Genomic DNA, 53,435 nt, shown 5'->3' on the forward strand with positions numbered 1-53,435 from the left:
AGATCGAGACCACCCTGGCTAACACGGTGAAATGCCGTCTCTACTAAAAATACAAAAAATTAGCCGGGCGTAGTGACAGGTGCCTGCAGTCCCAGCTACTCAGAGGCTGAGGCAGGAGAATGGCGTGAACCCGGGAGGCGGAGCCTGCAGTGAGCCAAGATGGCACCACTGCACTCCAGCCTGGGCGACAGAGCGAGACTCTACCTCAAAAAAAAAGAAAGAAGGAAAGAAAGAAAGAAAGAAAGAAAGAGAGAAAGAAAAAGAAAGAAAGAAAGAAATTAGTAATCTAAAGTGGAGGAGAAAAATTTGGAAAAGTGACAAATAAAAAATCTTACAAATCTACAGGATCTGGGTCTGTACGCATGTCTGTGTGTCTATGTATTTATATGTGTTATAGGTATATAATATTTCCCCACCAAAATATATAGAAGGGCTCTAATTAATTGGTTTGCCGAAAAAAGCACTTAAATCCAATATTTTATCAGAAAAATAGAAACTTTAATTTGAATAGCATTCACTTCATGTGACTTTAATAATCTTTGCTAGAGACAGTTTAAAAATTATTGGTAAAATAGAAATGTCTTCAAAACTTAATTTAGATATCTGGGCTGAATTAGTCAAGCAGGTCAGATACTATTGTCTGCTAGATGTATTAGGATATAAAAGTTTGCTTCTGTAATACTTTTAAAGCTTGCTTGTCTCATCTGTAAACCTATGTGTCTTGAGAATCAAGCCTTTGGACTAATCCCAGGCATTGCCCTTCATCCTGGGATATGCATGTGGTGCATAATTAAAATCGTTTACCTCCTAGATTCTTCAATAAAAATAAGAGTTACCAAGAGTTCACATTACAATTAATGTATGTAATTAAAACATTACATCTACTGCTGCCTAGACCACCTTCTGGCTATACACAAAGTGTATTGTGGTGGTTAATATGAGGTGTGAACATCACTAGACTGAGGAATGCCTAGATGGCTGGTAAAGGATTGTTTCTGGGCGTGTCTGTGAGGGTGCTGCCAAAGGAGATTGACATTTGGGTCCGTGAACTAAGAGAAGAAGACACACCCTGAATGTGGGCAGTACCATCCCATCAGCTGCCAGTGAGGCCAGAACAAAGCAAGCAGAAGAGAAAAGGGTGAGCAGCTTGCTCATCACTCTCTCTGTCTTCCCGTGCTGGATGCTTCCTTCCTCTCCTCCTGCCCTTGGACATCAGACTTCCTGGTCTTTGGCCTTTGGACTCTGGGACTTGCACCAGCGGCCTCCTGGAGGATTACAGGGCTTCATCCTAAGACTGAGACCTACGCAGTCGGCTTCCCTGGTTTTGAGGCTTTTAGACTTGGACTGAGTCACACTACCGGCTTCTGTCTTTCCCCAGCTTGCGGAGAGCCTGTTGTGGGATTTCTGCTCGTAATCATGTGAGCCAGTTCTCCCTAATAAACTCACTTCTATGTGTATTTCTGTGTGTACATATATTCTATTGACCACGTCACTCTGGAGAACTCTGACTAATGAATGTATTAAAGAGATAGGATGTGTTTTGATAAAAGGGTTGAAAGAGGGCATGGGACTGTGGTTCTTTTTAAGAAAACATCATTTTGTTTAGTTTAGAGGTTTTAAGGATCATTTCAAGTTAAAAGAAAGATATGGCAAAAAAGAAATTTTAAGCAAATTGTAGTAGGTTTGTGGAAGATTGATCTCATGAAAGAAACTATGTGTGATGAAGTTTGGCTAAAATTTAAAAGAAATTATTTAGTTTTTCTATAAATTGAACATGAACATAAATAGCACGTGGATGCTGGGCCAGCCTCTGAACCTCTGTGTCAGAGTAATAGGGAATACTCGGTATATTGATCTGCTCTTTAACAGAAAATCTTAAAAGTTATAAAAGATTTATGGAAATTTTACCTCATGATCAAACTAATTAAAATTTGATAGATTTGTTTATAGGATTGTATAAAATGAGCTTCAGCATTACTAATCCATTAATACAAAGGTAACATTTAGTTTTTCTCTTTTGAACAAGATTTTTGTGTAATATCAAAACATGATAGAAGAGTTTTGTTTGCCTGTTGAGCAAACTATAAAAGAGAAAGAAATGAGAGAGAGAAACAGATTCAGTTGGCCTCATGTTGTCTATATGATGTCTTATTCTTTGGGAAACTGAGTCTTCTGTCCATCACAGAGAAAAGGTTTCTGCTTTTTTGAAATCTTTAATTCTGTGTCCTTTCTCTCTGGATCATTCCAATACATACCTCTACTCTTCAGTTAGCCAGAGGATGTTTAAGTCTAATTTGTTTTTGTTCTTGCATTTGCTTTTGTCTTGGTTTCGCTTTGCTGTGTGCTGCTTGCATCCAAAGGATCTTGACTGATTTAAAAAAAAATGATACCAATGAGTTGGTTGTAGATAACAGACCCTCAGGATGGTTGGTATTTGTGGAATTAGCGTTCAGGCTGAGAGGGAGGCAGAGCAACAGTGAAACTCCCCACGCCGACCAGCATAGCACCTGCTGCCACGTGGTGGAACGTGGCTGAGACAAGGAACGCCGGGACCTGAAGCAGGACCTGCACTTCAAACAAACATCTGGCTTTGAAATGTTTCCTGAAGGCATCAAATAAATTGTGTCTGTCGATGTTGTTGGCTGACTCTCCTCCTATGAGAATAAAATTCAGAGACTGATTCTGTAGGTTTCTTGTTGCATGATAAATTTCATCCTCACCAGATCTTCTAAGTGCAGCTGAGGGCCCTGATGGGGAGAGTGGTGTGTTAGTTCCTCCCCTGCTGTAACAAAGCACCACTGACCTGGTGCCCATGCTCTCTTTTCTTCTGGCCATAACCTGCCTCTCCCAGAGTTGGCCTCTTAGAATTTTTCCTAAAGAGACCAGGGTCCCAGCCCCTCCCCAATTTCAGAGAGTTCCTGGTTATCCATTTATTCTTTGTGTTCACTTAAACCAACACAAAGTTGTTCTCTTCCAGTTCTGGAGGTCAGAAGTCCTAAAATCAAGGTGTGGGCATGGCTGTGTTTCTTCTAGAGGCTCCTGGAGAAGCCATTCCATTGCCTTTTCCAGCTTTTAGAGACACCTGCTGGCCTTGGCTCCTGGCTCCTCCCTTCATCTTCAAAGCCAGCCTTGTAGCGTCCTCTGATCTCTCTCAGTCTCTCTCCCCTTCTATCATCACATCTCCTTTTCTCCCTGTCACCCTACTGCCTCTGCCTTATAAGGACCCTTGTGGATACCTTGGGCCCACCCCAGATAATCCCAGATAACCTCCCATCTCCAGATCCTTGGCTGGATCACACTTGCAAGGTGCCTTTTATGATGGAAGGTGACATAATCACGAGTTCCAGCATTTGGATGCGCACATCCATGGGGGGCTGTTATTCAGCCTAATACAAGATATATCCAGAAAATTGCAATAGGGATGTCTGAGGGGGATTGAAGAATCCCAACTCCAAGCCACACCTAAGGACGCTTCCAAGGTGCAGCCCCTGATGGAGGAAGCTGCTCCACCTCTGTTGCCCCTGCCCCTCGTGAGTTTCTAGACAGCCAATGTTCAAGTCAGTGTGGCATGAGAGTGAACTGCAGAATGGAAAGGAGTGAGATGCTGCAGCAGGAGAAGGAGCTCACCATCAAACTCCAAAGAGCTGGAGACCATTTGTGAGGTGGAGTCCGAGAAAGGTCGGCAAGGAAGGGGAAACATCATTTGGGTTCCTTGCCATAGTTGTCCTCAGCTGGCACGGTTTGCTCCAGCAGCAGGCTGGGATGCCAGCTGTGCCCAGGGCTGGATGAGCCACCCTCAAGTAAATGCTGGCCACTTCGTTGTGACACCAAAAATTCAGAAATGACTTGGTATGACGAAGAAGAAGGAGGACTCAACGTGCATAGGAGATTGGAAGGTTAGATTGGATTTCTCCGGTCCTTCGTGCCCACACTGCATCCTGTGAGGGCCCAGGAGATTTCTCTTTCCTTTGGTGAGAAGAATCAATGGATAACCAGGAACTCTCTGGAATGGGGGAGGGGCTGGGACCTTGGTATCTTTAGGGTGGGAGAAATTCCAAGAGGCCAACTCTGGGGGAGGCAGGTCACGGCCAGAAGAAAAGAGAGTGTGGGCACCAGGTCAGGCAGCAGGGAGTGCACATGATCACGGCTCAGGGAAATTCCACAGGCACAGGGTCCCAAAATAGAGCTGGCGGAGAGTCCACTGACTTTGCACAACCACCAACTTGGTGGGCAGACACCTGTCACAGGTCATCATGCTGGATGGCCCCTGCTTGTCACCCAATTCTCAGGCCTGACTCATAGGACAGACCCAGAGCCCTTGAAGGAAAGGGAGGTCAGGAGTCTGCGAAAGGCCCTGTCATTCCCCTTAAGTGCAGCCTGTAAGCGTTCCTCCTACCTGTTCTCCCTGGACCTGGAGCGTCCTCTCAGATCACAGGGGATGGCTTAAAGGAAACTCATCCCCAGGACTGCTGGATGCTGGCTACACTGACACCAACTCCTGCGACCCATAATGACCAGAGTGCCACTGTGGCCTTCCGGTCAGAGGAGGAGATTACAGGGGGACAAGTAATGAGTGAATACCTGATTTCAGTTTAGCTTTCAGTGAGTCCATTAGGAACCTCCTCTCACCTGGTCATCATGTTTTCAGTTCCTGGGTGGATCACTGGAGTGCGTATTCTTGGAAGCTGCAGATTGTTCACCCAGACCTCCTGAACTAGGAAGAGGAGAATGGATGCTGTTCTCTCCCATGAAACAACTTTGTTCCATCCCTGAGCCCTAAATGCTGACATCTTTGATTGTAGAAAGCAGACATCTACCTCTAGTTTGCAAAAACTACATAGAGATGAATGACTAACAGCAGTGAAAAGACCATGAGGGCTGAATTCAGGTGCTTACAGTGAGTCATCACTGTAAGAACAGGCCTCTCTCAAATTCTGCTGCGCTTTCCGCCCAATCCACCTGCTCCAGCCAGACCTGGACTGCTGTGGAGCGACTCTCAAGGATGATTCCTGAAGAGCAATGGAGCACACCTCACAGTCCAGGCTGCCTGGAAGAGGCGGCATCCTTGGGCCAGGATCTGCATTGTTTCTTAGGTAACAGCTGAAGATTTGGCTGGAAGTTCAGCCTGAGGCAAGCCCATGGGGATAAAGGCCATGGATAAAGGCCTCCCTCTCTCCTCCCTGGAGACAAAGATTCTGAGGACGCTTCTTGAAGGCACCTCGGAAGGTCTCATTGCCCATATGGATGACCCATTCAAAAATTTCTCCTTGTATCAACTTTTCCTCCTTCCCTCCTGGATCCTCAGTTCTGCTCCTAGAATCACTTCCCACACAAACCCTCTACACCAGAACGTTGCCCCTGGCTCTTCCTTCACAGGACCCCAGGCCACAACAGGCTACTTTAGGCAGCATCATGGCCTACATCTTTGTGCTAAGAGTAATGGGAAGCCATTGGAGGGTTGGAAGCAGGTGCTCAATCAAATCTATGTTCTTAGGTGGGCATGGTGGCTCATGCCTGCAATTGCAGTCCATTGGAAGGCCAAGGTGAACAGATCACCTGAGCTCAGGAGTATGAGACCAGCCTGGGCAAGATAGGGAAACTCTGTCTCTACAAAAAAAAAATACAAAAATTAACGAGGCATTGGGGTACACACGGATGGTCCCAATTGCTCAGGGAGTCAAGGTGGAAGGATAGTTTGAGGCCGGGAGGTCCAAGATGTGGTGAGCCATGATCGTGCCATGGTTTGCCAGCCTTGCAACAGAGTGAGAGTATCTGAAAAAAAAGAAACTATATTGTTAAAGCCCAACCTGGCCCAGTGTGGAGCATGGTCCAGGACATGGGAGGGACAGGGGCAGGGGCACAGAGAAGACCATTCTGGAAGTTCTTGCAGGAGTCTAGGCAAAACGTGAGGACAGACTGGATGGGAGTGTTTACTGTCTGGATGTCTCTCTTTGTCCCTCTATTTTTCGCTGATCCTCTCCCAATCTGCACACAGGCCCCTCTGACACTAGTTAGCCTCGACTGTCCCGTGTCAATCCCGGGCTCTGACTCACAGATAGAAACCACACCTGTGCTCAGCCAGAGCCAGACATGTACCAGCTTTCCCCAAGTACCCCAGTGGGCTTGGGGTTTTGAGGTCTCAGGGAAATGACCAGCTGGGAAAGTGAGAGTCCAGTGAGTGAGCAGAAGGGGCCTTGAAACTTCGCTCCCTGAGGATCATGAGGAAGGTAAGTCAGGCACCCAGAGCCCAGGGGAGCCTCCATCGGCACCACAAAGTCACAGCCATCAGTCAGTGCTGATTGACTCAAGTCTCCAGAACACAAGATGGGGAGAGCAAGGTGGACCTGAGATATCACCTTTTCCAGCCCCCTTCTACAGCTGATGAGGAAACTGAGGCTCAGAGAGGTGAAGTCTCATGACCACAAGCAGGGTTGAACTCCTGGACACACCTCAAGCTTCCTTGACCTGTTCCTGGCAACTCCTCTCATTTTTCGTTTCTTCTAAAATTAACCTCTTTCCAACACAGCACTTCAAGTTCCCCTGGAACTTCATCGGTCCATCGGTGTCCCCTGGTCTGGAAGAGCACCGGCCACTTGCCAAGGCCCCCACCACTCTGCTGCCATCACAACCACCATCACCACCATTACGAGAAAAACTTGAGACTGATAGCCCCCAAAGCTTGGAAGGAGCTATGAGACCAAAGAATGACTCGAACAAGTCCAGCTTGGTGAGTAGGTGAGTTTATTGGGACTTACACACAGGTCAATCCTGGGTGGCGGCAGTACAGCTCTAGAGATCTGCGCTTCCTCCCAGTGCTAAACTGCTTTCATGCTAATTTTCTGAGTGAGGGTTTACTTACCGGGTAAGAGCGATGGGACTGTTTTCATTGGTTGGTTCTCAGATACTCTCTGGGAAGTTTGGGTTCTCAGGGACACCTGCTCCTCAGCTGGGGACCATGGCCATGGCCCACCACCTGCCCTTCAGTGTTCAAGCAGGGGACATGCACCCTTTAGTAACCTGGAGGGGACCCGTCACATGACAACCACCCCAACCACCATCATCAAGAAGCCACTGGCTGACTGTGATACACCCCTAGAAGGACAAGGGAGAGTGGATGCTGGAAAGACAGAGTGAGAGACCATCAACAGGGAAAGACTTCATTCTTGGAAGGACATCAAACCTGGGGGCGGGTCGGTAGTGGAGCTGCTGTTTCTTCTCCTGTATCCAACAGCTCTAACTCTGGTTTTCTCCATTTTCAGCTCTTTCTTTTCCTGGCCTTCTCATTGCTGGTTCCTGCAAGCTCCCCCTCTATTCTTCCCCCAATATATTCTTTAGTCCAAAGTAAACTACTTCTTCCCATTCCTCACACTCTCCAGTCCCCTCTTCTCCCTTATTGCAGGCTCCAGTGTTCCTGCCTTCTCCTTGGTGCACTTGCCATCTGCATTAACCCCTCCCTTGCTGTGCTCAGCTACACAAATGCCAAAGTCACTAACACTCAGTTCCATAAACTTTACCTCGCCCTCCTTATCCCCCTAATAAAATGTCTGCATTTTGGCCAGGCGCAGTGGCTCACGCCTGTAATCCCAGCACTTTGGGAGGCCGAGGTGGGCAGATCACGAGGTCAGGAGATGGAGACCATCGTGGCTAACACAGTGAAACCCCGTCTCCAATGAAAATACAAAAAATTAACCGGGCGTGGTGGCAGGTGCCTGTAGTCCCAGCTACTCGGGAGACTGAGGCAGGAGAATGGTGTGAACCCAGGAGGCGGAGCTTGCAGTCAGCCGAGATTGAGCCACTGCACTCCATCCTGGGTGATAGAGCGAGACTCCATCTCAAAAAAAAAAAAAAAAAGTCTGCATTTTGTCCTGGCCTGTGCCCGGCATTTCTGCCCTGGTGGCTGCATTGCTCTGGGGTCATTGGTCTTGGCCTGGCTGCAGCATCTCATGGATCTTGGTGAGAAAGTTGAGCTTCCCCTCCAGCTCCTCAGCCCGCTTCTTCAGCTCCTCAGCTGGCTCTGACTTTGCCCCCTCAAGCAAGTGCTTTGACTCATATGCAAGGCTGACCACATCCAGCAGAAGCAAGATGCCTCCAGTGGCTGCACCCACGATCTTCGTTCCTCTGCTCATTGCCCGGGTGGGGCTTTCAACAACCCTCTCAACCTGTTCACCGCCTTCAGCTGAGATTCGCCCAATGACCTGCGGGGGTGGGGCATACGCTCCTAACTGAGGGTTGGCTCTGGCTCGTCTGATGGCACGGATGTCCCTCCCAATCCCTTGTGTGACTTGGTACCAATTGTCAACTAAGGTAAGAACATTGGGTGTGTTCCCACCCACAAACTCCTTCATCACCTTTGCTACATTGGTGCCGCTTTGGTCCAAGTTGCGGGCTTGGGCTCGTGCCCGCAATTTGTTTACTAGTTCTACCACACTGCTGGTAATCCCAGCCACAGCAGCTGCTGCTCCCAGACCCATGCCAGTGTCCAAGAGCACAAAACTGATTCCTTCTGTGAAGGGTGCCAGACCCAGGCCGAGGAGGGTCAGGATGCCAGAGGTAGTGCCAACAGAGTTGGACACCACATTGGCGATGGTGGTGCCTCTGTGGACCTGCTCAACCTCCTCTGCAAGGGCACGGAGCTTCCTTATGTGATCCTCAAGCTCCCTTTTCAACCGAGGAAACTCTTTCAAAAACCACTGCCTGTGCTGCTGGTCTTTATCGTGGCAGTTTTTGTCCTTCATGACCATGTGACTTGCAAGCTTGTTCAGAGCTTTACGGAGCTCATCTGCCTCATCCCTGCACAAGGAAAGGTTAAAGGATTAAGAAATGCAGTTTCCCTATCTGTGAAATGAGCTCCATGCGATCTCTATCCTGTGTAAATTGCAGAGCTTTCACTATCAATCATATAGAAACAAATTTTACAAATGGAAAGAATTTTCTTTCAAACTCAAACACATTTTGTTTATCATAGATATTCCTCAGTACTTATTCCATATGGAAATAAATATCTTAAAGGCATCTCAGATGCTCTTTCATGGTAGGTGTTTGGTAAACATGCCTCCTCACTCAAGGACAGGTCAACACCGTGAGTGCCAAAGTGTTTGGAGAGGGAAAACTCTGCAGATGAACAAAGAGCAGTGAGAGTGAGACAAAGAGACCTTATTCCCAGGATGGCAGGAAAGTGAAGCGTGAACTTTACCCAAAGAGAGGCCTTCCCTTTGTCCTCAGCTCCTGGGAAGTGATCTCCAGGCCCCTGGAATGTCCTGCCTGGTAGGAACATCTTTCTTTGCCTGGTGATTTGGCCACGGGACAGTATAGCAATGTGATGGATGATAGGGTTTGGGGCTATTTGGTGTCTTTCCTGACTTCCAGAGGACTTGGGGACTAAAGGTGTGAGATCTCAGGGATGGGCTGGAGACTCTAGCCATGAGAGCAGCTTGTGATCCAGCCCCAGCAGATATTCTGGACACTAAGGCATGGGTTGAGAAAGACTTTCTCCTTGACCAACTCCAGCTGGGCTCTTCAGAGCTTCTTCTCCACTAGGCGCCGACCTTGGCCTTCCACACTCACCCACTGCTTTCTGGACTTGCACCACCTCGGCTCAGCAAGAATCTCCCCAAATCAGTTTAGGGAGGGTCCTCCCCACTTGCTGTCTGAGCACCCTTTGCTATCTGATCATGCTCCTCACCCCCACCACTGGTGGCTGAGGGTCTGACCTGCCTTTAGCCAGAATCCTGTTAGGCCAGTTTAGCAGGAACCCCCCACTCTGGCGTCTCCTGTCAGTCCTGTTCCATCTCCCGCCCCCACCCTGGGGTTGGCTGTGACTCCCCCTCTGTCTTTACTGTATTCAGAACTGGGCTCAGTCTCCCTCCCCTGTAACAACAATCCTGAAATAAAGACTTCCTTCCTGACGTAATTTGATTCACAGGAATTTTTTCTTAACTGGGTGAGCTTCCCTGGTTGGCAACATACGGTGTGTTTTGTCCCACATTCACACAAGAGAACACAGCGTCCTGAGGACAATGCAGATTCACACCTCAAATCCTCCCAGACTCTGCCCTGTGTGTCTCTTCCTTAGGCTGAATTTAATCTGTGTTCTTTCCCTGTGATAAACCACAATCGTGCAATAGCAGTTTTCAGTGAGTTACGTGAGTCCTTCTAGTGAATTATAAAATCTAAGGATGATTTTAGGAATCCCCATAGATTTGCAGGTGGTGTCAAAGGTAAGGGTTCCCTCAGACATTGCAGTCTGGCTATCTCTGAGTACTTTGAATTCAAACAAAAACAAAACCTCAGAAAGACAGGAGATCACTTTGCCTGGCATCTGCTCCCTTCCAATGCCTCATGCCCTTTCACCTGGCTGAAGGCTACTGGGTGCGGCCACTGCCCCAGCTGACTGGAGTGGGAGATCTGGCTATTCATTCTGGCTCCACATGGACGCTCCAGCCACCTTACTGCCTCCTGACCTACCACCTGCACCCCCAACCTTCCAGGTCTCACTCGCAGGTGTCACCAGCCTAACTGATGCCTTAGCAGTGACAGCTTCACCTGTGTGCACACCAAGGCCATGTGCAATTTTATGGAACCACTAGAAGACTCAAGACACTTTCAGAACCACCTATATAAATTGCTAATGCTGGAAAAACCTGAATTTGGACGAGATGGTAGAGGAAGTGTTTTCCTCCTCGGTTGGGACGTTGTGAGTCTGCTCAGTACCCCTGAAATTGCACAAATTGGCAGCAACTCATTCTACTATGAAAATGGTCACTAAGACATACTGCTTGTCAATGTCAGGGGCTTCTCTGTGTGGAAGAGAAGAAGGTCTCAAAGGGTAGCCCAGAACTCGCCAGTTCCAAGGCGTGGGGTGAGAGACACAGGCAACCATGACCCTATATGCCCATGAGTGTTGGGATCATCCAGACAGGGAAGAAATATCCCTCTCCCACTCACATGTCCTCTGCAAGTTCATGACCTCTTTAAGTTTCAAGCCCTTGGTGCCTCTCTTTCCATAACCTAGTCCCAGCCCTGGTGCCCCAGCCTTCCTGCTTGACCTACAACCAAGGCTGACTCTTGCTCCATCCTGACTCCAGGCTCTGACACTGGTCCTGGTCTCTCTGGGCCTTTGGGCAGGATCTTAGTCCTTGGTTCCCCACCTTTGACCTGGAGTTGACTCTAAGGCCTTCACCACACTCCTATGACATTGAGTTGCTATTCCTATTGGACTGATGACAGTTCCCAGTCTCCATGACATAAGCCCAGAGCCCAGGAACTAGGCACAGACAGAACCAGGAAGAGACCCAGTGCTGTCCGATCCCACTCCAGCCTCTCAGCATCCTGGACCAGCAGAAGGGTCCTGCCGTGTTTGTGGAATTCCTCAGATGAGAAAAAAGGCCCCAGCCAGCATCCCCAGGAACACATATTGGTTAGGTCAGGATTTTTCTGACTTGTCCCAAAGGAAGTCCTGCTGGGCTCCCATCTTCAAGAAGAAGATCCTTAACCCTGGTCTCTTTCCACCAAGCTTGTAAGATGTTAATGTTAACTGTGCACCTACTATGTGTCAGTCATTATGCTAAGCACTTTACATGCACGATCTCGTTTTTCTCACAATAAAACTCCATTGATGAAGAAAGGCTGAAAGTGAGAAAGTAACTGGCAAAGTTCCCATCACCAGCAGATGGCAGAAATGACCCTGTCCTTGTGGGCTTCCTATCCCCTCAGCCTGAGGCTACTCACTGCCAGCGAAGGACATGGAGGAAATATTCCTCCTGGAATGCCGAGAAGGTCATCCTCAAGCCCAGCAGAGGGGGCTGCCTGGAGGAGGTGTGCCTGTCCGGGAAAACCAGCCCAGGGGAGATCGGAGTGGCATTGCTGGGGCGCCCCATGGAGTTAACCCCATGGAGCTTACCTGGGCAGTTCAGCAGCAGCCACGAATCCATTCCAGGCTTCATCGTCAGTCAGCAGTTGTAGCAGATTCTCTCTGCTCACTTGGTCCTGGAAATACTTAAGGTAATCCTCAATAAAGATACTGCTCTCTAGTTGGAAAGATGAAAGGATAAGGTTGGAGGATAGTGTAGGGGAGCATAACAGCCATTGCATATTAGGTGGTTACATGTTAATTTTTCCTGGACAACTGTGATGTGGGACATGTTTGATGGAGTCATCAGTGCTATACAGGGATTGTGGGCCCCCAAAATTCATATGCTGAAGCCCTAAACTCGAGTGACCATATTTGAAGATTGCGCCTTTAAGAAAGCAATTAAGACTGAATGAGATCACAAGGGTAGGGCTCTAATCCTATTAGAGGGCTAGTGTCCTATTGTAAGAAGAGAAAGAGAAACAATAAGGCCAGGTAAGCACACAGCGCAAAGGCAGCCGCCGCAAGCCAGCAAGAGAGTCCTCCCAAGACTCCAACCCCTTAATTTAATAAACCATCAAAGACAGAAACCCCAAACCCCACTGGGCCCAACTGGCTCTTCTGAGTCCACCTGCACTTCCATCCCTGAGCCTGTGCTTCTGCCTTGCAGCTGATTTGCTTTTTCTTTGACTCAAATTTTTTCTCTTAATGGAGTCAAAAACCTGGACAAGGCTAAGGTCTGGTCTCTCCTGGATTCGGAGATCTTCCTAAACCCACCAGCACCAATGTGACCAGGAATTTTCCAAAAAGGTAAATCAAAACAGGCAGTTTTGTAACTGCAACCAATCAAATAATGTCCTTATTGCAGTTTCATATTTACTCGATAAATACTTGTCTCTGACACTTTTTCATCATAACATGAAGCCTCTTCCAGTTTGGTTTTCTCAATTCATGAATTCCTTCTTATTCAAATAAATGTTACTGTGCCTCAGATTTGTCTTTGACAAGGGGTATCTGAGATCATGGGAATGAGGCCCTGCCTGAGGCAGTCATCCCTGGTCAGCAGGTGCTTGTGATGGGCAGTGCAGGGCGGGTGCCCTAACACAGATGAGGGGACTGGGTGGCTTCCACCTGGAATCAACAGGGGATAGATAGAGAAGATAGACGGGATGCAAATTAATTCTTAGGGAGGCCCTACTGTGTGGCAGGCTTTGGCCAGGCCAGGTACCCTTATAATATTTGATCTTCATGACAACATGGGGAAATATTATTCTCATGGTACACGAGAGGGGAGGTAAGGATCTCCAGGTCACACAGAAGGGACGTGGAAAAGGCCAGACCGGGGTCCATTTAAGTTGGAAGCTGGGTCAAGCATGATACATTCCCATAGGGCCACTCAGAACAGAGGGGCTGGTGCAGGGCAAAAGCTGGAGGGAGGGGACCGGCCTGTGCTGGAAAAAACCCAGGGTCAGCAGGGAGAAGAGCGGTAGATAAGAGATCAGGGCTGCAGGTCAACCTCGTCTCCCACCCCTCCCCTCCTCCTGGACCCTGCTCTTCCCACACTCCCCTCCCCTGCTCGTTCCACTTCCTCATGGCTGTCCTGCCCCACTTGAGTCATCTGCTGGGTGCCAGGGTAGGGAGGAAGTGGGCACCTGGGCCGTGTCACCCTGAGGAGAGGTCAGGATGCAGATGACCCCACAGACCCCTGAGTCAGGGGACTCCACGTGACTTCTCTTGAGCTCTGGGCAGATTCATCGGCCTCCTTCTCCATCTGGGTTCCTCTGGGGCTCACTCAGCTGTGGAGGTGCCACCCTCCGTTCTAGGTGCGAGTAGGAACTAGCCAGGAAAGAGGAAGCGAGCCTACCTGGGTTCATGGTGCCAGCGGCTGGGTTACCGAGGGGCTTTCCTTGGAGCTCTCCAGTCACTGTCCAGACTGGAAGGTTTTCCTTAACCCTTGAGAAGGAGAAAACAAATTGTGGGATCGAATGTGAGCCTCCTGTGTACAGAGGGAGGCTGGAGGGGCTGGGTCTTTGCAGATCCCTCTGTGGTAGCAGCAAATTTCCGGAGTGTTTCTCTATCTCCTGGGGCCCTGCCAGCTAGTATTTACAGAAACTCACCACGTTCCAGCTTCCTCTTCCCTCACTCTCACACCAAGGCAGGGTCCTCTTGTCCTGTAGGGGTATGAGGAGAAGATAATCAGAGGAGGGGCAGCCATCTGATCATTACAGAAACTACAGAGTCTATACACAGGAATAGAGATGGGAGGGAACATTCTGACAATGACCTGGGCCTGGGAACATGTGTGATAACTAGTTGATGATAGCCAGTGTGTATTGTGTGTCTGTGATGTGCACGGCCTCTGACATGTGTCTCATTCGATGATCACACACAGGACAGGAGATGGGTACCACTTTTCCATTTGAACACAGAGGAATCCACAAAAGTTAGGGAACTTACGGGTGTTTTCACAACAGTGCTAGAGCCAGGACTTCTGCTTCAATCCCATGTCTTCAATGACTGTGCTCTACTCCCTTAAATATACGATATTGAGTCATGTATACACGCTCATGGTAAATGAATCCTTATTGCAAATCCATGTCTCACACTCTGTGCTCAACTCTTCATCTTGGTGAACTCACTGGTGCTGCAGTGGACAGCCTGTGTCCCCATTGCTTCTCTAAGATGCTTTGTCCCACAAAGACCTGGATCCTGCTAGATGCCGGCCCAGCCCCTGCTGTGGCTGCCGAGCCCTCCTGGTGCTTCCCCGTCCCCTCTGCTGTCCTCCCCTAGCTGATGGACCTTAGGGTGTTTCTAATTCTTCATATAAATTATGCTACAAAGAATATCCTCCCTCACATAAAACTGCTCACATTTGAGATTATTTCCTTAAGATATTTGTAAGAGTAGAATGACTAGGTCAAAAGCTATTAACATCTCAAAAGTTTTTATACCTAGAGCCACTCTGTATGAAAACTGTACCAATTCACACTCAAACTAACAGGATATGAAGATGTCCATTCTTTCAGTCTTACTGGCTCTCAGTAGTCTTTTCTTCAGGAAAACAAAACAAAACAAAACAAAACATTATTCCTTGAGACAAGGTCTCACTCCTAGTATGCAGCCCAGGCTGGTGGCAAAATCCTGGCTTTAGGGGATCCTCCCGCCCTGCCCTCTAAAGTTCTGGATTACAAACATGAGCCACCACACCCGGCCTGAATAAATGCTGATCTTTATATAGAGGAAAGTTCTTCACATTCTGCTCCTGATTATCTTACCTTGGGAGGTGAGGGAGAATAGCAAATGTTAATCATATTAATCATCTTTAGGCACTGTTTTAAGAAGACAGAAGAGCATTTATCAACCTCCCCTCCTGAGATCAAACTACAGCCATAGTCAAGGCACTTACAGGTATAATGGCACTTAATGTTCATGTGGGCAAACATTGGTGGATTTTGCACCACTAACTGCTCTAAGATGTTATAAATAGTAACTCACAGAACTCTTCCAAGAACCTAGGAAGTGTGTACCATTGGTATTTCCATTTTCAGGTAAGAAAACTGAAACAGATGTTCAGTGACTTGCCCAAGCTCAGAATCTACTACGTGGTAAAGACTGGGTTCCCACCCAGACAGATGGACTCAAGAACTCACGCACTGCCTCTGCACCCTCTGCTGCCAATGAAAATTTAAATGAGGGCAACAGGAGATCAGAGACGCCAAGAGATGTTGGAAAACAGAACGGGCTGAAGAAATGATAACTGAATAAAGAGGGGTGAAGGGAGCTGTGAACCACAGCAACGCCGAGAGGGCATCCAGCCAGGCAGAGTGGTCTACTAGGCAGAGCCTCAGAGAGGGGAGGAGTTCACCAGGCCCACGTGCCATATGGGATTCATGCCAGCCTTGAGTCTACACCAGTGAAAAAAATCAGAGAGTTCATGACTGAAGCAATATGCCCCAGAAATAATATCTTTGTATTCTGACACTTCAGTGGGTTCCCATTCAATCACCCTACAGGGAAGACTGCCAGTAGACCTGCCCCCTACCCTGTTCAATATGAATAGATCTAGGATCAGAAATTGGAGAAAGGTGAAAGTGGGGAAATAGACCAAGATGACCAAATACAAAAGGAGTCCAGAACAAACAAGTAATTTTTTAAATCTCAAACCCATGTCCTCAGGGAGATTAAAAAATATTTTATTCATAAACTTAAAACAAGATATACAGAAAAGAAGAAAAATCAATGAAACAAACAAAAAAAAAGATTTTCTGGAAACTAAAAGGTGATGATCAAATAAACAAGTCTAGAGAGACCATGTGAAAGAAAGTCACGGAAATCCTCCAGAAAATAAACCAAAAAGATGACAGAAGAAAAGGAGCTATATGGGGAATAGAAAAGTTACCAGGCACAGGGTCACAGGGTGTTCTAAGAAAGCTACTTGAGAATAAGCCACCGGGAGGAAGAAAGGGTGTGTGTGTGTGTGTGTGTGTGTGTGTGTGTGTGTGTGTGTGTTGTGCATCCATGGAGGGCAGGTGGGGATAACCAAGAAAGAAAAAGACATGGGATCCAGAAAACAGGAAAATCAACCCAGAGAGAAGGGAATCTGAGGATCACAGTGGGACATGCAGTAGGTCTACAAAACGACCAGTCCAGGATGGAATAAAAAGGGAATGGTTCTGTGAGAAAAGGGGACTCAATAGAATACCTCAAAGGATTCACAGTTTGAGAGAAACTGAGGAAATGATGAAGGCAAGCAGTACAAGGGAGAAAAAGAAACAAAGGCAATTAGAAACATCAGGAAAAACTAAAGCTGTGCCACAAAACAGGTGCAAACATGGTGCACAACTCAGCTCCACAGTAAATAGTATTTAAAACACCACAAAATGTAAACACTCTTGTTTGATTTTTAACTTTGAGAACAGAACAGAGCATATAAATATGAGAACTAAATATACTTGTTACCGATTAGTACAAAATTTAAAGCACAAAGGTAGCAGTTGGGATGTGAAGCACTGAACGAAGGAGAAGGAGGATTAATATTGTCATCTTTTAAAGAGGGGAGTCAAGAAATACTAGGTAAAACTGAGAGTATAAGAAAGAAAGTTGTAAGTAAATTGTTTACAGCTACAAAGTTGCTAATGGAGGACATAAAACTGGTGATACAATATTAGGAAAAAGGTGGAGAGGAGAGATAGAGGGAGTGTACAAACAAGACGAAAATGACTAATAATGACACTATAAGTAATAATGATAATACCGATTCAGGCCCATCCCAGTTAGGGGCGGCTCCAAGCATTGCCATTGTTCTTTTCTCACCATGTGTCCCTGCGCACTCCCCCGCACACCCGCTTCCAGCAGCTGGTCTTTGTTTGCAGACTTTATTTTAACAGCTCAGTGGTTCCCGGGCCCCCTGATGGGGTTCCATCCTCCAGCTCTTATACAAAAGCCCCGTCCTCAAAAGCCACTCGCCTCCCTCTTTCCACTTCCCACCTCTGTTTCAGGGTCGAGGCATCCAGATATCTGTCTTCTGGGGCCCCTACGCAGCAAGAGTAAAAGGGGGACCCAGTCCTGGGCAGCAGTTCACCAGAGGAGTATGCAGAGGGGCTTCTGGACACTTCTTGCTGTAAGGGACGGGGTGACGGGAGGGGGGCTTCTCTTCCCCTTCTTCCTGCTTTGTTCACTCTGTGACACCCTAGGCCAGGGGAGCTGTCTCAACACTATCTCATGAGCCATGAGAACCAGGAGGACCAGGAGGGAGAAGAGGAGCAGGAGGGCAGAGAGAGCTGGGGCCTCGGACATGCCCAATACTTGTGAGGAGCTGCATCCAGGATCCCATCCTCCTGGGTCATTGTTGGCCTGGCTCCCACCTTTGTCTGGAGCCTCTGCTGGGGGTTGAGGCTGGATACTGCCCCTCAGGCTTGACTAGGACACAGTGTGTACTCCATGGGTGAGCCTGCATGTTGGTCAATTCCGGTGTCCAACTGAGCGACCTGGAAGAGGAGCCCTCCCTCCCACCTCAGCTCTGAGCCAAGCTCTCCAGATGCAGAGGACAGGGACTCTCAGCAAAGCATCTCCCTCCAAGTGGTTGTGGGGCATCCTCCTTGGGCAGGGAAAGAGGAGTCGAAATGATTTCCTGAGAAATCGTCATTTTCATTTTATTTTTGAGAAACTGTCTTGCTCTGTCACCCAGTCTGGAGTGCTTTGGGGCTATCATAGCTTGCTATAGCCTAGAGCCCCTGGGCTCAAGTGATCCTCCTGCCTCAGCCTTCCAAGTAGCTGGGACTACAGGCACACACCACCATGCAGGACTAATTTGTTGATTTTTCATTTCAGAGAGACAGCATCTCCTGTGTTGCCCAAGCTGTCTTGAGCTCCTAGCATCATGTAATCCTCCCGCCTCTGCCTCCCACAGCACTGAATTACAGGCCTCAGCCGTGGCACTGCACCCTTCTGAGGAATCTTCAGTGAAAAGCCACGGTCAAGTTCAAACCCCATAGCAGGGCACACAGGCCCTCTGATGCTCTGGCCCCCACCTTCCTCACCGCTCCCTGCCACCACAGTCATCTTAGGTCCAGGCACCCACTGACGCCCTGCTTCGGTGCCTCCTGGAGCCCATCTACTCCTCCCACTCCCATCCCCAGCCTCAGGCCTTCACTCAGCTGCTCCCTCACCCTGGAATGTCCCCCCCACTGTCCCCACCATGTGCAAGTCACCTGTCCTCAGAGACCCACCCAAAGCTGCCTGGTCCATGCGGCGGCCCCCAACCCTCCCCAGGCTCCCTGAGCACTCTGCTTTCCAGAGGGAGCTCTACCTGTATGTGGCTCTTTGGGCCTCTGTCTCCCCTTTAGACTCTGAACATTCAATGGGGACCCTGTTGTGTTCCCAGCTGCATCCCCTACGACTGACCCGGATGCCCTCCACCCTCCCTGGCACAGCCTGGCTGAAATCCCAGGTGCAGGAGGCATTACTTGAACTAAAAGCAACCAGCCTCTGGATGACACGGCCCAGCTTCAGTTTCACTTTCAGTTGAGGAATTGAATTTAATTTTTCTTTCTATCTTGATGAGCATCTCTTTTTGGTGAAGAACAAATAAGACCATGACTCAGATTTCACAGAAATTACCCCCCTGATTTCATGGACTTTCGTCAGCTCTATCAGGTTTTTTAGAGGGGAAAAATCTTAGGCTGGGAGGGGAGGTGACTTGCCCAGAGTCACACAGCTCTTGGAGGGCAGAGGGGAGGCCAACATCTGCCCTTGTGACTCTGCTATTGAAGAAAAACAGGTGATTTTAATAATCCAACAGTGTCCAGGTTTGATTCTGCTTCTACAAACACAGAGACCTAAGCTCTCACTCCTGTAGTTATACTCACAATTCCACAGTGTGGCTTTTGAATCTCATGATTGCAAAGCTGGCATCATGCCACATTCTGCAATGCGACCTTCTCACTCCCCTGTCTCAGCCATGTTTCCCATTAGGGACACAGCACAGCCTGTTTCTTCTCCATCACCCCAGAGGTCTGAACAGAGGGACAGAGGTGAGGGCCAGAGATGTGAAGTCCTATGATCTGCCTGCTCAGCCTCCTGACACGGGACCCTGGCAAGTCATTCCCCTCCCAGGGCCTCAGTTTCCCCACAGGGCCTGGCACAAGTAGGTGCTCAGACTCAGGGTGAGTGAGACAATCTCTGAGTTCTTTGTGTCTCAAAAGAAATCTGTTGTTCCCATTGGGCTTCAGCAGCAGCATCCTCTGGCCAGCCTGGGTGTGGCCCGGCCACAAGGACATGCCAGGCTCCAGGTCACCTCCCCTCCTCCACCTTCTTTGATTCCTTCAAATTTCCCAAAGAGATGGGCACCCCCAACACCGACCTTTCTTCTGGGGTCAGCTGGCCGTGTCTGAGGGTGTCAGAACCAGAGCTGAGCCCGGGGAGCTTTGTGAACCCATCTGAGCTGTTTCCCCACCTCTCTCTACAGTTTACCGGCCCAGCAGGAGGGAGGGAGCAATCAGACTCAAGCCTGGGTGCAAATCCCGGCTCTGCCACTGCTTTCCTGTCTGATCTGAACCAGCTACCTAACCTCTCCGAGCTTATCTACAAAAGCTGAATGATCCTTCCCTCATAGAGCTATTGTGAGAATAAGGACATGGGGGGAGATCACACCATCCCCAACTTACCAAGGGATCTTCCTCTGACAGAGACTGAGCAAGATCCAACTGTTCTGAGCTGTGTGGATCCCACGTCCAGCTGTGCATCTGTGTAATAACCAGACACGTCCTCCTGCCTCCCAGATATACCCTGGAATTCGAAAGGGAAAGTGAAAGTCACAACTTCCCAGCAGCTCATGACCAAGCACAGCAAACACGCTGCTCCCCAGCACCACCTGCAGTCCAGGCCCAGCCTCCTTGCTGCTGCACTTAGAGGAGCAGCCGCAGACCAGACATCCAGGTCCCTCTCATCCAACCCAGCTGCCTCACATCCTCAGGATTCAAGGTCTGCTGTGTCAGCTGCCCATGTCTCAGGCAGTCAGAACCAGAGTTGAGCCTGGGGAGTTTTTTGAACCCATCTGAGCCGCTTGCCCCCTCCCCCCCGATCTCTGCAGTTTAAGGGCACAGCAGGTGGGGGAGAGAAGTCAGACTCAAGCCTGGGTGCAAATCCAGGCTCTGCCCCTGTTTTACCGTCTGATCTGAACTAGTTACCTAACCTTTCTGAGCTCAAGAAAGACCTGCCACTGACTGACCGTGGGGCTCTCCAGATTACTCCCCGTCCTTCCGTTCCCCCACATTCCTCAGATGCCTGCCTTATTCCCACACATGCCATCAGCATCAGCACAGTCCCCCACACATGCTGGGTGGATGCTTATTGCATATTTATTGTAATGCTTCTGAGGTTATGTTTTCTGTTATGTTTTTGATACAGAGTCCTGCTCTGTAGCCCAGGCTGGAGAGCAGTGGCACAATCATAGCTACTTCAAGTGACACAATCAAGCCATCCTCCCACCTCAGCCTCCGAGTAGCTGGGATTACAGGTGCCCGCCACTACACCCAGCTAATTTTTTGTATTTTTAGTAGAGATGGGGTTTCACCATTTTGGCCAGGCTGGTCTTGAACTCCTGACCTCAAGTGATCCACCTGCCTTGGCCTCCCAAAGTGCTGGGATTACAGGTGTGAGCCACCGCGCCCAGCCCATTGTATCCTTCTTATGACTTTGTGTCTTCATAGCTTAGCTCCTACTAATAAATGAGAACATACAATATTTGGTTTTCCATTCCTGAGTTACTTCACTCAGAATAATGGTGTCCAACTTCACCCAGGTTGCTACAGATGCCATTATTTCCTTCCTTTTTATGGCTGAGTAATATTCCACAGCATATACATATATAGGGGTGTGTGTGTGTATATATATATATATATATACACACACACACATTTTCTTCATCCACTTGTTGGCTGATGAGCATTTAGGTTGGTTCCATATTTTTTCAGTTGCAAATTAGGCAGTTATAAACTTGCATGTGCGAGTATCTTTTTTATATAATAACTTTTCTCCTCTGGGTAGATACCCGGTAGTGGGATTACTGGATCAAATGGTATTCTACTTTTAGTTTTTTAAGGAGTTGCCATACTGTTTTCCGTAGTGGTTGCACTAGTTTACATTCCCACCACCAGTGTAAAAGTTTTCCCTTTTCACCATATTCACACCGTTTTGGCTAGGCTGGTCTTGAACTCCTGACCTCAAGTGATCCACCTGCTTTGGCCTCCCAAAGTGCTGGGATTACAGGTGTGAGCCACTGCGCCCTTCTATTCTTCTTTGGTTTTTAAATTATGGCCATTCTTGCAGGAGTAAGGTGGCAACTTATTGCAGTTTTAATTTGCATTTCTCTGATAATTAGTGATCTTGAGCACTTTTTCATATGTTTTTTGGCCATTTCATTTTGTATATCTTCTTTTGAGAATTGTCTATTCATGTCCTTTGCCCACTTTTTGATGGGATTATTTTTTTTTTCTTGCTGATTGGTTTGAGTTCCTTGTAGAAACTGGATATTAGTCCTTTGTCAAATGCATAGTTTGCAAATATTTTCTCCCACTTTGAGGGTTGTCTGTTTTCTCTGCTGATTATTTATTTTGCTGTGCAGAAGCTTTTTACTTTAATTAGGTCCCATCTCTTTATTTTTGTTTTCGTTGCATTTATTTTGGGGTTCTTGGTCCTGAATTCTTTGCCTAAGCCAATGTCTGAAAGAGTTTTTCCGATGTTATCTTCTAGAATTTTTATGGTTTCAGGTTTTAGATTTAAGTCTTTGATCCATCTTGAGTTGATTTTTGTATGAGGATACTGTTTCATTCTTCTACATGTGGCTTGCCAATTATCCTAGCACCATTTGTTGAATAGGGTGTCCTTTCTGCACTATATGTTTTTCTTTGCTTTGTCAAAGACTAGTTAGCTGAAAGTATTTGGCTTTATTTCTGTGTTCTCTATTCTGTTCCCTTGATCTATGTGCCTATTTTTATACCAGTACCATTCTGCCATTATGTACCTTTTTTTTTTTTTTTTTTTGAGATGGAGTCTCTCTCTGTCACCCAAGCTGGAGTGCAGTGGTGCGATCTTGGCTTGCTGCAAGCTCCACCTCCTGGGTTCATGCTATTCTCCTGCCTCAGCCTCCCGAGTAGCTGGGACTACAGGCACCCGCCACCACACCCAGCTAAATTTTTTTTTTTTTTTTTTGGTATTTTAGTAGAGATGGGGTTTCACTGTGTTAGCCAGGATGGTCTCGATCTCCTGACCTCGTGATCTGCCTGCCTTAGCCTCCCAAGGTGCTGGGATTACAGATGTGAGCCACTGCACCCAGCCCTTGTACCTTTTAAGTGAACCATTTAGCCCATTTTCATTCAATGTTAGTATTGAGATATAAAGTGCTGTTCTATTCATCAGGCAAGTTGTTGCCTAAATACCTTATTTTTTTCATTGTGTTATTGTTTTATAGGCCCTAAGGCTTATAAAACAATATGCTGTAAGGAGGTTCTGTTTTGGTGTATTTCGAGGTTTTGTTTCAAGACTTAGAACTCCTTTTAGCATTTCTTGTAGTACTGGCTTGGTAGTGGCGAATTCTTTCAGCATTTGTTTGTCTGAAAAAGACTTTATCTCTCCTTCATTTATGAAGCTTAGTTTTGCTGGATACAAAATTCTTGACTAACAATTATTTTGTTTAAGGAGGCTAACAACAGGACTCCAGTCCCTTCTGGCTTATATGGTTTCTGCTGATAAATTAGCTGTTAATCTCATAGAGTTTCCTTTACAGGTTACCTTATGCTTTTGTCTCACAGCTCTTAAGATTATTTCCTTCTTCTTGACTTTAGATACCCTGATGACATGTGGCTAGGTGAGGATCATTTTGTGATAAATTTCCCAGATGCTCTTTGAACTTCTAGTATCTGGATATCTAGATCTCTAGCAAGGCCAAGGAAGTTTTCCTCAATTATTCCCTCAAATAAGTTTTCCAAACTTTTAGATTTCTCTTCATCCTCAGCAACACCAATTATTCTTAAATTTGGCCATTTAACATAATCTCAAATTTCTTGGAGGCTTTGCTCATTTTTTAAAATTCTTTTTTCTTTGTCTTTGTCTGATTGGGTTAATTTGAAAGCCGCGTCTTCAAGCTCCGAAGTTCTTTCTTCTACTTGTTCTAGTCTATTGTTGAAACTTTCCAGTGCCTTTTGTATTTCTTTCAGTGTGTCTTTCATTTCCAGAAGTTGTGATTGTTTTTTTCTTTGTGATATCTATTTCTCTGGAGAATTTTCATCCATATTCTGTATTTTTAAAAATTTCTTTAAGTTGGTTTTCACCTTCCTCTGCTATCTCCTTGAATAGCTTAATAATCAACCTTCTAAATTCTTTATATGGCAATTCAGAGATTTTTTGTTGGCTTGTATGTATTGCTAGGGAGCTAGCAATAGCTTTGGGGGGTGTTATAGAAATATGTTTTGTCATATTACCAGAATTACTTTTCTGGTTCCTTCTCATTTGGGTAGACTATTTCAGTGGAAAGATCTGAAACTCAACTCCTTCTGTTCAGGTTCTTTTGTCCTACGGGTTATTCCTTGATGTGGTGCTCTCCTTCTCCTAGGAATAGGGCTTCCTGAGAGCCAGACTGCAGTGATTATTATTGCTCTTCTGGGTATAGCCACCCACCGGGGCTATACCAGGCTTCGGGTTGGTGCTGGGGAATGTCTGCAAAGAGTCCTGTGATGTGATCATCTTCTGGTCTCCTAGCCATGGATACCAGCACCTACTCTGGTGTAGGTGACAGGCGAGTGAAGCAGACTCCGTGAGAGTCATTGGTTGTAGTTTTCTCTAGTGTGCTGTTTCCTCGAATGCTGGTTATGCTAGCAGTGAAGCTGTCATGTGGAGAGACTGAGGACCTCTGGTTAGTCAGGATGTTGCGGGCAGTGGTATTAGCTCTTGTCTTCTCCTTCCTGGGAATAGGGTTATTCTGTCATGAGTTGCTGTAATGGCCTGAGTTGGTTGGTCTCCAACCAGGAAGTGGCACTTTCAAGAGAGCACCAGCTGCGGTAGTAGAAGGGAGATACAAGCTTGCCCTAGGTTGACCAGGGTAAGTATTCTAGTTTCTCAGGTGATTGGCAGGGCCATAACGCTCCCACGAGTTTATGTCTTTTGCGTTCAGGTACCAGGATAAGTAGAGAAATACCATCAGGTGGCAGGCAGGGTTAGCTGGGTCTGAGCTCAGACTTTCCTTAAGCAGGGCTTGCTGCGGCCACTGTGAGGGATACAGATTGTCCTAAGGCCAATGGGGTTTGTTACAGAGGGGATTATGGCTGCCTCTGCTGTGCCATATAGTTCGCCAGGGAAGTGGGGGATAGCTGGCAGCGAGAGGCCTCACCCAGATCACATGTAGTTGGCAAGGCTGGCCTTGCTCCCGCAGTGCCCCACTAACAATGCCAAGTTTAGATTCAGGCAGCCTGTGCACAGAACTCAGACCTTGTCCCAGGCCATAAGCTTCTCCACTGAGAAAGCAAGCATGGCTTTCAGGCCTTGCCTCTCCCCATCTGCCCACAGTGTCAGTGGTGGCTCCTGGGCTCGTATTTGCAGAAGTTTCTGTTCTCCCCCTGGATTCTGCTCAAGAAAATTCAAGCCCAGTAGAAATTATTAGAAAATCCAGCTGGAAGCTTCTTTCACCCTGTGACCCCTCCCAAATTCTACTGGCTGCTTTCCCCAAAGGCGTCTGTGAGATACCGCCAGGGATGGTGCCCTGGGCTTGAGCTGGACACTGGGAATGCCTACAGGACTCTTCCCACTTCTGCTTCTACTTTTACATTTTGCATGGTTCTCTGAATCCATTTCAGCTATGGGTAAGGTTAAATCCCTCTCCTATAATCTGGATTTTCAGATTCCCCAGGGGCGATGTGTGTTTGGAGGCAGATTTTCCCTCCCTCACACTTTGGGAACTCACAGTTTTTTGCCTGTCTCATAGAATTGGCAAGGAGCATGCCACTTCTTTCAAAGGATCTGTGAATTCTTTCAGTTTTCCTGGTACATTCCTGTGGTGGTTCTTGGCACACATTATTACCTGATGTGGGTCTCCACGTGCTGTCCTGTCCATCCAAGTGGGAGCTGCATGTTAGCCCTGTCTCCTATCTGCCATCTTCCTCAGACTTCTAACATTAACTTTTTAAAAGCTTGGTGGGAAGAGACCAGGGCCAAAGTTCTCCTTCTTGGAGATGAAAGCCAAGAAGCACTTCCTTTGGGACAAGTCAGAAAAATCCTGACCAAATCAATGTGTGTTCCTGGCGATTCTGGCCCAGGCCTATTTCTTCCCCATCTGAGGAATTGCACAAACACAGCAGAACCTTTCTGCTGGCCCAGGACATGGAGAGGCTGGAGTGAAGTTGATCAGAGCTGGGATGGATCCTGGCTTCTGTCCCTGCACAGCTGTGGGCCTCTAGGATTATGCCTTGGAGACTGGCATCTGGCATCTGGCATCTGTCCAATGGGAATAGTAATTCAATCATATAGGAGGATGGTGAAGGCCTTAGAGTGAACTCCAGGTCAAAGGTGGGGGACCAAGTACCATGATCCTGCCCAAAAGTCCAGATAGACCTGGACCAGGGGCAGAACGAGGGGTCAGGATGGGCATAAGTGGGCCTAATTGGAGGGTAAGTAGGAAGGCTGGGACACCAGGGACTAGGGTGAGAGGAGGGAGGCACCAAGGACACCAAACGTAAGGAGGTCATTGACTTGCAGAGGACACATGAGTGGGAGAGGGATATTTCTTCCCTCCCTGATTTGATCCCATCAGTGATTGGCATAGTGGGCCGTGAGTGACGGTTTCCCCCACACCAAGCCTGAGAACTGTGAGAACTGCGGAGTTTTTGCCTGCCCTTTGGGACTCTCTTGTGTTCTACATAGAGTAGCCCCTGGCCCTGGGAAAGCAGTGTGGCTTAGTGACCACTTCCAGAGTCAGAATGGGTGGCTGACAATTTCAGGGGTTCTGAGGAAACTCATAAGTTGCCAACCAAAGAGGAAAACACTTTGTCTACCATCTTGTCCAAATTCAGGTCTTTTCAGCATTAGCAATTTATATAGATGGTTCTGAAAGTATCTTGAGTCTTCTAGAGGCTCCATAAAATTGCACGTGGCCTTGGCAAGCACAGAGGTGAAGCCATCACTCCTAAGGCATCGGTTAGGCTGGTGACATCTGAGAGTGAGACCTGGAAGGTTGGAGGTGCAGGTGGTAGGTCAGGAGGCAGTAAGGTGGCTGGAGAATCCATGTGGACTCTCCAAAACTAACAGCCAGGTCTCCTCCTCCAGTCAACTGGTGCGGTGCTTGGAACCAGTGACCATCAGTCAGAAGGTCAAAGGGCATGAGGCATTGGAAGAGAGGAGATGCCAGGCAAAGTGATCTTGTGTAGGTCTGTTTTTGGTTTTGTTTGAATTCTGAGTACTCAGAGTTACCAAAACTGCAATGTCTGAGGGCACCCTTACCTTTGACACTAACTGCAAATTTAAGGGGATTCCTAAATCCATCCTTAGATTCTATAATTCACTAGAGGAATTCACGTAACTCACTGAAAACTGTTATTGCATGACTGGTTTATCACAGGGAAAAAACACAGGTTAAAATCAGCCTAAGGAAGAGACACACAGGGCAGAGTCTAGGAGGGTTTCAGGTGTGAAGCTTCGTTGTCCTCAAGAGGCTGCATTCTCCTGTGTCAATGTGGGACAAAACACATGGGGTGTTGCCAACCAGGGAAGCTCACCCAGTTAAGGAAACATTCCTGTGAATCACATTAAATCAGGAAGGAAGCCTTTATTCGGGATTGTCATTACAGGGGAGGGAGACTGAGCCCAGCTCCCAATATAGTAAAGACAGAGGGGGAGTCACAGCCAACACCAGAGTGAGGGGTGGCAGATGGAACAGGACTGACAGGAGGCACCAGAGTCGGGGGTTCATGCTAAACTGGCCTAACAGGATTTTCCCTAAAGGCAGGTCAGACACTCACCCATCAAGGGGCAGGTGAGGAGAGTGATCGGATAGCAAGTGTGCTCAGACAGTAAGAGGGGAGGACCCTCCCTAAACTGACACAGGGGGATTCTTGCTGAGCCAGGGTGGTGCAGGCCCAGCAAGCACGGGATGGGCATGGAAGGCCAAGGTTGGTGCCTAGAGGAGAAGAGGCTCAGAAGAGCCCAACTGGAGTTTGGTCAAACAGAAAGTCTTTCTCAACCCATGCCTTAGTGTCCAGAGTGTTTGCTGGGGCTTGACCACAGGCTGCACTCATGGCTGACCTGGAGTTTCCAGCCCCTCCCTGAGGTCTCACACCATTAGTCCCCAGATCCTCTGGTGGTGAGAAGAGATACCCAATAGCCCCAAACCCCCATCATCCATCACATTTGCTATACTGTCCTGTAGCCAAACCACCAGGGAAAAAAAGACGTTCCTACCAGGCAGGGCATTCCAGGGGCCTGGAGATCACTTCGCAGGGGTAGGGGACAAAGGGAAAACCTCTCCTGGGGTAAAGTTAATTCTTCACTGCACAATTGTAGTGCAGTGAAGATTCTATTCCCAGAGGCTGGGGAAGGTTTGCAATTGCTTTGGTGCAGTGGGGCATGGGTAAACTTGCACCTTAGCTATAACAGCAGACAGAACAACCATAGTACAAATACAGGTAGTCAGTTGTGCAACTGTGTATTGGTAGACACAATGACAGCACATCACCGGCTAACCCCACAATATGGGGTGACTACCTGTACAACAATGTCACCAAGCCCTTGGGTTAAGCAATGATACATGGCTGGATTGGTAGAATAAGTCTCTGCATATGGGTGCCTACCAATCCCCATGGAGATGGAGATGGCTGTGGGCCTGTGTCACCCACCCTTGGCCTTATTTGCCATTCAATTGGATTGGCAGATGCATCTCAGGGCATCCTTAATTGCCACAGTATATAGTTCCCCATTTAGACACGACCCCCAGTAACTGGAAAACGGTAAAAGCTAGAGATTACCAGATATGTGCATACTGGTGGTTCTACCCCTTGGCCATCTTTGCCTCCAAAGTGGCAACTGTAATTGCAGAGCTGCAATTCATGTGCTGGCTAAACACATAGCTGCAGCCTTCAGTGATACTCACCATCATTTTACTCTTCCCAATCAAGAAACCACCCAGATCAGGCATGTTCCTCTGCAAAATCGTATGACCCAAAATCATATAACTGCTGCCCATGGTGGAACTTGTGCATTAATTAAAACAAAATGTTGTGTATATAGCCCTCATTACTCTCATAACATAACACAGGCTCTGCTGACATTAGATACCCAGAGTCCAGCCACAGAGTCTTTGTCTTATGATCTTATCACCTCATGGTTTAATCAACTCCCAGACACGTGGAGAAACTTTGTATCTAGTGTAATTGCAATTGCGTTCATAATCCTTTGTTGTGGTTAGTGTTGCTGCTGGGGTGTCTGGCTGCAATGCTGTTCCACAAAACTGGCCCCAGGGAAATCACAGAAAAACAGTGTGATGAGATTGTGAGGGCCATTCAAGGCTATGCAGGGGTGTGGAGAGCATGGTGGGCATGTCCCGTCAGACAGCAATAACTGAAGCATCCCCTAAGAATAACCCTACATTCCTTGGTGAGTTTTTGTTCAATGTTCCAAGGTATGGATCCCCGGAATGGCCAATCCAGATGTTTACATCATACTTATGAATAACTCTGTTCCTTGGATCAGAGGTTGTGCAAGGAACCAAGACCTTTTGTTTTGGGCTAGGTGGAGGTTTCCTGGCAGAGGTGCTAAGTGAAGGTTGCTCTGGGAAGAATATCATATAACCTGCATGCATTTGACAAATAGGAGGGGATTTCTTGTCTTGCCTGCCGCTCCTGGGCTCCCTGTACATAAGCTCCCTGAATAAAGCTTATGTCTCACCTGCTGTCTCCAGGTCTTTTCTTCTGTCTCTCCAAGGCTGTGTCCTGTCAGCTCATTAGCATAGGGGTCCAGCATGACAAATATAAAACAGTGTTTAACATTCTTTGGGTTATGTTTATATAAATGTGTTATTAATATCTGTTCCAAAATTGTACGAGATTCTATAGGTCTAATATGTCTTGGCATATGTTATCAGAAATAATTATGATTATTATGTTAAGTAGTTGTTTGCCACAGAAATAATTTCCTTGTCAAATGTGTCTTTACCAATGCTGTTCTCATACTTTTGTTATCTGCAATAAGTGTTTTACTTTACTTCTCAAAAAACAGTTTATGATCAGCTACAGATTGTGCCATTGGACTAAGAAAAAAAATAAATCTTCCAGGACTGTAATTCAAAAGTTGATGTGGTCATGAGGATTGCTAACCCAATATCAAGTGGAAGAAGGTAATTACATGGGAGTGAATTAATGGAGAACAAAAATAAATTTTTAATGACTTTTTGTTTAATATATGACTGATTCTTTTGTTTTGTTTTTCTTAGTCAAGAAAGCTTCTTTTTCCCTTTGGGCTCCATGTAGCTTTTAATAATTGAATAAAGTATACTCTTGTGAGCAAAATTTGAAGCATATTTCTTTCTCACTATCTGATTTCTCCAGAATTTGGAAACTATTTGTGAGTATTCTTAGTTCATGGCAATAGAGTTATTTGCATAAGTTCAGTTGGAATCTGTTTTCTTTCATAACAGGACACAACTAGAGACACTGGTTATTTTACCAAGGCTTTGACTGGCATGGCATATTTCCACATATAAGCAGGCTGCTTTGAGGAATGGTGGCTGGCTTATAGAGCCAATGAAAGTCTCTTTGAAAAATTTTCCTCAAATTTTGCCTATACAGTTCCTTTACAGGGTTCCTGTCCTGTGGTAAGTAAAGAATGTCACTTTCTGACAGGCCCAGGAAGCCCAAGTTATCTTGGGACCTTGAGGAGAAAGGAACTCACCTAATATATATAGGCATCTGCAGGCAAATATAAATCCTTGGCTGAGCTTGAGGTTTTAAAAGGCCTACTCTGAGATATCTTATGAAAAAGAAAATGTTGTAGCAAAGTCAATTTCCAAAAGGAGCCCATATGCCAAATAAGTATTCTTGCTGCACTTTATACAAATGATCAGGCCAAGAACCATCAGACTAAAACTTCTGTTGCAAATAAATTAGCCCTACTATGATTTGTCTTTGGTAGAAATACAGGACTAGAGAGAGAAAAGGTATGTTTCGAAAGAAACTAGAGAATGCTTGTTATTGGATTCTAGCTTTCTCCATTGTTTTCTAGCCGTATTGTTTGTCCACAGTTTATCTGGACTACATAATGAATTCTTTCCTGGCTACAAGTCTCCAAACTAATATTTTGCTTTTCTTTTTCTCTCATTTTTCTGACTTGGAATCACCAGAAATCAAAACTGTGCTTTTCTTGAAGTCCTGCAAACTGAAGCTTGAAAACTGTGTTATAGTGAAGGAAGAGAAAGACCCTCTCATATTATTTTTATATTGTTTTGTACTCAGTACCTGTTTTAAGAAAAAACAACAAGGAACTAAAACCAAAGACAGGCAGCCTGGCACCAGGCCCGAAACCAGGCCTGGGCCCGCCTGGCCTAAACCCATTAGTTAAAAATCAACTTATGATTTAGAAACCAATGTTATTCATAGATTCCTTACATTATGTAGAAGAACATTGTGAAACTCCCTGCCCTGTTCTGTTCCCCCCCGACCACCTGTATATGCAGCCCCTGTCACGTACCGCCTGCTTGCTCAAATCAATCATGACCCTTTCATGTGAAATCTTTAGTGTTGTGAGCCCTTAAAAGGGACAGAAATTGTGCACTCAGGGAGCTCGGATTTTAAGGCAGCAGCTTGCCGATGCTCCCAGCTGAATAAAGCCCTTCCTTCTACTACTCGGTGTCTGAGAGGTTTTGTGTGCAGCTCGTCCTGCTGCAATAGAATTCAGACCAAACTCGTGACCAGAGACTCATTTGCTTCTACAGTGTTTTGTCCAAAAGATGTTGAAGAACGGCCAGGCGCAGTGGCTCACGCCTGTAATCCCAGCGCTTTCGGAGACCGAGGCAGGCAGATCACAACGCCAAGAGATCGAGACCATGCTGGCCAACATGGTGAAACGCTGTCTGTACTAAAAATACAAAAATTAGCTGGGCTTGGTGGTGCGTGCCTGTAGTCCCAGCTACTTGGGAGGCTGAGGCAGGAGAATCACTTGAACCCGGGAGGTGGAGGTTGCAGTGAGCCAAGATCACAACACTGCACTCCAGCCTGGCAACAGAGCAAGAATCTGTCAAAAAAAAAAAAAGTTGTTGAAGAACAAGGAGAAAACGTGAAAGGAAAATCAAATCTTGGGACCCCAAAACTCACTGGAAACAGTTAAGCTTAGAAACGGAGTCACTCCAAAACCTGCCTTTGTTTTTGCTTCTAAGCAGATATTTGCGAAGACAAAAGGCAACATGTTCCCCAGGTAGACTCTTTCACAAATTGCTCACAAGGAAACTCCTTGTGGGTCCCAGAAGTTTTTACCCTGAGGCAGACTTTGTGTAATTTCATTGTGACAATGCAAATTAGCAACTTATCTTCACTGGTACATGACAAATAACAAGACTTCTGCCCACCCTCAGAAAAATGCACATATGCCTGCTTCCTCTACTCTGTGTTCATTTTTATCTTATATAAAATGTAGATGAACTGTGCATGAGACGAATGAATAATTGACTGTTCCTCTACCCCCTCCTTTCATAGAGAACCTGTGGATTCAAGGAGGGCTAATCAAAGCTTCACAAGAATGTGACCGCTCACCTCACTACCTATCCTGTCTTTTTTCCTTTCCTCCTTCCACTCCTGCCTGATTTTACACATTTAAATACTGGAGGCCTCAAAACCCTCTGTGAAAAACGAGTGGAACCCAGAACCTCCTGTGACTTGTGTGTCTTTTTCCTGGGTGCATCCTCAACCTTGGCAGAGTAAACATCTAAACTGACTGAGACGTGTCCCAGACCCTCTTTGGTTTACAAGTCTTGCCTCCTCCCTGAGTTGCTGGATGAAAGCAACGTCCTCTCTTCTTGTCTCAGTTTCCTCATCTGCAAACTCAGATCATAATGCTGGCCCATTGAGGGGATGATTATAAAACTCAATCAAATGGAGAAGCATTTGCAAATGGAATGTATTGCAAAGTGTATTGTGCAGTCCCTGTGTAATCACCATTCTGTTCCTGCCTCATAAGCTGGTGTGTGTGTGTGTGTGTGTGTGTATGGGTGGGGTGAGGTGGACACGATGCCCCCAGAGATGTTTGCTCAGGATGAAATAGGCCCCCATGGAAGGGTCAGGTTGGCTTCTGTGGTTTAGCTGCCTTTGAGGCCCTTCTGCCTGGGGCAAAGCAGAAAAGTCCAATAGCAATCTGGTTGCATGACTTCCTAGTCATGGAAGTGTGGCTGAGCAGTGGTCTCTAGTCCCTCCACCCTGTGTGCCTCGGGAGTGGAACACGGGGCAGTGGCCTCTGCTGGGGAGGATGCTGGGGGATCTCTGAAAGGAGGCAATGCCTGATTTTGTCACTGAAGGATGAGCATGATTTTTCCAGGTGGTGGAAGCAGGGGCTCCCGGCAGAAGACCCCACATAAGCAAATGTCTAGAAGCCACAAGGCATGGCCTTCAACAAGAGCAGGCCTGGTGCAGTGGCTCATGCCAAGGTGGGAGGATCACTTGAGGCCTGGAGTTCAAGAGTAGCCCAGTCAATATAGTGAGGCCCCATCTGTAATGTATATATTGTTTTAATTAGCTGGGTTGTTGGCTGACGCCTGTAGAACCAGCTACTCAGGAGGCTGAGGTGGGGGGATGGCTTGAGCCCAGGGGTTTGAAGCTGCTGTGCGCGATGACTGTGGCACTGCAATTCAGTCTTGGTGACAGACTGAGACCCTGTCTCAAAAACATAACAAAAATAACCCCAACGGCATTACAATAAATATACAATAAGCATCCACAAGGCATGTGTGGGAGACTGTGCTTACGCCGACGGCACGGGCAGGAGTAAGGCAGGCATCAGGGGAATGTGGGTGCACGGGAGGATGGGGAGTAATCTGCAGGGTCCCATAGTATGTCAGTGGCAGGTCTTTCTCCCTGAGACCACAGCAGACCCCCAGCCCTGAGGATGAGGATGAGGATGAGAGGGATCTGGATGTCTGGTCTCAGGCTGCTCCTCTAAGCGCAGCAGCAAGGAGGGTGGGGCTGGACTGAAGGTGCTGCTGGAGGGGAGCGTGTTTGCTGTGCTTGGTCATGAGCTGCTGGGAAGCTGTGACTTTCACTTTCCCTTTCGAATTCCTCGGTATATCACGGGGGCTGGAGGACCTGTCTGGTTATTAAACAGACGCATAACTGGAGGTGGGATACACAGAGCTCAGAACAGCTGGATCTTGCTCAGTCTCTGTCAGGGGAAGATTCCTTGGTAAGTTGGGGACAGTTGACCTGCCTCCATCTTATTCTCACAGCTTTTGTAGATAAGCTGGGAGAGGTTAGGTGACTGGTTCAGATAGACAGGAAAGTAGTGGCAAAGCCTGGATTTGCACCCAGGCTTGAGTCTGATTGCTTCCCCTCTCCTGCTGGGCTCTTAAACTATAGAGGGTTGGGGAAACAGCTCAGATGGGTTCACAAAGCTCCCTGGGCTCGGCCCTGGTTTTGACTGCTGAGACAGGACTGGGTGAACCCAGAAGGAAGGTTTGTGTTGGGGGTGCCCATCTCTTTGGGAAATTTGAAGGAACCAAACAAGGTGGAGGAGAGGAGGTGACCCGGATCCCAGCCTGTTCTTATGGCCAGGCCACACGCAGGCTGGCCCCAGGGTGCTGCTGCTGAGGCCCAGTGGGGGCAACAGAATTTTTTTTCAGGTACAAGGAGTTCAGAGGTCATCTCACCCACCCTGAGTCAGAGCACCAACTTGTGCCAGGCCCTGTGGAGAAACTGAGGCCCTGGGAGCGGAATGACTTGCCCAGGGTCCCGTGTCAGGAGGCTGAGCAGGTAGATCATAGGACTCCACGTCTCTGGCCCTCACCTCTGTCCCTCTGTTCAGACCTCTGGGGTGATGGAGAAGAAACAGGCTGTGCTGTGTCCCTAATGGGAAACATGGCTGAGACAGGGGAGTGAGAAGGGTGTGTTGCAGAATGGTGCCTGTGGCATGATGCCAGCTTTGCAATCATGAGATTCAAAAGCCACACTGTGGAATTGTGAGTGTAACTACAGGAGTGAGAGCTTAGGTCTCTGTGTTCATAGAAGGAGAATCAAACCTGGAAACTTTTGGATTATTAAAATCAAACATTTTTGCTTCAATATTAGAGTCACAAGGGCAGATGTTGGCCTCCCCTCTGCCCTCCAAGAGCTGTGTGACTCTGGGCAAGTCACCTCCCCTCCCAGCCTGAGTATTTTCCCCTCTAAAAAACCTGATAGAGCTGCCAAAAGTTCATGAAATCAGGGGGGTAATTTCTGTGAAATCTGAGTCATGGTCTTATTTGTTCTTCACCAAAAAGAGATGATGAAGCCTGTAACCCCAGTGCTGTGGGAGGCAGAGGCGGGAGGATCACTGGAGTCCAGGAGTTCAAGACAGCCTGGGAAACACAGGAGATGCTGTCTGTATGAAATCAAAAATTAACAAATTAGCCCAGCATGGTGGCGTGCATCTGTATACCCAGCTACTCAGAAGGTTGAAGGAGGCGGATCACTTGAGCCCAACAGATCTAGGCTGCAATGAGCTAGGATGGTGTCAAAGCCCTGCAGCCTGGGTGACAGAGCAAAACCGTTTATTAAAAACTAAACGAAAGGCCGGGCGCGGTGGCTCACGCCTGTAATCCCAGCTCTTTGGAGGCCAAGACAGGTGGTCATGAGGTCAGGATATCGAGACCATCCTGGCTAACACGGTGAAACCCTGTCTCTACTAAAAATACAAAAAAATTAGCCGGGTGTCGTGGTGGGCACCTGTAGTCCCAGCTACTCGGGAGACTGAGGCAGGAGAACGGCGTGAACCTGGGAGGCAGAGCTTGTAGTGAGCCTAGATCGCCCCACTGCACTCCAGCCTGGGTGATAGAGCGAGACTCGATTTCAAAAAAAAGAAATGAAAATGGTGATTTCTCAGGAGGAGCACACTGTCTCAACCCCTCTTTTCCTGCTCAAGGAGGAGGCCCCGCAGCGACATGGAGGGAGCTGCTTTGCTGAGAGTCTGTGTCCTCTGCATCTGGTGAGCTTGGCTCAGAGCCCTGAGGCAGGAGGGAGGGTTCCCTGTCTGGGCTGCACAATTGGACAGGGCTTGGGCTGGGCCAGGGCCATCTGGGCTTCTTCTAGGAACCAAAGTCACTTTCCCAGAATTGACCAACCAGCAGACTCGCCCAGGGAGGACCCGCTGTATCCTAGTTGAGGCTCACGGGCAATATCCAGGCTCAATATTCAGCAGAGGCTCCAGGTCAGGGTCTGAGCCAGGCCAACAATGACCAAGGAGGATGGGATCCTGGGTGCAGCTCATCACAAGTGTCGGGGGAATCCAAGGCCCCAGCTCTCTCTGCCCTCCTGCTCCTCTGCTCTCTCCTGGTCCTCCTGTGTCCTCATGGCTCATGAGATGGTGTTGAGATGGCTCCCCTGGCCTAGGGGATCACACAGTGAACAAAGCAGGAAGAAGGCGAAGGGATGCCCCTCTCCTGTCACCCCTGTCCCTTACAGCAAGAAGTGCCCAGACGCCCCATCTGCATACTCCCCTGGTGAACTGCTGCCCAGGACTGGGTCCCCCTTTTACCCTTGTTGCATGGGGGCCCCAGAAGACAGACATCTGTGTGTCTGAACCCTGAGACAAAGGCAGGAAAGGGAAAGAGGGAGGCAAGTGGCTTTTGAGGAGGGGGCTTTAGTATGAGAGCTGGAGGATGGAACCCCATCAGGGGGCCCGGGAACCACTGAGCTGTTAAAATAAAGTCTGCAAACAAAGACCAGCTGCTGGAAGTGGGTGTGCCGGGGAGTGCGCAGAGACACACGGTGAGAAAAGAACAATGGTAATGCTTGGAGCCGCCCCTAACTGTGATGGGCCTGAAGCGGTATTGTTATTATTTATGGTATCATTATTAGTCATTTTCATCTTATTTGTACCCTCCCTCTATCTCTCCTCTCCACCTTTTCCTAACATTCTATCACCAGTTTTATGTCTTCCATTAGCAACTTTGTAGCTGTAAACAATTTACTTACAACTTTCATATACCCTCAGTTGTACCCAGTATTTCTTAACTTCCCTCTTTAAAAAAATGACAATATTAATCCTCCTTCTCCTTCGTTCAGTGCTTCACTTCCCAACTGCTACCTTTGTGCTTTAAGTTTTGTACTAATTGGTATTGATAACAAGTATATTTAGTTCTCATATTTATATGTTGTGTATACGTTTTGGGTTTTTTTTGTCTTAAACAAGAGACTACTGAGAGCCAGTAAGACTGAAAGAAAGGGCATCTTCATATACTGCTAGTTTGAGTGTGAATTGGTACAATTTGCCTGCAGTGTGGTTCTAGGTACAAAGCCTTTTGAGTTGTTGATAGCCTCTGACCTGCTCATTCTACTCCTACAAATATCTTAAGGAAATAATCTCAAATGTGGGCAAAGTTTTATGCGAAGAAGGATGTTCTTTGTAGCATAATTTATATGAGGAATTAGAAACACCCTGAGGTCCATCAGCTAGGGAAAGACAGCAGAGGGAACAGGGCAGCACCAGGAGGGCTTGGCAGCCACAGCAGGGGCTGAGCTGGCATCTGGCAAGATCCAGGTCTTTGTGGGACAAAGAATCTTAGAGAAGCAACGGAGACACAGGCTATCCAGTGCAGCACCAGTGAATTCACCAAGATGAAGAGTTGAGCACAGAGTGTGAGACAAGGATTTGCAATGAGGAGTCATTTACCATGAGCGTGTACACATGACTCAATATTGTATATTTAAGGGAGTAGAGCACAGTCATTGAAAACATGGGGTTGAAGCAGAAGTCCTGGCTCTAGCACTATTGTAAAAACACTGGCAAGTTCCCTAACTTTTGTGGATTCCTCTGTGTTTGAATGGGAAAGTGGTACCCATCTCCTGGCCTGTGTGTGATCATCGAATGAGACACATGTAAGAGGCTCTGCACATCGCAGACATGCAATACACACTGGCTATCATCAACTAGTTATCACACATGCTCCCAGGCCCTGGTCATTGTCAGAACCTTCCTCCCCATCTCTATTTCTGTGTATAGACTCTGTAGTTTCTGTAATGATCAGATGGCTGCCCGTACTCTGATTATCTTCTCCTCATACCCCAACAGGATGAATGCACTTTTCCTTGGTGTGGGAGTGAGGGCAGAGGAAGCTGGAGTGAGGTGAGTGTCTGCAAATAGCAGATGATGGGGGCTCAGTGATAGACAAACAATCTGGGTTAGGTTGGTCTTGGTGTTTGCTTCCACCCCAGAGAGATCTGCAGAGCCCCGGCTGCTCAAGCAAGCCTCCCTCTGTCCACTGGTGGCTCACATTTGATCCCACAATTTGTTTTCTCCTCCTCAAGGGTGCAACAAAATGTTCCAAGTGGGACAGATACTGGAGATCCTCAAAGTAAGCCCCTCGGTGACTGGGCTGCTGGCACCATGGACCCAGGTAGGCTCACATCCTCTTCCCTGCTGGTTCCTACTCGCACTTAGAATGGAGGGTGGCACCTCCACAGCTGAGTGAGCCCCAGAAGAACCCGGATGGACTAGGAGGCCAATGAGTCTGCCCCAAGCAGCAGAAGAGGTCACGTGGAGTCCCCCGACCCAGGGGTCTTGGGGTCATCTGCATCCTGACCTCTCCTTAGGGTGACATGGCCCAGGTGCCCACTTCCTCCCTACCCTGACACCTAGCAAATGACTCAAGTGGGGCAGGACAGCCTTGGGGAAGTGGAATCAGCAGGGGAGGGGAGTGTGGGGAGAGCAGGGTCCAGGAGGAGAGGAGGGCTGGAAGAGGAGGTTGACCAGCAGCCCCGACCTGTCACCTCCCTCTCTGCTCCAAGCTGACCCTGGGGTGTTTCCACCTGAGGCTGGTCCCCTCCCTCCAGCTCTTGCCCTGCCCTAGCCCCTCTGCTCTGAGTGGCCCTGTGGGAATATATCGGGCCTGATTCAGCTTCCAACTTAACTGGACCCCGGTCTGTCCTTTGCCACGTCCCCTCTGTGTGACCTGGCGCTCCTTACCTCACCTCTCCTGTACCATGAGAATAATATTTCCCCATGTTGTCTTGAGGATCAAATATAACACGGCTACCTGGCCTGGCCAGTGCCTGCCACACAATAGGGCCTCCCTAACAGCTGGTTCCCATCCCCTCTACAGGTCCCCTGTTGATTCCAGGTGGAAGCCACCCCGTCCCCCCCCCCCCCCCAGCTGTGTTAGGGCACCCGCCCTGCCCTGCCCATCACAAGCACCTGCTTACCAGGGATGACTGCCTGAGGCAGGGGCTGAGTTCAGTCATCTAAAATACCCCCGGTCAAAGAAAAATCTGAGGCCCAATAGAATTTTAAAGAGTTAATTGAGTAAGAAAGAATTGCTGAATTGGGAAACAGCAAACTGGAGGAGGCTTCGTGCTATGGTGAAAAAGTGTCAGAGACAAGGTTTATCGGGTGAATATGAAACTGCAGTAAGGACATTATTTGATTGGTTGCACTTACAAAACTGCCTGTTTTGGTTTACCTTGTTGGAAAATCCCTGGTCACGTTGGTGCCAGTGTGAGTTTAGGGAGGTCTCCGAATACAGGTGAGACCGGAACTTAGCCTTGCCCAGGTTTTTGATGCTGAAGAGAGAAAAAAGTCAAAGCAAAAGCAAATCAGCGTTTAGTGCAAAACAGAAGTGCGGGCTCAGGTGTGTGAGTGCAGGCGGACTCAGAAGAGCCAGTCGGGCCCAGTGGAGTTTGGGGTTCTTGTCTTTGCTGGTTTATTAAATTAAGGTATGGAGTAAGCATAAGGATTTCTGGGAAGAGGTGGGAATTTCTTGGAATTGGGAGGGCAATGCAGTTTTGTACCAAACATGGGCATACATGGAACGGCTGTGGTGCGGGTGGGTGTGGGGTTTAGTGAGACAAGGAGGGTATGATTGAGTGTGAGGCGAAACGTGGGTCAGATCCAGCGCCGAGTTAGATCTCACTGGTCTTAGCTGAATTGGCCACTTCCTGTTTGTCAGGATCCTGTGGGCCCGTCCCCTCTCCCTGTCCCTACAGCTGGTTTCAGCAACTCCTTCTGTGTCTGTCATGTGAACCTGCTGCCTGGAGTTCTTGTTTCTTCTGTGACCTCCCAGTATCCACATCTCAGCATGGTCCTCTGTCAGCTGGCATTAAGTTTTGTTTGTATCTAACAGAAGTACCCATCTGATATGACCCCAGTTGAGTTTCCCATAGCTTGCAGTTTCAGGGGGTTACAGCTGTTCTGAAGGCCTCATAGGTATTGTTTGCCCAGGAATGTTTCAGGGCTGGTTTTTAATTTTGCTTTTATATCCGCCAGCCCCACCACATCAAGAAACACACAGATTTAGTGCCAGAGGTTCCTTCCATCCAAACCTGAGTTTCCTTCCTCCTTTTGGTGAAGAAGGAAAAAGAAAAAACAAGACAATCCCTCGCCCAGCCAAGTCAGCACTGCGTTCATTTCCCTAAGCCCCATTTCCTCAGGACGGCTTCCTCCCCTTACAGAGTTGCCGTGGCAACCAAGTCAGCTCTGCTCAGGAGCCGCCCTGGACAGCAAACTGGGCTGTGCTGCGTCCTGTCCAAGACGAGGGGAGGGCAGGGAAGATTAGAAACTGAGAGCTCTCAGCCGACCCCGTAATCCTTACGAAGGGCTGGGCTGGGGGACTGAGGAAAAACTCTCCCCCCAAAACAAGATGATCTGTGGTTTAATAACAGGACCAGCTGGGTTCAGAGGTGACAGTGGAGAGCCGTATACCCTGAGACCAGCCTGCAGAGGACAGAGGCAACATGGAGTGCCTCAAGGATCAGTGCTGAGGGTCCCGCCCCCATGCCCCATCGAAGAACCCCCTCCACTGCCCATCTGAGAGTGCCCAAGACCAGCAGGAGGAATCTCCTTTGCATGGTATTTGTACTCAATGCTGTGGAGTTTGAGACATTATTTTTAAACTTTAAATAGCCCCACAGGTAAGCTATAAGGGAGAATGCAGAGACCACAGGCATTTTCAAAACATAAGGAGTTTTAATGTTAAGGAGTTTAAGGAGCAATGTCAAAGAAACATTGGCCTTGGAGTCAAATCCTGAGCTTCCTGCTTGATGGTTTTGGGCGGTGACTCTCGCTGTCTGGATTTTACTTTCTTCTTCTGTGAATTAAGAATGAGGTGGCCGGGCGCGGTGGCTCACGCCTGTAATCCCAACACTTGGGAGGCCGAGGCGGGCAGATCACGAGGTCAGGAGATCGAGACTATCCTGTCTAACACGATGAAACCCTGTCTCTACTAAAAATACAAAAAAAGTAAAGGTGGTGGGCGCCTGTAGTCCCAGCTACTCGGGAGCCTGAGGCAGGAGAATGGCGTGAACCCGGGAGGCAGAGCTTGCAGTGAGCCAAGATCGCACCACTGCACTCCAGCCTGGGTGAGAGAGCAAGACTCTGTCTCAAAAAAAAAAGAATGTGGTCTCTTGTGTGTCCACAGCAAGAACAATTTTACATCATGCCTCAGTGCACACACAAATACATACTGGTCCCCAGTTCCTTATCTGCAATTCCATAATTCCCAGATCCCTGCAAACCACACGTTTTGGTGGCAGCTGACTTCAGGAGTAATCCTGCTCTGTACTGACTTGAGTTCTTTGTAGACCTACCATTATTTTTTACATTTAATGTGAATATTTGCTTGTTTCACTGTTGAAACATGTGTGGGTTTGCTTACAGGGAGCAGTCCAGCCTCCGCTGGGAATGGTCAGGAATATACCATATGCACCCCGTGTCCTTTCTAAAATAGTGGAAATTCTGAATGCCTAAACACATCTGGATTCCAGAAATTTACATTAAGGGATATATATTTGAAATAACCCACAAAAACAATACTCACCCCTGCTATGCTTGGTACACTCTGATATTTTCAAATTGATTTTCTTTTTAAAATGCTGCTTTTGAACCAATAATTTCATAACCCAATGATGTGTTGAAATTCACATTTTGAAGACACTGGTATAAAGTGTTTGACCCAACAGGCACGTGGCAGATGGAAGTGATCACTGGGATGTTTCCACTTCCTTGGCCTGGAAGGCTCACTTCATGTTGGTGCTGAGCTGAAAAGGATTCATTCCTCTCCAAAGCACCATGGCACCCCCCTGGTGTTTCAATGTTCTCAGGCTGCCATAGTAAAATATCACAGGCTGGGTGACTTCAACATCCGGCTTTTATTTTCTTACAGATCCAGAAGCAAGAAGTCCAAGGAGAAGGTGCCAGCAGGGTTGGAGTCTGGGGAGGACTCTCCTGCTGGCTTGTGGAGGCTGCCTTTGCACTGTGTGCTCACACGGCCTTCTTGTGTCTCTTTCTGTTCTTACAATAGGACACTAGCCCTCTAATAGAATTAGAGCCCTACCCTTGTGATCTCATTCAGTCTTAATTGCTTCCTTAAAGGCCAGATCTCCAAATGTAGTCACCTGAGTTTAAAGCTTCGGCATATGAATTTTGGGGGCACACAATTCCCTCTATAGCACTAATGACTCCATCAAACATGTCCCACATCACAGCTGTCCAGGAAAATTAACATGTAGTCATCTCTTATGCCATGGCTGTTATGCACTCCCACACTTTCCTCCAACCTTATCCTTTCTTCTTTCCAACTAGAGAGCAGTATCTTTATTGAGGATGCCATTAAGTATTTCAAGGAAAAAGTGAGCACAGAGAATCTGCTACTCCTGCTGACTGATAATGAGGCCTGGAACGGATTCGTGGCTGCTGCTGAACTGCCCAGGTAAGCTCCATGGGGTTACCTCCATTGGGCACTCCGGCGATGCCACCCAGCTCTTCCCTGGGCTAGTTTTCCCTGACAGGCACACCTCCTCCAGGCAGCCCCCTCTGCTGGGCTTGAGGATGACCTTCTTGGCACTCCAGAAAGAATATTTCCTCCATGTCCTTCGCTGGCAGTGAGTAGCCTCAGGCTGAGGGGATAGGAAGCCCACAAGGACAGGGTCATTTCTGCCATCTGCTGGTGATGGGAACTTTGCCAGTTACTTTCTCACTTTCAGCCTTTCTTCATCAATGGAATTTTATTGTGAGAAAAACGAGATCGTGCATGTAAAGTGCTTAGCATAATGACTGACACATAGTAGGTGCACAGTTAACATTAACATCTTACAAGCTTGGTGGAAACAGAACCAGGGTTAAGGATCTTCTTCTTGAAGATGGGAGCCCAGCAGGACTTGACCTTTGGGACAAGTCAGAAAAATCCTGACCTAACCAATGTGTGTTCCTGGGGATGCTGGCTGGGGCCCTTTTTCTCATCTGAGGAATTCCATTAACACGGCAGGACCCTTCTGCTGGTCCAGGATGCCGAGAGGCTGGAGTGGAGTTGCACAGCGCTGGGTCTCTTTCTGGCTCTGTCTGTGTCCAGTCCCTGGGCTCTGGGCTTATGTCAGAGATTGGAAACTGTCATCAGTCCAATAGGAATAGCAACTCAATCTGATAGGAGTGTGGTGAAGGCCTTAGAGTCAACTCCAGGTTAAAGGTGGGGAACCAACACCAAGATCCTGCCCAAAGGCCCAGAGAGACCGGGATCAGCGTCAGAGCCTGGAGTCAGGATGGAGCAAGAGTCAGCCCTGGTTGTAGGACAAGCAGGAAGGCTGGGGCACCAGGGGTGGGACTAGGTTATGGAAAGAGAGGCACCAAGGGCTTGAAACTTAAAGAGGTCATGAACTTGCAGAGGACATGTGAGTGGGAGAGGGATATTTCTTCCCTGTCTGGATGATCCCAGCACTCATGGGCATATAGGGTCATGGTTGCCTGTGTCTCTCACCCCACGCCTTGGAACCGGCGAGTTCTGGGCTACCCTTTGAGACCTTCTTCTCTTCCACACAGAGAAACCTCTGACATTGACAAGCAGTATGTCTTAGTGACCATTTTCGTAGTAGAATTAGTTGCTGCCAATTTGTGCAATTTCAGGGGTACTGAGCAGACTCACAACTTCCCAACCGAGGAGGAAAACACTTCCTCTACCATCTCGTCCAAATTCAGGTCCTTTCAGCATTAGCAATTTATATAGGTGGTTCTGAAAGTGTTTTGAGTCTTCTAGAGGTTCCATACAATTGCAAATGGCCTTGCTGTGCACACAGGTGAAGCTGTCACTGCTAAGGCATCAGTTAGGCTGGTGACACCTGCGAGTGAGACCTGGAAGGTTGGGGGTGCAGGTGGTAGGTCAGGAGGCAGTAAGGTGGCTGGAGCATCCATGTGGAGCCAGAATGAATAGCCAGATCTCCCACTCCAGTCAGCTGGGGCAGTGGCCGCACCCAGTAGCCTTCAGCCAGGTGAAAGGGCATGAGGCATTGGAAGGGAGCAGATGCCAGGCAAAGTGATCTCCTGTCTCTCCGGGGTTTTGTTTTTGTTTGAATTCAAAGTACTCAGAGATAGCCAGACTGCAATATCTGAGGGCACCCTTACCTTTGACACCACCTGCAAATTTAAGGGGATTTCTAAATCCATCCTTAGATTTTGTAATTCACTGGAAGGACTCACATAACTCACTGAAAACTGCTATTGCACAATTGTGGTTTATCACAGGGAAAGAACACAGATTAAAATCAGCCTAAGAAAGAGACACACAGGGCAGAGTCTGGGAGGGTTTTAAGTGTGAAGCTTCATTGTCCTCAGGACGCTGTGTTCTCCTGTGTGAATGTGGGACAAAACACATGGGGTGTTGCCAACCAGGGAAGCTCACCCAGTTAAGGAAAAATTCCTGTGAATCAAATTACATCAGGAAGGAAGTCTTTATTCAGGATTGTTGTTACAGGGGAGGGAGACTGAGCCCAGCTCCAAATATAGTAAACACAGAGGGGGAGTCACAGCCAACACCAGGGTGGGGGCGGGAGATGGAACAGGACTGGTAGGAGACACCAGAGTGGGGGGTTCCTGCTAAATTGGCCTAACAGGATTCTCGCTAAAGGCAGGTCAGACACTCACCAATCAATGGTGGGGGTGAAAAGCATGATCAGATAGCAAAGAGTAATCAGACAGTAAGGGGGGAAGACCCTCCCTAAACTGACTTGGGGAGATTCTTGCTGAGCTGGGTGGTGCAGGTCCAGCAAGCAGTGGGTGGCTGTGGAAGGCCAAGGTCAGCGCCTAGTGGAGAAGAGGCTCAGAAGAGCCCAGCTGGAGTTAGTCAAGGACAAAGTCCTTCTTTCTCAACCCATGCCTTAGTGTCCAGAGTATTTGCTGAGGCTGGATCACAAGCTGCCCTCGTGGCTGACCTGGAGTCTCCAGCCCCTCCCTGAGGTCTAACCCCTTTAGTCTCCAAGTCCTCTGGAAGTCAGGAAAGACACCAAATAGCCCCAAACCCCATCATCTATCACATTGCTATACGGTCCCGTAGCCAAATCACCAGGCAAAGACAGATGTTCCTACCAGGCAGGACATTCCAGGGGCCTGGAGATCACTTCCCAGGAGCTGAGGACAAAGGGAAGGCCTCTCTTTGGGTAAAGTTCACGCTTCACTTTTGCTGCCATCCTGGGAATAAGGTCTCTTTGTCTCACTCTCACTGCTCATCTGCAGAGCTTCCCTTCTCCAAACACTTTGGCAATCACGGTGTTGACCTGCCCTTGAGTGAGTGAGGAGGCATCTTTATCAAACACCTACCACGAAAGAGCATCTGAGATGCCTTTAAGATATTTATTTCCATATGGAATAAGTATTGAGGAGTATCTATGATGAACAAAATGTGTTTGAGTTTGAAAGATAATTAATTCCATTTGTAAAATTTGTTTCTATTTGATCGATAGTGAAAGCTCTGCAATTTACACAGGATAGAGATCACATGGAGCTCATTTCACAGACAGGGAAACTGCATTTCTTATTTTTTTTTTTTTTTTTGAGTTGGAGTCTTGCTCTGTCACCCAAGCTGGAGTGCAGTGGCACGATCTCGGCTCACTGCAAGCTCTGCCTCCGGGTTCAAGAAATTCTCCTGCCTCAGCCTCCTGAGTAGCTGGGACTACAGGCGCCCACCACCATGCCCGGCTAATTTTTTGAATTTTTGGTAGAGACAGGGTTTCACCGTGTTAGTCAGGATGGTCTCAATCTCCTGACCTTGTGATCCACCCGCCTTGGCCTCCCAAAGTGCTGGGATTACAGGTGTGAGCCACCGCACCGAGCCAAAACTGCATTTCTTAATCCTTTAACCTTTCCTTGTGCAGCAATGAGGCAGATGAGCTCCGTAAAGCTCTGGACAACCTTGCAAGACAAATGATCATGAAAGACAAAAACTGGCACGATAAAGGCCAGCAGTACAGAAGCTGGTTTCTGAAAGTGTTTCCTCGGTTGAAAAGTGAGCTTGAGGATAACATAAGAAGGCTCCGTGCCCTTGCAGATGGGGTTCAGAAGGTCCACAAAGGCACCACCATCGCCAATGTGGTGTCTGGCTCTCTCAGCATTTCCTCTGGCATCCTGACCCTCGTCGGCATGGGTCTGGCACCCTTCACAGAGGGAGGCAGCCTTGTACTCTTGGAACCTGGGATGGAGTTGGGAATCACAGCCGCTTTGACCGGGATTACCAGCAGTGCCATGGACTACGGAAAGAAGTGGTGGACACAAGCCCAAGCCCACTACCTGGTCATCAAAAGCCTTGACAAATTGAAGGAGGTGAAGGAGTTTTTGGGTGAGAACATATCCAACTTTCTTTCCTTAGCTGGCAATACTTACCAACTCACACGAGGCATTGGGAAGGACATCCGTGCCCTCAGACGAGCCAGAGCCAATCTTCAGTCAGTACCGCATGCCTCAGCCTCACGCCCCCGGGTCACTGAGCCAATCTCAGCTGAAAGCGGTGAACAGGTGGAGAGAGTTAATGAACCCCGCATCCTGGAAATAAGCAGAGGAGTCAAGCTCACGGATGTGGCCCCTGTAAGCTTCTTTCTTGTGCTGGATGTAGTCTACCTCGTGTACGAATCAAAGCACTTACATGAGGGGGCAAAGTCAGAGACAGCTGAGGAGCTGAAGAAGGTGGCTCAGGAGCTGGAGGAGAAGCTAAACATTCTCAACAATAATTATAAGATTCTGCAGGCGGGCCAAGAACTGTGACCACAGGGCAGGGCAGCCACCAGGAGAGATATGCCTGGCACGGGCCAGGACAAAATGCAAACTTTTTTTTTTTTCTGAGACAGAGTCTTGCTCTGTCGCCAAGTTGGAGTGCAATGGTGCGATCTCAGCTCACTGCAAGCTCTGCCTCCCGTGTTCAAGCGATTCTCCTGCCTTGGCCTCCCAAGTAGCTGGGACTACAGGCACCTACCACCATGCCCAGCTAATTTTTGTATTTTTAATAGAGATGGGTTTTCACCATGTTGGCCAGGATGGTCTCGATCTCCTGACCTCTTGATCTGCCCACCTTGGCCTCCCAAAGTGCTGGGATTACAGGCGTGAGCCATCGCTTTTGACCCAAATGCAAACATTTTATTAGGGGGATAAAGAGGGTGAGGTAAAGTTTATGGAACTGTTAGGGACTTTGGCATTTCTGTAGCTGAGCACAGCAGGGGAGGGGTTAATGCAGATGGCAGTGCAGCAAGGAGAAGGCAGGAACATTGGAGCCTGCAATAAGGGAAAAATGGGAACTGGAGAGTGTGGGGAATGGGAAGAAGCAGTTTACTTTAGACTAAAGAATATATTGGGGGGCCGGGTGCGGTGGCTCACGCCTGTAATCCCAGCACTTTGGGAGGCCAAGGCAGGCGGATCATGAGGTCAGGAGATCAAGACCATCCTGGCTAACACGGTGAAACCCCGTCTCTACTAAAAATACAAAAAATTAGCCGGGCATGGTGGCGGGCGCCTGTAGTTCCAGCTAACTGGGCGGCTGAGGCAGGAGAATGGCGTGAACCAGGGAGGCGGAGCTTGCAGTGAGCCGAGATATCGCCACTGCACTCCAGCCTGGGTGACAGAGCGAGACTCCATCTCAAAAAAAAAAAAAAAGAATATATTGACGGAAGAATAGAGAGGAGGCTTGCAGGAACCAGCAATGAGAAGGCCAGGAAAAGAAAGAGCTGAAAATGGAGAAAGCCAAAGAGTTAGAACAGTTGGATACAGGAGAAGAAACAGCGGCTCCACTACAGACCCAGCCCCAGGTTCAATGTCCTCCGAAGAATGAAGTCTTTCCCTGGTGATGGTCCCCTGCCCTGTCTTTCCAGCATCCACTCTCCCTTGTCCTCCTGGGGGCATATCTCAGTCAGGCAGCGGCTTCCTGATGATGGTGGTTGGGGTGGTTGTCATGTGATGGGTCCCCTCCAGGTTACTAAAGGGTGCATGTCCCCTGCTTGAACACTGAAGGGCAGGTGGTGGGCCATGGCCATGGTCCCCAGCTGAGGAGCAGGTGTCCCTGAGAACCCAAACTTCCCAGAGAGTATCTGAGAACCAACCAATGAAAACAGTCCCATCGCTCTTACCCGGTAAGTAAACACTCACTCAGAAAATTAGCATGAAAGCAGTTTAGCATTGGGAGGAAGCACAGATCTCTAGAGCTGTCCTGCCACTGCCCAGGATTGACCTGTGTGTAAGTCCCAATAAACTCACCTACTCATCAAGCTGGACTTGTTCGAGTCATTCTTTGATCTCTCAGCTCCTTCCAAGCTTTGGGGGCCATCAGTCTCAAGTTTTTCTTGTAATGGTGGTGATGGTGGTTGTGATGGCAGCAGAGTGGTGGGGGCCTTGGCAAGTGGCCAGTGCTCTTCCAGACTAGGGGACACTGATGGACCGATGAAGTTCCAGGGGAACTTGAAATGCTGTGTTGGAAAGAGGTTAATTTGGGAAGAAAGGAAAAATGAAAGGAGATGCCAGGAACAGGTCAAGGAACCTTGAGGTGCGTCCAGGAGTTCAACCCCGCTTGTGGTCACGAGACCTCGCCTCTCTGAGCCTCAGTTTCCTCATCAGCTGTAGAAGGGTACCTGGACAATGTGATATCTCAGGTCCACCCAGCTCTCCCCATCTTGTGTCCTGGAGACTTGGGTCCAATCAACACTGACTGATGGCTGTGCCTTTGTGGTGCCAATGGAGGCTCCCCTGGGCTCTGGGTGCCTGACTTCCCTTCCTCATGATCCTTCTTCCAGGGTCTCGGGAAACGAGGCTTCCATGGCCCCTCCTGCTTGCTCACTGGACTCTCACTTTCCCAGCTGGTCATTTCCCTGAGACCTCAAAACCCCACCAACCCCACTGGGGCACCCACAGAAAGCTTGTACATGTCTGGCTCTGGCTGAGCACAGGTGTGGTTTCCATCTGCGAGTCAGAGCCGGGGATTGACACAGGACGCTCGAGGCTGACTAGTGTCAGAGGGGCCTGTGTGCAGATTGGGAGAGGATTATCGAGTAATAGAGGGGCAAAGAGGGACATCCAGACAGCATACACCCCCATCCAGTCTGTCCTCACGTTTTGCCCAGACTCCTGCAAGGACTTCCAGAATGGTCTTCCATGTGCAACCACCCGTCCCTGCCCATATCCTGGATCATTCTCCACACTGCGCCAGGTTGGGCTTTAACAAGATCACGTTTTGGGTTTTTGGGGGTTTTTTGTTTGTTTGTTTGGTCTCACTCTGTTGTAAGGCTGGCGTCCCGTGGCATGAGCATGGCTCACTGCATCTTGGACCTCCCGGCCTCAAACTATCCTTCCACCTTGACCCCCTGAGTAGCTGGGACCATCCGTGTGTGCCACATTGCCCAGGCTGGTCTCAAACTCCTGAGCTCAGGTGATCTGTTCGCCTTGGCATTCCAATGGGCTGCAATTACAGACACGAGCCACCGTGCCCACCTAAGAACATAGATTTGATCGAGCACCCGCTTCTGACCATTCAATGGCTTCCCATTACTCTTAACACAAAGATGTAGGCCATGATGCTGCCTAAAGTAGCCTGTTGCGGCCTGGGGTCCTGTGAAGGAAGAGCCAGAGGCAACGTTCTGGTGCAGAGGGTTTCTAGGAAGTGATTCTAGGAGCAGAACTGAGGATCCAGGAGGGAAGGAGGAAACGCTGATACAAGAAGTTTTTGAATGGGCCATCCATATGGGCAATGAGACCTTCTGAGGTGCCTTCAAGGAGCGTCCTCAGAATCTTTGTCTCCAGGGAGGAGACATGGAGGCCTTTATCCACTGCTTTAGCTGTGTCCCAGGGGTTCTGCTACATTGTCTCTTTGTTCTCATTGGTTTCAAAGAACTTCTTGATTTCTGCCTAATTTTGTTATTTACCCAGTAATCACTCAGGAACACGTTGTTCAGTTTCCATGTAGTTGTGCGGTTTTTAGTGAGTTTCTTAATCCTGAGTTCTAATTTGATTGCACTGTGGTCTGAGAGACTGTTTGTTATGATTTCCATTCTTTTGCATTTGCTGAGGAGTGTTTTACTTCCAATTATGTGGTCGACTTTAGAATAAGTGTTATACGGTGCCGAGAAGAACGTATATTCTGTTGATTTGGGACGGAGAGTTCTGTAGATGTCTGTTAGGTCCACTCAGTCCAGGGCTGAGTTCAAGTCCTGAACATCCTTGTTAATTTTCTGTCTCGTTGATCTGTCTAATATTGACAGTGGGGTGTTAAAGTCTCCCACTGCTATTGTGTGGGAGTCTAAGTCTCTTTGTAGGTCTCTAAGAACTTGTTTTATGAATCTGCGTGCTCCCGTATTGGGTGCATATATATTTAGGATAGTTAGCTCTTCTTGTTGCGCTGATGTTTGTTGGTTTAAAAGATCTTTTTTGATCTTTGTTGGTTTAAAGTCTGTTTTATCAGAGGCTAGGATTGCAACCCCTGCTTTTTTGTTTGTTTGTTTGTTTGTTTTGCTTTCCATTTGCTTGGTAAATGTTCCTCCATCCCTTTATTTTCAGCCTATGTGTGTCTTTGCACATGAGATGGGTCTCCTGAATACAGTACATCAACGGGTCTTGACTTTATCCAATTTGCCAGTCTGTGTGTTTTAATTGGAGCATTTAGCCCATTTACATTTAAGGTTCATATTGTTATGTGTGAATTTGATCCTGTCATCATGATGCTAGCTGATTATTTTGCACATTAGTTGATGCAGTTTCTTCATGGTATCATTGGTCTTTATATTTTGGTGTGTTTTTGCAGTGTCTGGTACTGGTTTTTCCTTTCCATATTTAGTGCTTCCTTCAGGAGCTCATGTAAGGCCGGCCTGGGGGTGACAAAATCCCTCAGCATTTGCTTGTCTGGAAAGGATTTTATTTCTCCTTTGCTTATGAAGCTTAGTTTGGCTGGATATGAAATTCTGGGTTGAAAATTCTTTTCTTCAAGAATGTTGAATATTTGTCCCCACTCTCTTCCAGCTTATAGGGTTTCTGCAGAGAGATCCACTGTTAGTCTGATGGGCTTCCCTTTGTAGGTAACGTGATCTTTCTCTCTGGCTGCCCTTAACATTTTTTCCTTCGTTTCAACCTTGGAGAATCTGATGATTCTGTGTCTTGGGGTTGCTCTTCTTGAAGAGTATCTTAGTGGTGTTCTCTGTATTTCCTGAATTTGAATGTTGGCCTGGCTTGCTGGTTGGGGAAGTTCTCCTGGATAATATCCTAAAGTGTGTTTTCCAGCTTGTTTCCGTTCTCCCCATCACTTTCAGATACACCAATCAATTGTAGGTTTAATCTTTTCACATAGTCCCATATTTCTTGGAGGCTTTATTTGTTCCATTGTCATTCTTTTTTCTCTAATTTTGCTTCACACATTGTTTCAGTAAGTTGATCTTCAATCTTTGATATTCCGCTTGATCGATTCGGCTATTGATAGTTGTGTATCCTTCACAAAGTTCTCATGTTGTGTTTTTCGGCTCCATCAGGTCATTTACGTTCTTCTCTAAACTGGTTATTCTAGTTAGCAGCTCCTGTAATCTTTCATCAAGGTTCTTAGCTTCCTTGCATTGGGTTACAACATGCTCCTTTAGCTCAGAGGAGTTTCTCATTACCCACCTTCTGAAGCCTACTTCTGTCAATTCGTCAAATTAATTCTCCATCCAGTTTTGTGCCCTTGCTGGAGAGGAGTTGCGATCATTTGGAGGAGAAGAGGCATTCTGGTCTTTGGAATTTTCAGCGTTTTTGTGCTGGTTTTTCCTTATCTTCATGAATTTATCTTTGATCTTTGAGGATGATGACCTTCGGATGGGCTTTTGGGGGAGGGGAGGTCCTTTTAGTTGATCTTGATGTTATTGCTTTCTGTTTGTTAGTTTTTCATCTAATAATCAGGCCCCTCTGCTGCAGGTCTGCTGCAGTTTGCTGGAGGTTCACTCCAGACCTTTTTTGCCTGGGTATCACCAGCAGAGGCTACAGAACAGCAAAGATAGCTGCCTGCTCCTTCCTCTGGAAGCTTCGTTCCAGAGGGGCACTGACCTGATATCAGCCAGAGCTCTCCTGTATGAGGTGTCTCCCTCAGGAGGCACGGGAGTCAGGGACCCACTTGAGGAGGCAGTCTGTCCCTTAGTAGTGCTTGAGCACTGTGCTGGGAGGTGCACTGCTCTCTTCAGAGCCAGCAGGCAGGAACGTTTAAGTCCACTGAAATTGCGCCCACAGCTGCCCCTTCCCCTAGGTGCCCTCTCTGTCCGGGGAGATGGGAGTTTTATCTATAAGCCCCTGACTGGGGCTGCTGCCTTTCTTTCAGAGATGCCCTGCCGGTGAGGAGGAATCTAGAGAGGCAGTCTGGCCACAGCCGCTTTGCTGTGCTGTGGTGAGTTCCGCCTAGTCCGAACTCCCCACCCTCCTTAGCACTGTCGGGGAAAAGCTACCTACTCAAGCCTCAGTAATGGCGGATGCCCCTCTCTCTACCAAGCTCTAGTGGCCCAGGTCAACTTCAGGCTGCTGTGCTGGAGCGAGAATTTCAAGCCAGTGGTTCTTAGCTTGCTGGGCTCCGTGGGAGTGGGACCTGCTGAGCAAGACAACTTGGCTCCCTGGCCTCAGCCCTCTTTCCAGGGGAGTGAACGGTTCTGTCTTGCTGGGGTTCCAGGCGCCACTGGGGTACAAAAAAAAATTCCTGCAGCTAGCTCAGTGTCTTTCCCAAACAGCCACCCAGTTTTGTGCTTGAAACCCAGGGCCCTGGTGGTGTAGGCACATGAGGGAATCTCCTGGTCTGTGGATTGCAAAAACTGTGGGAAATGCATAGTATCTGGACTGGATAGCACAGTCCCTCATGGTTTCCCTTGGCTCGGGGAGGGAGGCCCCCGGCTCCTTGCACTTCCTGGGTGAGGCAACACCCCACCCTGATTCTGCTCGCCCTCCGTGGGCTGTACCCACTGCCTAACCAGTCCCAATGAGATGAACTGGGTACCTCCATTGGAAATGCAGAAATCACCCGCCTTCTGTGTTGGTCTTGCTGGGAGCTGCAGTCTGGAGCTCTTCCTATTCAGCCATCTTGCCAGATCTCCCCTCTAACTTCTTCTTCTTTTTTTTTTTTTTTTTTTTGAGACGGAGTCTTGCTCTGTCTCCCAGGCTGGAGTGCAGTAGCACAATCTCGGCTCACTGCAAGCTCCGCCTCCGGAGTTCACCCCATTCTCCTGCCTCAGCCTCCTGAGTAGCTGGGACTACAGGCCCCTGCTTTTTTGTTTTGTTTTGTTTTGTTTTTTGTATTTTTAGTAGAGACAGGGTTTCACCGTGTTAGCCAGGATGGTCTCGATCTCATGACCTCATGATCCGCCTGCCTCAGCCTCCCAAAGTGCTGGGATTACAGGCGTGAGCCACCACGTCCAGCCGATCTCACCCTATCTTAAGCTATTTCTAGAACTAGAATGACTAGGTCAGAGGGTATTAACATCTAAAAATGTTTCCATACCTAGAACCACATTGTTATGCAAATAAATTGTATCAATTTACACTCACACCAGCTTTACAGGAGGGTGTTCATTCCTTCAGTCTTAAGAATTCTCAGTAGTCTTTCTCTTTAAAAAGAAAAACAGATCTTTACACGGAGAAAAGTTTTTCAAGTTCAGCT

General features: G+C 47.9%; 2 protein-coding genes across 4 annotated transcripts; one reads left to right on the plus strand and one right to left on the minus strand.

Annotated features, from left to right (window-relative positions):
• Positions 1 to 6,724: 6,724 nt before the first annotated feature.
• APOL2 (apolipoprotein L2) lies at positions 6,725 to 20,223 on the minus strand. Of its 3 annotated transcripts, none has more exons than XM_019018523.3 (6): positions 20,014 to 20,103; positions 14,306 to 14,379; positions 13,966 to 14,019; positions 13,713 to 13,801; positions 11,900 to 12,026; positions 6,725 to 8,790 (listed from the first exon to the last, which is right to left on the minus strand). In XM_019018523.3, the coding sequence occupies exons 4-6, from the start codon at positions 13,720 to 13,722 to the stop codon at positions 7,914 to 7,916; spliced, it is 1,014 nt and encodes a 337-aa protein (XP_018874068.1). In that variant the 5' UTR covers positions 13,723 to 13,801; positions 13,966 to 14,019; positions 14,306 to 14,379; positions 20,014 to 20,103; the 3' UTR covers positions 6,725 to 7,913. The 3 variants fall into 3 exon arrangements, with proteins under 3 accessions (XP_018874068.1, XP_004063452.1, XP_018874067.1); XM_004063404.4 differs by lacking the exon at positions 14,306 to 14,379 and adding an exon at positions 17,643 to 17,767 and having other exon boundaries at positions 20,014 to 20,091; XM_019018522.3 differs by lacking the exon at positions 14,306 to 14,379 and having other exon boundaries at positions 20,014 to 20,223.
• A 13,367-nt stretch (positions 20,224 to 33,590) lies between these two features.
• APOL1 (apolipoprotein L1) lies at positions 33,591 to 48,057 on the plus strand. The gene is made up of 6 exons (XM_019018297.4): positions 33,591 to 33,766; positions 35,480 to 35,542; positions 37,628 to 37,681; positions 37,864 to 37,952; positions 42,131 to 42,257; positions 45,685 to 48,057. The coding sequence occupies exons 2-6, from the start codon at positions 35,499 to 35,501 to the stop codon at positions 46,565 to 46,567; spliced, it is 1,197 nt and encodes a 398-aa protein (XP_018873842.2). The 5' UTR covers positions 33,591 to 33,766; positions 35,480 to 35,498; the 3' UTR covers positions 46,568 to 48,057.
• The last annotated feature ends 5,378 nt before the right edge of the window (positions 48,058 to 53,435 follow it).

This window comes from Gorilla gorilla, chromosome 23 (genome assembly GCF_029281585.2).
Source record: "Gorilla gorilla gorilla isolate KB3781 chromosome 23, NHGRI_mGorGor1-v2.1_pri, whole genome shotgun sequence".
Lineage (NCBI taxonomy): Eukaryota > Metazoa > Chordata > Mammalia > Primates > Hominidae > Gorilla > Gorilla gorilla.

Coding starts and splice junctions, on each gene's coding strand:
- APOL2 (XM_004063404.4), bottom strand. CDS start 20,091: ATGCACAGCTGGACGTGGGATCCACACAGCTCAGAACAGTTGGATCTT. Junction 17,768..20,013: donor TGTCAGAGGAAGATCCCTTG/GTAAGTTGGGGA, acceptor ACTGTGTCCTAG/TCAAGCCTGAGGGGCAGTAT. Junction 13,802..13,965: donor GAAGAGGAAGCTGGAACGTG/GTGAGTTTCTGT, acceptor CTCCTTCTCAAG/GGTTAAGGAAAACCTTCCAG.
- APOL1 (XM_019018297.4), top strand. CDS start 35,499: ATGGAGGGAGCTGCTTTGCTGAGAGTCTGTGTCCTCTGCATCTG. Junction 35,543..37,627: donor GTCTGTGTCCTCTGCATCTG/GTGAGCTTGGCT, acceptor ATACCCCAACAG/GATGAATGCACTTTTCCTTG. Junction 37,953..42,130: donor TGCTGGCACCATGGACCCAG/GTAGGCTCACAT, acceptor CTTTCCAACTAG/AGAGCAGTATCTTTATTGAG.